This window comes from Cyprinodon tularosa, unplaced genomic scaffold (assembly GCF_016077235.1).
Source record: "Cyprinodon tularosa strain WSP-4 unplaced genomic scaffold, ASM1607723v1 ctg22, whole genome shotgun sequence".
In the NCBI taxonomy this organism is placed as follows: Eukaryota; Metazoa; Chordata; class Actinopteri; order Cyprinodontiformes; family Cyprinodontidae; genus Cyprinodon; species Cyprinodon tularosa.
Genome location: NW_024038821.1, coordinates 966,455 through 1,038,543, shown reverse-complemented (window position 1 = coordinate 1,038,543; position 72,089 = coordinate 966,455). Strand labels below are relative to the sequence as shown.

At 38.9% G+C, this 72,089-nt stretch overlaps 3 protein-coding genes across 8 annotated transcripts in view; 1 reads left to right on the top strand and 2 right to left on the bottom strand.

Annotated features, from left to right (window-relative positions):
- The window catches only part of runx2b (RUNX family transcription factor 2b), a 57,214-nt gene extending 26,830 nt beyond the window's left edge, over positions 1 to 30,384 (top strand). For 2 of the 4 annotated variants that reach the window (XM_038286060.1, XM_038286061.1), the window contains 4 exons: positions 3,160 to 3,264; positions 20,087 to 20,254; positions 23,048 to 23,209; positions 28,357 to 30,384. In XM_038286060.1, the coding sequence (XP_038141988.1) occupies positions 3,160 to 3,264; positions 20,087 to 20,254; positions 23,048 to 23,209; positions 28,357 to 28,835 (914 nt within the window). In that variant the 3' untranslated portion in view covers positions 28,836 to 30,384. The remainder of the gene's footprint in view (positions 1 to 3,159; positions 3,265 to 20,086; positions 20,255 to 23,047; positions 23,210 to 28,356) is intronic. The other 2 variants (XM_038286062.1, XM_038286063.1) reach the window with 1 other exon arrangement.
- An 8,999-nt stretch (positions 30,385 to 39,383) lies between these two features.
- On the bottom strand, positions 39,384 to 57,743 carry clic5b (chloride intracellular channel 5b). 2 transcript variants are annotated; one of them, XM_038286088.1, is made up of 6 exons: positions 57,084 to 57,743; positions 43,537 to 43,646; positions 43,333 to 43,458; positions 42,638 to 42,744; positions 42,212 to 42,393; positions 39,384 to 40,908 (listed from the first exon to the last, which is right to left on the bottom strand). In XM_038286088.1, exons 1-6 carry the CDS (start codon positions 57,642 to 57,644, stop codon positions 40,744 to 40,746), a joined length of 1,251 nt encoding a protein of 416 aa, XP_038142016.1. In that variant the 5' UTR covers positions 57,645 to 57,743; the 3' UTR covers positions 39,384 to 40,743. The 2 variants fall into 2 exon arrangements, with proteins under 2 accessions (XP_038142016.1, XP_038142017.1); XM_038286089.1 differs by lacking the exon at positions 57,084 to 57,743 and adding an exon at positions 48,782 to 49,133.
- A 1,129-nt stretch (positions 57,744 to 58,872) lies between these two features.
- enpp5 (ectonucleotide pyrophosphatase/phosphodiesterase 5) lies at positions 58,873 to 71,874 on the bottom strand. Of its 2 annotated transcripts, XR_005280900.1 has the most exons (5): positions 71,608 to 71,874; positions 67,255 to 68,157; positions 65,695 to 65,871; positions 63,834 to 64,322; positions 58,873 to 63,788 (listed from the first exon to the last, which is right to left on the bottom strand). XR_005280900.1 is itself a non-coding variant. In XM_038286117.1 (4 exons), the coding sequence occupies exons 2-4, from the start codon at positions 68,132 to 68,134 to the stop codon at positions 63,904 to 63,906; spliced, it is 1,476 nt and encodes a 491-aa protein (XP_038142045.1). In that variant the 5' UTR covers positions 68,135 to 68,157; positions 71,608 to 71,874; the 3' UTR covers positions 58,873 to 63,903. The 2 variants fall into 2 exon arrangements, 1 of the variants encoding a protein (XP_038142045.1); XM_038286117.1 differs by having other exon boundaries at positions 58,873 to 64,322.
- Between the last annotated feature and the right edge of the window lie 215 nt (positions 71,875 to 72,089).

The window sequence follows — 72,089 nt, the reverse complement described above, 5'->3', positions numbered from 1 at the left end:
ATTTCCTAATAGCGCCCCCATGCGCGCTCACGATTCTACGGAAGCCGGCAGACCAAACCGGAAGAAAGTGCGCATTCAGCGTCTGCTCTGCCGATAATGCAAGCGTAGAAGAAGAAATGTGCTGTTTACCTGTGCAAAGAAAGAAACAACGAAAGAAAAATGTCTGAGGACTTCAGTGTTGAGGAAGAGCATGAGTTCTTTGCCGAGCTGAATGCGCTGGTTTGGTCTGCCGGCTTCCGTAGCGTCGTGAGCGCGCATGGGGGCGCTATTAGGAAATCCTATACACTACTGTTTATGCTCTAAAAACATTCTAAATGACTTCGTTTCGAGTAAATTCTGGACGCTACCCACTCAGGACACTTGGAATACATTGGACGAGCAGTATGGAGGAATATTGACACGTTTTTATGGACTTTTATGGACCTTTCTGTCTCGGGCGCCATAGACCTCCATTATTTGAATGTCAGCAGACAGCAAGAAGCCTCCCAGATCTCCAGATGCATTTGAGATATCAAAAAAGTACTCCAGAGAGTTGTTCAGCATGGGGGTGAGTAGAAAATGAAGGCTAATCATGTTTTGGGTGTACTATTCCTTTAAAATGAGACTTCTTTATAGTTTAGCTTTTAAAATAAGCAGAGCAGCTTTTGAGATGCAAAACATTAAGCTATTTTTCATTTCATTTATTTATTTATTTTTTATAAAGAAGCAATTTTTTCATTTTCTTTTACCTTACATAACCTCAGCTCAGTTCTGACCCATTAACATGCTGGGTGGTGCGGCAGCTCTAACGGCTGATCTTTTTTTTTTTTTGCCCACATCCTCAGGCTGCTGGAGTGAAACAAACTCCTGTTCAGTCCAATAACATTCCCGGAATGTTTGGCATCACTTAACGATACTTCAAATCACTCACTGCTCCCATAACCTGTGCGTAAATCATTTTATTTACTGTATGACACTTGGCACTCACAACTTTCTCCCTATTCTCTGGAACCCTTGTTTTTTTTCCCCTTCAAAGACTCCAGATAACTGTTGCCGCAGATAAACTGATTGTAGGTTGTAGATTGTAGATGCTCAAGCTGTCAAAAAGGGAGGAGAGTGTGCTGAACACATCAGTACAGGTTGCCACGGAAACCTTTCCTTGTGTCACTTTTGCTGTGACACAGAATCTACTAACAGGAAGTGACATAGGAGCCAGGAGGGTAGATCAGACTACGAGGTGTCTGAAATGAATACCCCCCAGTGACAGATAAGTACAAGCAGAGAGAACTGATAGCATGTTAGATAGCTAAAAGTCATGCCCAGAGTGGTGGGCGGAGCCAACCGGGATGGACAATGATGGTTTTTAGGCTTGATGTGGGTCACAAAATTAAACATTAAACATCACAAAATGTAAAAATAGTTTAGGGAAAAAACAACAAGAAAAAAATGTTGACCATTGGTATTAGATTAAAAGTGTTGCAGATGAATATCCTAATAACAGGAACGCAGGTACTGTATTCCTTCTCTGTATTCCTTCTCTATTTTTCACATATTGTTATTTTATATCTACATGCTTTTGTTTAAAACCCCAAAAAAATCTTAGAAGTGCGGCATGCTATCGTATTTAGTCAAGTCTAAGCTCTGCAAGTCCATCTCCACATCTAAAATGTCTTTTTATCAATGTCTACAAACTATAGAATGAAGTTATTACATTTTTTAGTAAAATAGCACAAGTTCCATAAGAATAGAGGAAGAACTACTGTCAAAAGAACAGTAGTCCCAGTCTGTGTAAAAAAGCCACTTACACTGACTGCTTTGGCCCAGCTTAGACTGTAGCTGCAGAAACGGTGCTTGCAAGACAATAAGTTATACTATTAATATCCTTTTTCATCCTCCAATAGCCCATCTATTTTCTCATGTTTCTGTTTTGCTGCTTTGCTGCACTTGCCAAGCTAGCGTAAATTGGTCAGTCAATTCTATTTTGAAAATCAACCAAACTTTTTCCACTCTAGTGCCTAACTTTTCCTGTTTGGCTTAATGCTAAGGCACTTTCCTTCTTGCAGAATTTTCCAGAGTACCATATAACCTCTGGTAACTGCACATACACTGGCTAATCTGAGTATACACATTGATTTTAATTATTTGGGTATTTGCAGTGCCCGCATTCCAGCTACATGGTTGGTGATGATGAGCCTGGTGTTAGTGTCACCATAGTGCTTAAGGCCTCTTACCAATTATGGCTAGCTCGCGATTATCTGCTGTTTTTTTTTTTTTTTTTTTTTTTTTTTTTTTAAGCAATCCCAGACCATGATGCTGCCACCACCATCTTTCTTTCTACCCATTCTTGCTGGATGGTGCTCTCCTTGCACAGCTTGTCATACTAAGTGAAATCTGTTGTGATCAGTTTTAAAAGCATGCCACACTTTTCAGATTAAATCTTTTGAAAAAACAAGAACAAAAACCATTTCATCATTCCTCTTCACCTTTATGCTGTATTGGTGTATTGTATCATATCATGATACGATATATTGAAGTTTGAGATTTGTCAGAATAGGATGGTGATGCAGAGGGTGTTTATCTCACTGCTCTCTGGTGCACCTTGATGGAGCCATGTGGGACAGTTGTTGCTTGTATTGCATGTTCCTTTAAAGCTTAAAAGTGAGACAGTGGACGGTCCAGACCTATAGAGGCTGCAAGCGAAAGGGTAGCTTCTTGGTTGAGCCGCTGTTGCTGTCTCCTCACTCTCTCCCCCTTCTTCCTGTTTCCCACTTACAGCCATGCTTGCATGGCGCGTCTGCATACCTCAGAAGTTAGTGTAGCTGCTGACTTGGCTGTTGTGATCCGATTCACAGCATTCCTTGTGCATGAACATACAAGCAGTCAACCCCAAGGCAGCAACTGCTGGGGATTATCGAGAAAGGAAGTGACTATTAAAATGCCTCTCGCCTACTCACACGGCATTAGAAATCCTTGATAATGAAATATCGACTCCTTTAGTTCAGTTCTATAAAACTAACCAAGCAGAGCTTTTCAGTTCAGTTTTCTTTTAATCACCCGTAGGTGACATTTTCCTTCTTATGTGACCAATAAAAACACTTTTGATAGAGATAGATAGAGATAAATACCAGACATTGTCTTTGCAGATGCCATATCCTTTGATCTTCTTTGATGTCACCACAGGCAAGAGCTTCACATTGACAATCACGGTATTCACCAACCCACCACAAGTGGCAACGTACCACCGAGCTATAAAGGTCACCGTGGATGGACCTCGTGAGCCCAGGAGTGAGTACTGATGCATGCACTTGTAGCACAGAAAGAAACTATGATTGAACAAGCTTAAAATTAAAGAGTAGCTTGTCTTTTATTAATCCTGAAATATATATTCAACATGCAAGAAACAGAAAAAAGTGAGCACTACATTACCCATAATGCCACTAAGATAGAAACTTGCAGCCCTGAAGTATTTAAAGATCATATTGTAGATCTGACTTAAAGGTATTGTGGAGGATTTTTTAAAAGACCCACCTTCTCCACTCCAAAAAAAAAAATGCTTGTGCAAGAGCATGCACGAGCCCCTTTGTCCTCGTGCACATCTTGCTTAAAATGTGCTGTTCTCATAGCTCATACAAGCTTACTGTGTCCACATACAGCAGAAACTATATAGTGGACTTTATAGCAAACTCCCATAATGCGTGGAGAGATCTCCTCGTAAAGCAATGTTGGATATATCTGCCTCTTCTGAGGCCTTTCTTTTCTACTCATACGCTTCGTAGACACTTTTTCTCTTACCACCCTCGGCCATTTTCAAAGAAACGCGATGAGAAAGCTGAGCTTCAATGATTGTCTGAAACTGTAGCTCACCACACATATGTGGCTAAAAGTGCACATGCACAGTAAAAGATAGTTAACAGTGCAAGCATGTAAATGTATCACCAGAATGATTGACAGTTAATAGGACCACTTATTTAGATGATCCGCCCAAAAACAAAAGATCGTGCTCTATACCTTAGAATTGCTGATTTTGTTTTAAAGAGGTTCTGTGAAGTTATGAATAACAGGTCTGTTAAATGCTGTCATAAGATGCTATGACTGTTAATTTGTGAAATGCAGCAGAAACACTCAGAGTGATAAAACAGCTAGCTAGATAAATGCCCCTGCTTTAGCTGCTTTTTGAAACCACTGAAACTAAAACACTATGACTAAGATTTACTATCCACTCTTTCATAAGCGCAACGATTAAAAGTGTCAAAAATGAAAAGCTGCAAACTGAGAGTCTTTACTGAGCCTTTAGCATGAAGCAATCGTAGGATTTTACTCCCTTAATTTTGACCCAAAGAAACCTGATTGTTGCTGGTGGTCAGTCTCTTTTAATTGTTTGAGTAATTTGAGCCAAACACTTCTTCACCTCTGAGTTGGTTTTCAGTCCAGCCATCTTCCTTCAGTTGGATCCTTTACACCATGTAACCAACCAACAATGCATCCGTCCATACCAGCCAAGATTTATATTTTATATCTGAAAGGAACAGAATCTAAATTGGCTTATAAGTTTTACTTTTAACAAAGTCTATGGAAATTCTTTCTGACATTCCACAAACTAGATACAATGCAAAGAAAATCTGCCATGGCATTGATAGGTTAGGATGCAGGAAGCTCAGAAATGTTAGCAGTCTGGACTAAAACCACCTGATTCTTCCTATAAAAACACATGTTTAGCTACCATTATTGTATAAACAGCATCCTTGGGAGAGAAAAAAGACTGAAAAGATATTATTTTACTAATTGTGGCAATTTAGGACAATCAAATCTCAACCTCTCTTAACCTCTTACACTGGTAAAATGTTTAACACTATGGGCATGTTAGACATCGTTGGAAAGCTTAGATTCTCCACAATTCAACCTCCTTGTTCATTTTATGGACATACTGAGCACCATAGCACAATTAACACAGATATAGCAGCATGTCAAAATGTAACATGAGAAAGCAACCACAACAAGCAAGCATGTCTTTATAACTGCTGTTCAAAAAAGACCTATTATTTTCGAGAATAAAAAAAAACAAATTTGAGTGTTGTTTGAACTGACGCAGCTTGGTCTGTGATTTACTCACCCAATTTTCATGTATATATACAGAAACTAGAAGGTGTTAGCTTTCAAATAACGTATCACACATGTAATTTGGGCTTACAGTTCCTAAGTTATTTGGTTTTCCATTTGGGTATACAAAATAGGCGGGAATTTCCCAAAATTAGGTGGATATTAAGAGATTAAATAATTATGCCTGTGGGTAGGAATGCAATATTAGCAAAAATCAAACTTTAGTGCCTCCGGGTGGACTTTTTTTGTACGGTCACAACTAGGTTTTGTAACACAAAACATAATAAAAGATAATATATAATTGTTGGGAATGAAGGCAATTAAAATTTTGTAATATATTGGCGTTTTATGGAGGTTATTTAATTTCTAATGTCTCTTAAAATAGCAACAAAAAAAAATTTTGCCCCACCATGACCTGATGTTAGCCTCACACCATCCTTTTTTCTATGTACTGGACAGATCTTTTAAAAGCCTTAGTTTTTCGTTTTGCACAAAGTGAACTGTTGACACTAAAAAACAACAGACTGGCCCTGCAGCTTAATTATATGAGTGTGCTAATGGAGCCAGTAAATGCTAAGCTAAAATGATGAGTGTAAACAAGGTGTTTTAGTTGTAAAGTATGAAATGTGTAAAGCAATAAGGAGTAGGATGTTAAATAAAGATGAACCACTGTTCAGTTTCCTTTCTTACATAAATGTGAGACAAAGTATTCCTGAAAGGGTACTCTGGGTAGCAGAGTGCTAGCATCAGCTCATTTTAATGGCCCATATAAAAACAACTGAGGAGGAAAAAAAAAAAACTTTACTATAGACAGCAGTGCCAACTGGTCTGGCATGCAGCTGTTTCCACAACCCTCCTCCCTATTCATAAAAAAATATATTCTCATCTCAAGGCGTCTCAATGAACAATATCACATCACAAACAATCCACCCACCCGCCTACCCGGTCACATATGGCACCAGGACACAGAGGAGCCAGGAGACAGTAGGATTACTACCACCATCACTCAGTATTGTAGGAAATTTGCGTTCCGTGCCAAAAAAACGCCTCACGCACACCCGGCAGTCAGCAATCACAGACATGGCGCCCCGAGACAAAGGCACATGCTTGTCCTCGAGCGAGCATGCACTGGCAATCACGCCCACTTTATCCCCCACCTCCCATTCTCACTCATGTTTGATCAAAAGCATTTCCTGTGCATCTGCTGTCCCCCGTCAGAGGACTTTCAAACAAGTCTCATTACTTGGTGGCGAGCAGATGGGAGTCGGAAATGAGTTTGTTTAGAAAACCTGAGCTGATTTAAATAGAAGTGAATTACTGCACACAAGGAATACATGTTCTGTTATTTATAAAGTGAAGGGATGCTGGGATGATAGTTTTTCTGTTCTACGGGCTGCGTTGTTTGCTTAGTTTGTTGTTTAAAAAAGTTGCTAAACTGGTTGGGAAAAATATTCCCAACCAAAATGCAGCGCACATTTCTATCCCATCAGTTATTACTGTTTGCTGCAAATATTGACCGAGGTAAAACTCTAATAGCTTTATGCATTTAGAGGAAATGTTCAAAAATTGGTCTGGACTTTCTAACACATGAAAATGCTTTGTTCCAACCACTATCTGATGCAGCCTCTCACAGATTTTCCCTTCCTTCATTTTGCTCCATGACCCTGTCCCTACTGGAGACATGGAACCCCCCCACTCCATACATAATGCTCCCACCACCATGTTTTCCCATGGGGGTGCTGTGTTCAGACTGATGTACAGTGTTCGTTTCAAGCCACACACAGCGTTCTGCATGTAGGCCAAGAAGCAGATTTGTGGTCTCTTTTAAATTCTGTGTCCCATGTATGTATTACTGTCTTCAACAGCTTTCTTTTTACAACAGCATATACACTATCTCTATCTCTTTGTAGATTTGCAGATGGGCTGTAATATGTTGATTTTGCATGATGGAATAGTGGTTCAGTTTTTGGGGATGCTATATCTTGTTCTGACTCTTTTTTTTTATCATCTCCATTACTTCCTCCCTGATTTGTCTGCTGTTTTTCAGCCTTCATGACATTTCTTCACAAATGTTCAATCATAAACCTTTTGGAGCATTCAGAGAACAGATGTATTCATGCACAGATTCAGTGATGACTACTTATGTGACATCTAAAGGAATTTGCTCAATTTATTCAGGGGTACAACAGTAAAGGGGCTGCATAAAAATGGAAACCCCCTCAGATTTAACCCTGTAACAAAACTATTTTTTCAACGTTATGCTTTTGCAATAATTGTATGCTGTTTGTGGTACTAATGCTAAAGACTTTAGGGAGTATGGACACTTTTGCGAGGCTCTGTAATTGAATCATAAAGGCTGTGTCATCCTACATAACCTCTGAACCTTTTTGCTTTGTTGTTAAGTGGTGAAAATTACCATGGTGGTATAATTTGCCCTGAAACTAAAGCCAGAACACATACCCCTCTCAGGGGTCATTATGCTGAGGTCTAAGGGTGGCAAAACACACATGTGCCCTCTTCTCTGGACCCACCCCCTCCTTTTTTGTGATGTCTTTAGCGCCGGCTCCTTGAGCTGAGAGCAGAGGCTGTCTCCAACAGTGCGATTCTCTCTGTGAACGCTTCATTGAGACATGGGGGGCTTTGTCAGCCATTACAGCTCTTATTTTGTGTTAAACGAGCAGGTAATTAGGAGGCCTGTAGTACATGGGGCCCCTACAGGGAGGGGTCAGTGCAGGAGAGGAAACAGTAGGCTGTCTTAGGGTTGACATACACTGGCACTTTATGGCTCTCTGCTGTCAAAACACTGTGTTGTTTTTGGAAAATGGGCTGACAAAAACCCTGGATTTCAACATGTGGTGTTGGCCGGTCTGGAAAGTAAAAATAGAAGAACATTCTTGATTCTTTTATTGATTTCATTTTAACACTTTGTAGTTTTATGAACTTTTTATTAATAGCTCTTTTTGTGGGTGTCTTTCAGGAAGGACATTTTGTCCCTGTGTTTGATAAGCCTTATGGTTGCCATATGAGTCCTCCTGACGGATGTTGTTTCCCCCCATGGTCCGCCGTCTAATATCTGGGGAGGAAAAAAGCGTTGGACCACCCATGAATGAATGGGCCTCGTATCTCCGCGCAGTGGAGGCTGAGCATGAGTTAATTAATTGCGTGGTCAGAGTGATGAATATTAGAGACTCTTCGTTTAAAGATCTGTGGTGTGAAGTTTACGGCGTGCACGTGTGTTTGTGTGTGTGGGTTTGGTAAATGGTTATTCAGGTCCCTCTAGCCACTGAGCTATTAGCAGGAGGCTAACTCGGTTTCTGTGGCTTGCATTGTCCTTAATAGTTTGACAGCTCTAGGTTACCCTGTGGTTTGCCACTGCGCCCAAAAGCTCAACATGTGAGTGTGTGCGCACATGTGTCTGGCTTTGTGTCTTCATGCATCTGTAGATATGATCTGCAAAAGCGTGTGGTCTGCATTGGAGCACCCGCATTTATTCGCGCACAGCCGCGCAGAAAGTTCTGCAGGGAGAGAGTGTGTGCTATGGTTGTCATTAGTCTAGAGCAGCACCAGTGCAGAGTTGGAGCAGAGCTAATAGGCCTCATTAAATGTCATTTTGAGCTAATAGACAGGGAGTGGTTGTTTAAACCAATATGCTTTTATAGGTGGTTCTGTCTCCTTTCAGCTGCTCCTGATGGTGGCTGTGACCAGCTGAGACAAACTTCCTGAGTGATTATAGTGGAGCTGCAATAACACAATAAACAAGGCTTTCTGTCCAAACCCACTGTTCTCATTAGAGTTAATTGATCACAGACTAAAAGGGAAGGTGACAAAACCCACAGTGGCATCCATCAGAGTCCGTCTCCTCTGGTGGTTGCTTACCGTAAGCCGGGGGTGAGTTTTTGTTCTGCGTCAGCGTTGAGGGTTCGTGGTCAGATCCATCGTCACTCTTTGGCATTCGAACAAGTCGGGTCTTGGGGCTTCTTGGCTTTGGGACGAGGTTGTGTTTTGGTTCGGTTTTGGTCAGGGTGTTAACAAGTCTGGTGAAGAGGCCCTGGTTACTCACAAGCCTACAGACAATATTAGTGGTTCAAGAGACCTGTCTGCCAAGCCAAAAACCCCTGTGATACACATTCACATATTTAAAGTCGCTGTGCTTGCATATGTTCCTTTAGCAGTATGGCAGCTTCATTTTCAGAGGCTAAACTACTGATGTGATTCAATGAACATAATTCACATATAACGCTTAGTATTTCAGAATAAAGGACAAGTCAAATGTAGAACCACGATTAAATTATCTACTGTATGCTCTAATGTCTTAAACTTAGACTTAGACAAGACTTAGACAGTCTCTATTGTCATTTTGTATACATAGAATGTATACAACACGAAATTTTGATGCATACAGCTTTTCGACAGTGAATGAGCTGCTTAGTAGGAACATTTCCATGTCCAATGTACAGGGTTAGATGGCTGTTGTTAACTTCCAGTTGATCACATACTGCGCATAATACAACTTTGGACATTTCTACTTTTTATTCCAAACTTGCAACCACAAACCTCAATATTTATTATTTGTTCAATAAATCAAGTAGTTTGAATCAACCAATTCAATGCTATTTGTCCAAACTGGCAGACAGGAAGAGCATTTGTCAGAAAATAAGCCAAGAAACCCATTATAACTCTGAAGAGAACTATACTTTAGGTGGGAGGATCTGACAACAGGATGAGTATTAGTCCTTTGCTCCATAAATCCAGTCACTGTAAAAGAATGAGAAGAAATAACATCAGAAAAACTTGATGTTTTTATCCAAATTCAGGACCTATGATTGCTGAGAAACTTACTTTTTACTTCACCATGAACACAGGATTCCCATTTAAATAAAAGGTAGTGGCAGCATCATGCTGGGGGTAGGATGTGTTTCAGGAGTGAGAAAGCAGCTGTTCAGATTTAATGGCAAGATAAGGGAGGATTTTAAAAATAGGCAGTCTTGGAGACCCTGTTAGAGATTTTAAAACACTTTAGACTGATGCAAGACTTCAGTACAGATGTTTTAATTAGCTCCCAGTCCAACTTGAAAGATGTTTAGCAATGCCAAAAAGAGCACTTCAGCTTCACTACTCTGGTTTGGTCAAAGTTGTTATATTGTACTCCTTCGGTACAAGAGTGGATTAAAGCCAGAATATGCATGAAAATAAATATGAATAAGCTAATCAAAACAGTTCTAATTTTTCCATTCTAAGTATAGAACTAATGCAATGTCATACAGTGTGAATTTTGTGCTATTTTCTTTGTGGCTTATTCCAAAGATTGTATTTAGACACTTAATGACGCTTTACACACCACTTTACAAACTGCTCCTGTTCATTGTTTATGTAACACAACAGCACATGTAATCCTTCATCTTACAGAACAACATAAATTACAGCAATAACTGCTTTCTAGTACATTAACAATGTTTTGAAATCATTTGAATTGGTTATTCATTTTAATAATGATTCATTTATTTAGCCTTTCCCTGCTTTTTTCATCTGATTCAGTCTGCAGAATCTAATACAGTTCAAATTTGCATACAAGGATTGTTAGATATTATCAGTAGCTGCTTTTATTCAGACAAATTAGACACAGGAATTAGGCCAGTTTATGTCAACGGTTGTTTTGTCTAGCTGTGTTGAGCAACACAGAAAAAACACAAAGCAGAAATTGTTTACTTAATCCAGGTTATTATAGAGGATTACACCTATGTCCTAAGGACTCAGCTGAGGCATCTTTTCACAATGGGAACCGGACATAAAATTCACCCAAACATCGAGGGGAAAAGAAATCAAAAAGCAGGATTGGGAGAGGGAGGAGGAGGGATGAAACAAGAGGAAAATACTCTAGGCTTTTCCCGTCACTTGAATGTCTTATGAAGTTGCTTGAAGAGGCGCCAAGACTCCTACAACACAGAATTATTCACAGAGAGGGCAAGACAAAGAGGAACACAGAAGAATAAAGAGACACAAAGTGAATCATAAAGAGATAATGACAAAAAGACTATGTCTGGATTTGGTTTCGCCCTGAGCTGCACCAAAATAAAAAACATCTCTCAGATTTGTTCTCCCCTGTTCTGAGTCAAAACACTTTAATATGAGCAGAAAGGTGCAGAGGGAGCCCGTCTAAAAACCGCACACAAGCCAAGCTGTCTGCCTGCTCTTTAAACTTTGTACAGTATTGTACAAATGTGTATAAAGTGTGTTGAATAAATGTATGGCCTTTGGGAGTTACTGTGTATGTGTGTGTGCCCTTTCCTCGCCTGGCTAGCTTCCTCCAGGCTGAAACGCACAGACCACACAGACGGCTGGCAGAGCTCCACGACAGCCTGGCTCCCTCTTTCTCTTTTTCCCCTTCTCTTTTTCTCTTGCAGCCTCGTCTTCCACACCTCCTTTCTCATCTCACTTTTTTTTTCACTCCTTCCTATTTTTCCCTTGAAAAAAAAAAAAAATCTGTTTTCATTCTCCTGCCTCCTCTGAGCAGCCCCCCCCCCAACAGCTTTACACTAGACCCCCATGGAGAACAGACATTTGGCCGAAACCGGCTCACCGTTTCACTCCAGCAGCCACGCTCTACCAGTTTCAGATTGCCACCTGAAATAATTAATTGCTCCTGAGCGCCCACAAAAACAACATGGCCACTGTGAGCGTGTCAAATAAAAAATTGACATATGGGGCCAGGGTATTCATTCATCAGATTTACTGTTCTGCTGTGAAATGAGTGACACAAACATATGAAAGAGTAAGTGGCTGATTCAATCCCAGCTCAGTGTAAGGGAAAGGCCCAGGACTCTGAATCAGCCCCAATCAAACATTCATCCAGGATCACCAAGCATCATAAAGGTCTCATCAGAGGGCATCATGGGATACAGAGTTTATAAACTCCCCCATTTATTCTTTGTTTTTCTGGCACCAAGTTTTTCCTCACATGTTTCTAAGTCAGACGATAGACAGAGGTCTTCTGTTGATGAGAGTGTAGAAAGATGTTCGATATTCCCAAAAAGGGATTTCACCACAGCATCTCCCATCATCCCATTAAGTTTAAAATAGTTTCTTGTGGATCAGGAGGGGGGGTGCCACAGTTTTCTCCTACAATCTTGTGAATCAGATAAAAGAGCCACAACCTCTTACTATAGTCCCAGTCTACCCTACATAGCTAGAGGTCAGAGAGTATAATATCGAAGTTCATCTGGAAGTAGCTGTCAGTCAGCGGGCCTGCCTTCTGAATGTGGATTGGCCCAAAAGCCTAAACCCACTGGACACGATTTAATGGCTGATCTGGCAAAAACATCAGTTTGTATAAAGTTAGGGCACTTAGCACTCACTGTAAAAGAAAGGGACTGGTCTGACCGCACACAGTTCCCTGCAACTGTGCTTATGTAGCTCCGACTGAGGTGGACACCTGGTCTATTTTAGTCTGACCTACACAGCAATTCAGCGACAGTGTCATGAGTAAGGAGGAGACAGGAGGAGAAATATGGTGGCAAAGGAAAACAATTCAGTATAAGGAAAATACTAAGAAAGGTGTCAGAATTGTGGGTTAGAGTTATTGTGAGGTGAAACAGCCAGGTTCACCTTCTTTTTGTGCATACTCTATATACACAGTACACAGTGAATGAATTATTTAATCAAACAGTGTGGTTTACCCATGGTGGGAGCTCAGGAGATCAGAAAAAAAAACAAATATTTGAAAAATTATGCTTTAGAGCTTATCATGCTAATCTCTTTATTAAAAAAAAAGATAATAAATTGTCAAACTAAAAAAAAAAGCACGAAGCTCTCTAACATTCACATTTAGTAGGCCTCTCCCAGTTAGAAATCTTTCCAGTCTTTGCAGTGGCTCAACATTCCACTCTTTAAATGTAGTTTGAATTTTATTCTGTATAAATTAAAACCTGTTCTTTTTTAAATGCACGGTGCAGAGGTTGGTCATGAAGCTAAGGGCCGCTCTGTGGTTTGATTGACAGCTGGTGCGACTGTGACAATGACTGCAGCTCTGCTTTCTTTATATTAAAAAAAAAATGCCTTTTTTCGACCTTTTATTGTCTGACTCAGTTAAATGTGTGATATTTACACCAGTAACAGACATGAAAAAGCAGCATTGTATAGAAAAGAAGAAGACATAGAAAAGTATGTTTTTGATGTTTTGTTTCAGCAATATATATATTGTGACGTTAACTATTCTGGATCAAACAAAAAGGTTTACGATAAATTTTATATGAAATATTTTTTTGAAATGTAGCTGACCTGAAGAATTGAGGGAAAGAGTTTGCAGTTGATATAAAAAAAAACTTTATTTCAAGGAGCAGCATTTTCTTGCAAACCAATCTAAATGACCACGCTACTGTAATTGACAAAACTCCTTCTTAAACCCAGTTAAACAAATAAAACTTAGTAAAATAGTAAAATACTGAAAACACATTTATTTATTCTATTCATGATGAGTTTTCCAACTGTTTGATGAACTTTGATTCTATAAATATTAGCAGTCCTCTTCTGTTTAAGTGCCGCCTTGCCAAGAAACTGTTTTCATTTGTCCTGTCAAAATTAATAAGTAAAACATTTTACAGCACATTCTGTTGTTTCCCACTGAGCCATTTGTAAAATCCTTACAGTTACACACGTTCTGTAGAGAAAAATGTACAGAAGTATCATATGGGAATTATAGTCTAGTTTATGTTTATGTTTTCTGCAACTAAAACTTCTGCCAACTGGTCAAAGCTGTGAGTTTTCTCCAGAGGTGGGACCAAGTCCTTGTTTGAAAGTCATAAGTCAGTCTCAAGTCTTTGCCCTCAAGTCAACACAACCTTCATTTTCTCTGGTATCTCATTAAAACGACTTCAGGACTGTAGAATAAGTATGATTTGACAGCATCGTGGTTCTGAACACATGTATCACCAACATACTTGGGCTCCATTGAGGTGAAGCAGATTTTGGTATCGACCTTTGAAAAAATTAATTTGCTTGCTGTTATGTAGTTATTTTAAACCCATTTTTTTATTATTACAGACAGGAGATTTAACTTTGACCTTATAAAGATTTCTTCCTATTTTTTTGTGAGGAAACCCTCCAAAAAGTCTGGCTCTTGTTTAACTATTAAAACGTCAATATAGTGATACCTTGAAAAAATTCATAGTTATAAATGCCTTTTTTAAAACCTTAATTTAACTCACTAATAATCAGCTTATAATATTTTTGTTATATGTTTTGCTTCATTTCTAGATGATGAAGGAAAGCAGGGTTAAAACTGAGTTAAAAACAACTATTAAGGAGTGTAAAATATTTTTATTTAAATTATTTAGCCCAAACCAATGTTTATCCCCTTTTATTATGGGTTTAGGAGAAGATTCACAGTAAATCAGTGAACCATGCATATTAAAAGTCATAAAATTGAAAATAATGCCTTTTGTATTGCCTAATTCAGACACTGCATGGACTTAATTCATATCACTGCTATTTGCTATGCTGTGTAATCCCAATAGTAGCTAAAGCTGTGGGTTTTTGTGAACAAAATTTAACAGGAGAGACATAAATCTTCTTGTCTTATTCTTGGAAAGAAACCAAATAGACTTGTTTTACCAATTTGCATTCAGGATTTATTACATTTTAAGCTGTAGAAGCTGGAAGATACAGAAAATCCAGCACAAAAAATGAACCAGCAAGAAGAAATACTGTGTATTTAAGAGATATCCTGATCTGGAGCACATGAAAGACAGGTCAGTTGTTAGAGATTTCTGTGCTCAGGATCAGATTAGTTCTAATGCAGCCATTAATCATTGAGGACTTGTATTCTGTTGCCTACTTGCTTTAAATAACAGTTATCAGATCAGCAGCTGAGAGTTGAATCCAGACATAAATCTCTGGGACGGCTAGAATAATACTATTTTAGGATCAGTGTACAGTGATTCAAGATATAATCTAAAGTCGCTATTTACCTTCTATCAGTCCTGGTTTTGTTAGCATGTGCGTCTGTGTGTGTGTACGTTCCAGCACTGCCAGTATCAATGAGTGCTTGTGCAGTGATGCTCTTCTGCAAATGTTCATGATCGCATGTCCAGACGTTTCCATACCTTTTTTTTTTTCTCACAAGAGTGTGTTACTGTGTGCGTTCCAGTCGCTCACATCTGGTCTGAATCTGTCCGTGTTTCCGGCCGCTGGCTGGGCAGGGAAGTGGCAGGCGCTATCGAAAATCTCCGCTGTTTTCGCAGGGATGATGGGAATCTCAGGGACTTTCCCTAAGGCAGTGAAATCATCCGCTTTTCCCGCTCCTTTAAATACCCCCAGCTCATTCCTCCACCCAGCAAGGGTTCCGATAAAACAGCTGAGTTGTCTTGTGCTTGGCAACTGTTGTCCTCTAAAAGGTGTAATTAGCTCATGAAAAACTGTATTTACTGTCAAAGCTTGCTAAACTAATGGACTTGAGGTCTGGCTGGTGTAGATGTGTCCTTAATGTTATTGTTTACATCTTTCGCTCCTGCAGTTTGTGAAAGAAATAGTTTCAATTTGAATGATTTTTGTCCAAATAAATAACCTTAGAATGCAATAAACATGGAAGTAGAAAATTACCAAAAAACTACCAGATTTTTTTATCTGGATGTATTTTGGATGACATGCAGATTAAGATCGATGTAAGGTTTTATATTTGATGTCAAGAATATTAAAAGGGTGGATAAAAACTGGCATATAGGACAACATGATGAAGATGCCCCAATTCTACCAGTTTTACAAAATCTGGGAATGTTGTCTGATGCATCCGGTGATCATTACTCCGTGTTAGACAAGACAGCATCTTGTGGCTCATTATTTAACTGCTGATGCCCTTTGTCTACATGATTATGCCATGAAAAAGCTCTTCTTTCTGCCTGCCAAACTTGTTGCTTAATTTTTTTAGCAGCTGCTATAAACCATTTATTTTTCCTCTCTTAGACTTAACACAAATAATATGATTTTATTGTCCACAGTGTCTCTAAGTGAACTAACACGTCTTTGAGTTCCTACCCTGACAGCCAATAGGTGGACCTTTCAACCTTTAATTTTTTGCTGATAATATCTTCTACATTTGTTTTTTTTTATGAATCCCCTTTTTCTCCAAGTATAGATAACCTTATTAGAATTTACCTTAAATGTATATTCTTTTGCCACTTGTTTCCAAAAAGCACAAACCCAGTGTTTAAGTTAATTTGCTGCCTTCTGATCCATTAGGTCCAGTGGATTTTTCTCTCTCTCTGATTTGTAAGAAGTTATAAAGGGCGGTGTATATTTGTTCAGGTGTGGCTGTAGAGTAGAACAGTTTACCATGACTGCTGAGTCCTGTAACATTTCAGCAACGACTTTTTGTGTCTAAAACGTTTCTAAATTGTTGCTTTATTAAGCATGTGTCTAGTTTCCCAAAGCTGTTTTGTCCCAAACCTGAACTTAATTTCTAACATCTTTGGTATTCAACATTTTTAAGTTCGACTATAAAAAAAAAAGTTAGTTTTTATGTTTTTGACCCTCATGCTCTGCCTCTGAATTATTAAACATCTTAATCTGGACTTTGTTGAGTTGTCTTAGGAACCTGTGCACTTTAATTTTAAGGTTTAAGGTTTAAAGAAGCAACTGTATCCCATCTGACCTTTGCTATGAATGATTTAAAGAAGCTATAGAGCTGACTTCTCACTTAACGGTAAATATTTACCGTAACAGTAAATTTAACCTGTGCAGCTCAGACATTTGCACATCATTGCACTGTCTAAATAGCACCTTTGTATTTTGAAATCCTCCTGAAAGATTTTGCAATCCATGACCCTCTCTAACGGCTTCACCATTCGTTGCAGTCAGCCCTCCTAATGGGGCCTGTGTCGCCTGACTGGTTCAGAGCTCTTAATTTACTGGTCATTGGGGGTCTCTTCCTCACCCCGTCCTCCTCCTTCTTGTGTCTGTCCCCCTCATCTCACTTGGACTCCTTTGGCTATTTATTTCCATCACCAGGAGACAGGCTGCGCACAAAGCCTACACTGTGTCCCAGCACTTTTTTAGGACAGAAACTCAGCCTGTTGAAAATGGAAACGCTATGATTGACTAGGCATGGCTTACACAGAGGAATGAGGAATGCCACGACATGAATAAATTATCCGCCGGAAAGATGGAGAAACACAAGTAATGAAGTATGAAAATGAAATATAGTTAAAGACAGATATTTATTGATATTTACTGCAGAAAAAGAAATGTGTTTTTATCCTGTTCGATTGTAAATCAAACTAAAGTTTTCCTGTTTAAGTCTGTTAAGAAAGTCCCCAGAGACCTGGGCTCAGGTAATGTTAACCAAAAAAATTAACTTGAGAAATTAGTCCAAACAAGCATCACTACCTTAGAATTTAATTCACTGAATTTATATAGTGCCAATGTACAACACATGTCATCTCAAGGATCTTTACAGAGACATGCATATGAGAAAAACCTGCTGATTACATCGAGTCATTGACTTTCAGGACATCCTCCTCCTTGATGAGAACGTGGTGAAAGCAGATATTTGTTTACATTTTGTCATTTACTTTTCATCAATCCCTCATGCTCATCATAGCATGCATACAGTGACAGTGGAGAGAAAAATAACTAATTTTTAACTGGAAGAAACCTCCAGGAAAACCAGGCTCAGTGTGAGCAGCCATCTCCCTAGGCTGACTGGGGTTTCTGGAGAGATTCTGAGGAAAAAGGGACGTTTTCAACCTTAAAAGCACTTTCTAGTTTATGAGGACTTCACAAAATAGATCGAACCATATATATTTATTGAAAAATATACTTAATATCATTACTGAGTTGACTAAGTGAAAGATATATTAATTAATATAACAGACTGGTGTTTTCAAGTCTTTATTTATGTTTACTATCAATTTTCCAGACTACATATAAACATAGATGCTTTTCATATAAAATGCTGATATGTGTTTAAAGGTTATTTCCAACAGGTAATTTCACTGTAAAACATTAGTTTTATTTGAACATATATTATAATAAGGGAGTGTGACTGTTTATGAATACAGGTCATATTATTTAGCCTAACCCATCAACAGCTCTCTTTCGGGCTGCCTCTGCTCTCCAGTCTACTGTAACTTTGCTGCGGCAGGATTGGGTGTTTGAGTTTGTAATGTTGATGCAGGGTGAAATAGTTTGTTGTATTATAAAGAGTGAGATGTTTTTGAAGGCCTATCCTGAAGCGTAAATAATGTGGTGTTGGATTGGTGGAAATATGCCAACTTTAAATGGGCAGCTCCACAAGAATTCTGTCTTGTCATTTTGCATTTATTTACCCATTAAATAATAAAAAGCATGCAGAAGTTTGGAAAGCTGAACATGATATGCAACACAGCTCCTCTGCCAGGACGTCAGTTATAAGCCTTTTTTTTTCTTTCTGTTATTTTGCTTTACAAAAACAAATAATGACTGTCTTTAAAGCTCTTTTTTTCTTTCTTTTTTGTTTTTGTTTATCCTCCTGTCTGCTCTCATCAACACCCACCCTGAGGTAAAGGTGTAGTGCCAGGCCTTTGTTCCCCCTCCTGGCTGCAGACAGGTTGGGCAGGATTCTGAAGGAGCTCGCTGTTTCTGCCCGAGCCAGCTGGAGCTCAGCCAAACACAGCAGGAGTTTCTGCTCTCCTCTGTTTGATATTTACTTTACCACCTTTACAGGGGAACTAGTTGCAAGACCAGACAGACATACTGACACAGGGCTGTGTTGGTGCTGAAAAGAGCTGTGTGTATGTGTGCGTGCACACGCCTCTCATATCACCCCACCTTTACTAAAATGCAGTCTGCACCTGGCCCACAGCCTGGGAAGGCTCCTTCTGCATGGTTGATAGGGAAATAGAATGGGTTTGACTCAGAAGAAGAGTTTTCTTGGGCTGGTATGTTGAGACGTTATCTAAATATAAGCTTCTCAACTGTTGATTGTAGTTTTATAACTGACAGCATTGACTCCTACATAAAAGGTGTGAAATGATGATCCCATCTGGTCTTAAAATGTGTTTTTTAAAACATAAAGAGCCTTTAAGTGAAATTTTAAAAGAATATAAATACGATTCTAGAATAGTGGGTCCTGAATGTGAAGAGTAACTCTTTAAAATGGTTTCAAAAATGTACTAGTTGCAATTGATCCTAAATAATGCCAAGGGAATGTTCAGGGTTCCAAGATTGGTTGGACAGAAGAGGTACATCAAGTTGACTACAGTTTTTTATCTTTCAGCAGAAATGTTTGGGGTGTCTGTATTATTGGGCCTCACCTGCAAATAAGTATTAAAAGCAGCTTTCTGTTAATACTGAATCATTTTATCAAGGAGGATCATATTAATTAATTTGTTGGCTTAAAAGAACAGCTGATCCGAATATCATCAGCGTAGAAAGAATGAGACATCAGAAAACGGATTATTTGACCTGGAGGAAAATATACAAAACTGAAAAAGAGCATAACCATGTCGTGACTGTTGGAAAATTGTGTGGATTCGGTTAATTTGAAGCTTCCCTCATTATCTGAGGTGGCATATTTCTTCCTTTTATGAGATGTGTTGAATGTCATGCAAGGCAGCGCTGGATATTTAACTTGTTCTTTATTGTCTTGGCTTTCGGGAGGCGAAATACCCCATTTTCTTAGAAAGGCTTAAAACTGAACGGCTATTTCATTCAATTACAGAGGCTGTTTTACTACAAGAGAGCAAGACCAGAAAACTGAATAATCATGTTGTATTTCTTTACACTGTGTGACAGAGAGCTGATACTGCTCACTGAACACACAATTCTGACTATGAATTATGGTGGTGGTAGCATCAAGCTGTAAGGATTTGATTCATTGGAAAGGAAAGGGTGGCTGGTCTGTGTTGATTGGGGAAGATCTTGAAAGACTGCCTTTCAGGTCTGGGTCCCAACCTTGTAACCTTGTAGTCCTGCCATTGTAAGAAGAATTAAACTGATGTAGCCCTTTTCCCTCTTGCTTTCTTTCTTCTGTTTCGTTCAGGGCATCGTCAGAAGCTTGAGGACACACCAAAAACCAGCCTTTTCTCAGAACGCATTAGTGACCTTGAAAGGATGAGGGTGAGGGTCACGGTTCCCACACAAACCCCCCGACCAGCTCTCAACACAGCAGCAAACTCTTTCAACCCACAGGGCCAGACACAGATAACAGGTGAGCTACTAAGATTAGCCTTTATCCCAACTTATGGTTAAAAATCCACCTGGAGTCATAATAGTTGGCATTTAAAGCATGGACATAACCAGCCACTCCTTGTAAAGTCACGATCTAACACAAAAGAAAAGTAGTTTTGGCTTTTTAACAATGGAAGTTTAGCGTGTTTTTGATATTGTCTTCATGGTTCTCATTTCTTACTATTTCTTAGAAATACCTTTTGTAAGGACCTGACATAATGGTCTAACTTTAAAGCCTTTATTAATATATCAAATTTGCTCATCTTTATGTTTTAATGCAAATTAATCAAAATTCATATTTCATGAACTCTCCAACCTTTTGTCATATTATAACAAAATTCAATAGAAGTTTTTCAATATATATTTTTTATAGCTGTGGGGGCCCATACATATATACATGCATAGATCAACGCAATGCATAACTGTTTATAAATGGCTTTAAACATTTGTTACACATAAAACCCCTAAAAAAAAAATTCATCTTTATTCACAGCGCTTTGCAGGACAGCTTGATTGCAGTTTTTTTTTTATTCAATGTTTCCATTTTCCACCTCTTAATTATGCATTATATGTTCTGTTGATGTATTTATTTATTTATTTGGTCATATCATGCTATTATGTAAAGGCCACCAAAATCTGTAGTTGTTACAAGAAGCAATTCAGAAATTCTTTGAATAGTATGAATATTTTTCCAAGGCATTTTATGTCACTAAATCATTTTTATGAACAAATACTTTCTTATTTTATATACTTACGTTAATGCATAATATATATTTTTTTGCAATTATTCTAAAATTTAATACATGACACATTGTTTGAAAATGAATTTCTTTATATCAAGACAAAGGAAATAGCACACCAACGATGCGCGAGAATAAAATCTGACTAGCATTTCAAGTTTTATGATCACTGGGTACTTGCCAAGCATTGTCCAACTGTACCACTTAAAGGGCCCTCTGTGAAATATCAAACCCTAACTGGAGCCATGGCCTGACGGCACGAGAGTCTGTGAAGCGTGTTATGTTGCATCTGAGATTGTCTATCCTTCTCTGCCCCATCGCTCAATCAATCTGCAGCTTAGAAGGTAACACCATCTCTCACGGTTGGGCACGGCTGCCACCCGATCGCTCCCAAATCTGGAAACTCGTCACAAATGGTTATTTAAGTCTCAGTTATTTTTGGAGCGCGGCATTGAAGTGCTTCTAAGGGCATCGTTAGAGGCATGGTTAAGCAGCGGAGCAATACTAATAGTAACAGAGCATCGAACACTCTGGGTTAAAACACCGATATGTTTGAAATATTATTAGGATGTTCTTATTTAAAAAAAAATAGTCAAATAATAAAAGCGATTTTGACTTAACCTCTTACACTTTTCTAAACTATCCTAGCTGTATATTTTCAACTGCTTGCACTTACCCTCTCTTTATAACCTAAGGCCATACCTTTGCAAGCCTTTTCCCTTTTTCACATTTTATTACCATTACAAAATGGTAAACATCAACCACTAAAATATGAAAGTTTTGTGTATATGTGTTCAGCACCATTATTCTAATATGCACTTAAATGAGAAGTGCTTTGCGAAGCACACCACCCTGTCTGTAAAACATAGAGGGGGTAGGATGATGCTGTGGGGCTGCTTTTCTCCTGAGGGTGACAATGTTTAGACCCAAACAATTGAGAATTCCATCCATCCAACTTCTTACACACTTATCCCTAGTGGGGTTGCGGAGGGTGCTGGTGCCTATTTCCAGCTGTCTACAGGCGAGAGGCGGGGTACACCCAGAACAGGTCACCAGTCCATCGCAGGGCAACACAGAGACAAACAGGACAAACAACAATTCACTCACACACTCACACCTAACGAGAATTTAGAGAAGCCAATTAACCTAACAGTCATGTTTTTGGACTGTGGGAGGAAGCCGGAGTACCAGGAGAGAAACCACGCATGCTCAGGAAGAACATGTAACCTCTAAGCAGACAGACCCCAGGCCGGGAATCGAACCCAGAACCTTCTTGCTGCAAGGCAGCAGTGCTACCCACCAATTGAGAATTCCTTTTCTGTATTTGTTTTGCACAATATTCTTAATTTCCCATTGCAACAATACACTACCTTGTGTTGGACAATCTAATGAAATCTCTTCAAAGTACTTTAAAGCTTAGAACTGTTATGTGGCAAAGTTGAAAAAGCTTCCCATGACTATGCCATCTTTCTGCTTGCTCGCTTTCTGGTATAATTTTCTGTCTTGCTTCAAGCCTGACTAAATCAACCTCAGCATAATCCATTCAGTTAAATAAAAAGTCAAATTTTTTAGTAAAACTAAGTAGCGCTACCTACCTTTAATATATTTGTTTCTTTAAAAAAGACAACTTTTTTTGTGCAGTTTTGTTGTGTTGCTGCGCAGACACAATAATACAGTCTGTCCTGCTGTGGTATTTGTCTCGGTGTGTTTACACCCTGGACAAGTGCCAGCAATGCTTTCTGTCTCTCAGCTGCAAGTAGAAAGTTTTATAAGGCAAACAGGAAGATCTTCTCCTTAGAGGTAAACATTGCATGTGTCACTAGGGAGGACACTCCAGAATGTGCACAACTGATACCTTTAATCCCAAATAAAACTAGAGAGGAACAGAGAGGCAAAAAAGTTTGAAACTGCTATAAATGTCAGCTTTGAGCAGATGTTTGAATGTGCATGTGGGGCACTTCTAATTATTCTCCCTCTTTTTTTATTGCTTCCTTTTTTTTCCTTCCTTTCCTTGCTTCCTTTCTTCCCATCAGACCCTCGTCAGTCCCAGTCCTCTCCTCCGTGGTCGTACGAACAGACGTACCCATCCTACCTGAGTCCTATGGCGTCCCCTTCCGTCCACTCCACCACCCCCCTCTCCTCCAGCCGAGGCACGGGCCTTCCTGCCATCAGTGACGTGCCTAGACGATTGCCAGGTAGAGGCGCTACTCTCCGGGGAAAGATACACATACGGTTTCAATCAAATATTTGCATACACTATGAAAACACATAAACGTAGGTTCTCCCACAGTATAACTTTAAATTAGACTGAAGGTTTCCTGTTTAAGGTTGATTTGAATCACCAGAGTTGTTTCTATTTGATAAAACCCAAATGAATGAAAAGATTTTTATATTCGAAATACAGAAGCTTATATACACTCAGAAAAAAGTCCTTTAAAGAATCTTGCAAAGCCAAAATCCTAACATCATGGCTTCCCAATATAGTGCTTCCCAGGATGACATCATGGAATGATCCAAATTAAACCGATCTATCAGGAAGAGAATCGTGGAGCTCAACAAGGCAGACTCATCGCTGGGTACAATTTTTGGATATCTAAAGTTGCAATTTCAATCTGTCAAATAATTATAGAGGACTATAAACACCATGGAAATGTCCAGACATCATACCGCTCGTTTTGAAAAAGGGTTCTGTGTCATTTGGTTCAAAATGTGAGAATCAACCATGGAACAAAAGCATGTTAGCTGAAAGCGGTAAAGAGTATCAGTATTAATATGAGCTTAAAAGCCACTCAGCAAGGAAGAAGTCAGTACGTCAAGAGAAATATAAGAAAAATGATTCCTTATGTTCTTAAAGATAAACTTTAGGAGGCGGTTTCGTGACCTGAAGGGTTGCCCCATAATGCGTGTTTTTAAAATTTGAAATATAAAAAAAACGGGATCCATGCAAGCTTGTGAACACCACCCCATGCTCGGAAGTAGGGGGGCAAAACTGATGACATCTCGAGACAAGGACATTATTTGGAAATACTGAAGCAACATCTTAAGACCAGCCAGGAAAGAAAAGCCTTGGTACAAAAAGGTCTTCCAATTAGACATTAATCCTAACCATACCATCAAATTAGTTACTATGTGGCTGAACGAGAACAAAGTCCCGGTTCCGGAGTGGCCTTCACAAAGCCCTGATCTCGTGCCATAGTAAATTTGCGGTCAGAGCTAAAAAGGTGTGGGTCAGTGTGGTGGACTATGAACCCAACTTCATTACATCAGTTATGTCTGGAGAAATATGCCAAGATTCCAGCAAACCGATGTGAGGAGGATATCCAATATGCTTCAGCCAACTCATACAGTTTAAAAAGGCAATGCTACCAAATACTAATGAAGAGTATGTAAACTTCTGAATTTGAAGAAAGCCAAATAAAAGTTCTGGAAAAGATTTCCTCTAATTATTTAGGCATTTAGGAAACTGAAATAACGTTGGTAATTCTAACTCATGAAGAAAAATAAAATGAACTTTTTATATAATCTAGGTAAATATCTGGTTTTAGTTGGACCATTTTTATACATTCTTCCAATTAAAAGAAAAATCCCTCCTTAAGTTACAGAGAACAGCTATTTATCAGCGTGTTGCTCTTAGAGTGAGTATGATCTGCTCACTAACAGAGGTGGAGAAAAAGCTTGTTTCCCTTTTTTGCTCTGAGCCTTTGATCCAAGAGGAGTATGGATAATAACAGGCCCAGGGATAATAACAGGGTCGTGACTGACAAATAAAGTGTCTTTACAGCAACATGTCTCAAAGCATTCTGGGTAACTAGTTTCTTTGCACCAATGGCAGCATCTGTGTTCCAATTTGTCTATTTTTTCCTCCTGGCGCGAAAGGGTCTTTTAAAAAAAAATCGTGCCGCCAAACAAGTTTTCTCCCCCATACACCTGTTGACTCACTGCCATCTGTAGCTTTTCTACCTTTCTTTTTTCTGTCTGTTTCCTTGTACTAGCACACTTTACCAGCCTCTTTGTGTGTGTGGGTGTGCTTATGTGCCTCGAGCGAGGGTGAGTGATTAAACAACGCAGCCGTGTGACTCTGTATCAGAGAGGGTTTAAAATCCAGCCAGCTGCCCTGTCAGCTCTGATTAGTTTAGTCTTCTCCCTCGGCTTTCATCTTGCAAGCTTTGTTCTTTTGTTCTCCAAGTGATACATGTGCAAGTGAGAGCATGCGCACACGTACAGGAGCAGACCTCTGCCCACTCGCACACCTGCATGAAAACCCTTTTAAAGAGATGTGCCCCAAGGCTCGCCGATTTCCCTGGATCATAATGACACCTTGTCAGGTTTCTCTGCAAATACCAATCACTGATAAATTGCTTTCTAATAGTGTCAATACTACTATTAGGTTCACATTTTTTGTCTCTTTACAACCACAAGTTATGACCTAGATAGTTTGGAAGTAGAAGAAAAAAACCAACATATTTGTCGATACTCCATAGATCCAAGCCTCTTGGGGTATAGCTACCATCTGTGCAGAAAGCCCACTGAATAACACAAATTGTTAAACAATGCTAAAGAATTTTAGCCGATTTAATGTCTGAACTTTGACTAGGCCATTTTAACACAGGAAAATCATTTGATTCTTTGATCTAAGCCATTTCTAGCTCATGTATATTACAGGACTCTTCCCTGCTTTTCCGGTCATTTGCCGTTTACAACAGCTTTTTTTTTTTTTACCATTGTTGCTCTGAATCACCACAGCATGATTCTCCGACCACCATGTTTCACAATGGAGATGGGATTATGAAGGGTTGCGTGGTTGTTAGTTTTCCAACATGCAAACAAGTTCAGTTTGGGTCAGATGCAGATGACCTAATGGCTTTTTTTCAACAAAGCCTTCCTCTTATTACACTTCAATAAATGTAACATCTGCAGAGTGTACCACTATTAGTTGTCCCTCTAACAAACCATTTTAACTTACCTGTGGATCTCTGCAGCTCCTGACAGAGTTAGCAGAGGCCAGTTGGCTAACTTTTATTAATTCTCTCCATGACCAGCCTTTCAGCAAAGAATCTGCAGTGATTTTGCCACTTCTGATGTCATTTTGTATTTTCTTTAGAGGGTTCCAGAGTAAGAGATCGAAATAGAAATGGTGGATTGTCTTTTATCTGTAAGTTATATTTATCCATAGACCCTTCAATTATTTCTTAATAAATATGATATGTAAGTCTAATTAAGTAGATTGAAGTTTTGCAAGAGGAAAAAATGTAAAGTTATAAATAAATAATTAATACATAATTTAGCTCTACGCTGTGTGGATATGCTACACCAACTTTAATCAAACCAGCCCACTGGTTAAAAAGTTAATCAAGTCCAGTCATAACACCTAATTCGGAAATGATGCCTCAGTGTTTGAAAATCCCTCTAAACATTTAGACCCTGTTACACTCTGGTTTCCTTTCAGCTAATAAAGTTTGATCTGGCTCATCATCACACAGGCTCTCTGAGCTCAGGGGTAGGCCGAAAAAAGTTTAAAACAAGAGTCGGGAGTTTATTGAACAGCCCTGAGATCACACTTTTGCCCCACAACAGACACAATTTCCCTCTATTGCCGCTTGAATCAAACAAATCTGGTGGAAAGAGGAAGTTTAAGGGCCCTAATTGGCAGCATATGCTATCTGACGCTAGCGACAAACCCTACTTCGCAATCCCTCCCTGCACATAAACACCACAGCCCCCCACCCCCCACCCCCTGTCCTCTCAGAGCAGACATGGTGACACGGAAGACGCCTGGTGATTTATGATAAGAGCGCCATGGCTGGACTAAACCACCGAGAGGAGACGGATGGAGGACCTCCTATTCTCCTTTAACTCTTCGCCCAGCACGAAGCTAGCCGCAGCCAGTTAGTGGTTTTTGGGGTATTTTTTAAGGGATGAAGCGAAAAGAGGAACGAAGGGTGAGATGGAGCAGCTCCCGCTCAGCGCTCCATCGCAAACACACACACACACACACACACTGGAGCCGATGGGAGGCGAAGAGAGGAGCCACATCAGAGCTCAGCCCTGCCTCATTATGGATCTCATGGAAACTGTTTCTGCACAAAGTGTTTCCACATGTGCAGCTCCTGATTCATCCCAACTTGCTTTTTTATGTGCATACAGTATTCACACACATCCACTCTCGGCACACACACAAACCAGTTGCACACACATAAACAATAATTTAGACACACATAAACATGTGCCAACACACACAGAAGAGCGTGGATATGTAAATACATTAAGGCATATGTGGCTTAACTGAGGTTATCAAAACTCAGGAACTGATGTGAAAAGTGCTCCAGAAGCTGCTGATTCTGATAGTATTTATAGATAAGTGCTATTCCATAACCCACAAAGTTAATTTGCAAATTGGTAAATACACATATCAGGCTTGAAATGGCTGGTAAATTTACAGCAGTTTAATTTCTCGAGAGACTTATCTATTAAACTCAATTATTATACAAGAGGTTTAAAACTGACACTCTTAAATGATGTGTAAAAACGCTGCCTTGCAAAAGAACTCATAGCTGTTGAACTTTTTCTAAATTTGGTCACATTTCAACCACAAGATAATTTATTTTCGATTCTATGCAATAGACTAACATTAAGTTATGCACTATGAAACAATATGTGGTTTTCTGATTGCTTTTGTGAAATAAATCTAGAGAGGTGTGGCATGCTTTACTCTGATGCCCCTAAATAAAACACACTGCAACCAGTCGCATGCAAAAGTCAGCTTATGATTAGAAAAGAGCTACATTTATACCGCTATGGTTGGTTGACAGTACAGATCACCCTGAACACATTATCCGTTATGCTGAAACTTGGTGGTGGTGGCATCATAATGTGGATAGTGTTCTTTGAGGGTTGTAAAATACTTGAGAACAGGAAAGATTCACTTTTTATTGGAAAAAATATAATATACACATTGGAATGTTTTAGAAAGAAAGCATATCAAACAGTCCAGACTTTAATCCAAATCTAGTCTTCAAAAATACAATGAAGTTATTAAAAAGGGAAAAAAAACTCAAATAATGAATAATTTTTAGGCATTGAAGTTCTTTTTTAACACTCTCTCTGTATGAGCATGACTTTTATTTTGAAGGATGACCTCACTTAGGTCAGGATAAAATGGTCGACTTGGTACTATGATGCTGTGGGACAGCTCAAAATCTGCTACCTGACTGCTTTGTGGGAATATCAAATGATATTCAGTTGAATTTCCTGGTTGTTCAGCTGCTATAATGTCACCAACATCTGAGAAGCTTCACTGTGTTTAAAATTATGTTTTCATTTTTTTTTGTCTCTGTGTTTCTAGGCTCTTCTGACCTGAGCCCGTTTCCTGGTCAGTTCGAGCGCCAGTTCCCGAGCCTTTCCTCCATCACGGACAGCCGCTTCTCCAGCCCCCGCATGCACTACCCGGCCACCTTCACCTACACCCCCCCAGTCACCTCTGCCATGACCCTGGGTAGCGCCCACTACCACACCTACCTCCCCCCGCCTTACCCGGGCTCCACCCAGAGCCAGAGTGGACCCTTTCAGACCAGCAGCACCCCATATCTCTACTACGGCGCCTCCTCCAACTCGTACCAGTTCTCAATGGTTCCCGGCGGGGACCGTTCACCGTCTCGGATGGTCCCGCCTTGCACTAGCGCCTCCACAGGCACCTCCCTGGTGAACCCTAACCTGCCCAGTCAGACGGAAGGAGGGGTGGATGGCGACGGGAGCCACAGTAATTCCCCAACCGTGCTCAACCCCGGTGGCCGCATGGATGAAGCAGTCTGGAGGCCATACTGAGGAAGACCAGGGGACACACAGCTAACAAGTCAACCGATGTCGTGGTTTGAAAGCACAAAACCTTTTTTTCATGTAGTGAAAAGGGGATTTTCTTGCCTCTCCTCGGCTATCTCCACCTTCTGCTTGGGAATTAATCAGAAATGATTTAAAAAAAGAACAGACTAGAACCGACTTGTCTTCCTGGAATGTGTTTGGACCAAGGCACTAGAAAGGGAGCCATTCTCACAGCAATAATGAGAAAAATAAACTATTTTAATTTTACCAAACCCACCCAGATGGGACGTTATTTCCGTTTTATGGCAGCCCACCAGCAAAGGGATGCTTAACCGACTAAAGACTGCCCCTTCTTTTTGTAACGTGTTTGTACTTTATTAAGGCTTTTTTTTTTTTGCAGAGCATGTTTTTGTACAACAATACCAAGATGCAACCAAAGCACTGAGTAGCAGATGAGAAGCTTGTGTTACCCAAAGTGGCGTGGACATTCATTTTGCTCTAAACCAGTTAAGTTAAGTTGTACATTGTGGGTTGTGTTGTTGATGTAGTTTGGAGCATTTTTTTCTTAGTTTTAACTTATAAAGCCATAAATTATGTATTGTATTTGAAACTTGAGTCGAAGAAGTGTAATCTGAATATTTTTGATGTATCTATATGTCTAAGTTAATTTGTTTCCTTTGATTAGTAAGTTAAGAGGTTTTATTTCTTTGTTGTTGCTGCGCCTAAAGATTTAAGTCGCTTGGAATATGAAATCTAATTTCCAAAGAGTATTGCAACATGTTTCTTCTGGTGTAAAATACAGCATAACTGCTCGACACATTAAGAGGCCAACATCTTCAGTAGGCGTCGACACACATTTGGCTTAGAATTAAACCTTTGGTATTTATTGAGCAATAACTCGCATCGTGCCTCTTGGCGACACAGCATTAAAGCCAGCTTCGGTGGGGAAGAGAGTAATTATCCATTTATGGATATTTTCTTATATTTTGTCTGGTCTGGCGTGCACTTACAATCTGCTTTTCTTGACAATATGAGAAATCCAAAGTGAGTCCCTGGATAGATGCACCTGGAGGTGCACTTTCCAGCATCAGTTTAGACTTTTAAGGCTCAGTTGTTTTGTGATACATGAACTCCTCAGGACTGGAATAAACCCTGGATAATATCTGCTATATCTGCTTTTCTTTCTCGCTCCTTCTTTTTGATTTTGTTTTTCATATCCAGCCTGGCTGAAGGCTCTGCCGAGATTATAGCTTACACATGCCAAGTTTATTATAGCTTTCATATCATGTGCAAAAGATGACTTTGAAAAAGTTTGGGTTTGTGCGTGACACGCAGAGGAAAAAAAAAAATGTATGACATTCCTTCAGGCATTTATTTATCTACAGTTTTTAGATTTAATATCTGACGTCCCAGCCTAAAACAACATTCTCTTTCAGCACTATAAGGAACAGTTCTGCGCTGAACCCCAAAAGTGCCTGGGTTCAGTGAAAAAGTGCAAAAACTGAGGTGATTGGATTCAGCTGCTGGCAGCACACTGGTGACCAAAAAAAGAAAATATGGGAGACTTGTATGTTTGTTTCATAAAAGCACTTATTTCTTTTTTTATTTCTAGCAGCACTCACGGCTGGCTAAACTCAGCTATCTCGCCCATGCAGAATGGATAACACTTGGCCAAATAAACCATTTACATCTGACTCCTGTCAGCCAGTTGGTGTTTATTTAAAAAAAAAAACAGACTATTTTTATTATTTGGTTCATTCTAGTATTTAATGTGTGCAGGTAATGTAGCCTCTGCGTTTGTAAAAGTAGAGAAAATCATGGTATCAGCGGGTTCAGGCTTTTCTGACTCACTTTGTCATATTGGAAAATGTCACAGTGTATTTCTTCAACTGCCTTAACTCAGACAATAGATTCTCTGAATAAAACCATGAAAGTGAAATATTTATAAATCATTTCTAAACAAGGTTATTTTACATTTTTACCCCAGGTCTTGTAGTCTGCCTTTTAAAACCTAGAAAATCGACACAGCACTGCCATCCCACCCTGTCCGCATCTACTTCTGGTACTTTTTTTCTACAATATCAGAAAAAGCTGAATTTGTGTTTTTTTTTAAACTGTTGGGGAATAAACTGTCATGATGAAACCCTGTATTATTTAACAATCAGTGTGTATACTTGTACTTTCTGTTGCTCCTATGTAAAGTTTACATGTTATTTCCTTTGTTATCCTCCTTCACATGAACACCTGTCAGGAACTAAAAGTCTAAATGACACAGATAGATTTTGCTGGTACGTTTCGTAAAGGGGATTTATATATATATATATATATATATATTACAAGAAGGGACAAGCAGGCCTGACAACAGTGAGTGAAATTGGCATTGTGATTGTACATTTGTTTATTTGAAAAATAAAGCTGGTATTTTGTAACTTACTTTTAATTTTCTCACTGTCGGATTTGTACATCCTTCAACATTACCTTGCTAGTTAATTTATTTATTTGCTCAGATTTTTTTAAAGTTAGTTTTTTTCCATTATTTGCTTACTTTCTTGTGTAAATCTTAGTCATTTATTTCATCTTTTGCTTATTTATTAATGCCTTTTTTGTAGTTATTCATAATGAATATATCTCATGTGTTTCAAATTACTTAATTCTGCTTATGTAAACATGTTATACTAAGAAATAATCTATCCTTCTTGGTAACTATCTGTCTTTCTGCCATTCTATTATATCTAATTTCATGTATTTATTAATTAGTGCATCAAGATATTTTATTTGTTTTTGTTTATCTATTTGAAAATCATAATCAAAGTGTGTTTATTTTATAGTTCAGTGTTGTTCAACTCTAAGGTATAAGAAACTTTCCAAAGTATCCTTAAATAATGATTAATTGGCTAAATCAGTTGCAGAAAACTAGAATAAACACCTGAAAAGAACCAGTTAGGCATTCTGGCTGTAGGTCAGATGTAAATAATGAGCATTCCTGTGAGATTGGGTCTGCAACAGGTTTGAAGCAGAAGAGTGACACGTCTTTGATGACCTAAGATGTTTGAAGACAATAAGGGGTTGACTTTATTTTCAAAGAATTTGACTTTTATATAAAGAAACTCCTTCACATACCCCATCTTTAGCAGCCTTTAACGGTTACCAAGCATATCGCTGTGTTCTGCACATTAAAAGCACATTTAGTAGTAACTTCTCCTCTGCCCCTCTGTCTGCACCAACATTGTCTTTGGCTGGTAGGGGATCAGGAGCCCGGTGGGCCCCCAGCATGCACAGCTACACTACTGCTGCTGCCACAGCCGCTGCCATGGCTGCGTGTCAGCAACACACTGTGAAACCAAAGAGATGGAGACAGGAGCAGAAAGCAGGGCGAACCCGGCAAGCTGTTTTACATTATTCCAAGACATAATAGAGCCAATCTAAGTGTGTGTGTATATACATGCTGAAAAGGGAGATCTACACCATCTCCATTATGTTTTGTTAAGGCAGGGGATTGGGAACATTCTCTGGATTTTCCTGAATATGGATTACATGGTTTCAGGTTTGCATTCTCTGCGTTCTCAGCTATGTCTAGCAATTATAATAATGAACTCTGCAGGAGCAGAAGAACACAGACACCCAGGCAAATTAGCATAATGTCCTCCAAGCACGGGAGAGTCATCAGCACGCAGAATGAGTCATTTGAGAGTGGTTGGTATAGACCTGTTGTCAAAGTAAAGTTTGGCAGTGTAGCACGTTGCCAGCTATGATGTGCTTCTTTTTTTTATTTTAGCAGCAAAGCAGACATGATTTTCAAACATTACGCAATCAGGGGAGAATAAAGGAAGACTTTATGAGTAGGCGAAACCACAGTTTGAAAGGATGATGCCAGTTGGAGATTTTTTGTTTAAAGACAGAAAACACACACACAGATCTGACAGCCCAATACAAACTGTTTACTTGACCTCTACAAACTTTTTAGAGGAGCTGCTCAGGCGGGAAGTGATCCTCAAGGGCCTCATACCACTCAGAGGGCAGTATATCTCCTCCTATGTTTCCGTTTCTGCTAACAAGACCATGTCTGTGTGTGTGGTTGTGTGTGTGTCTGTCTTTATACATCTTGATTTCTCATTTAGTCTGTGGACTCTTCAGTTCAGACATCAACTGTTAAATCAGTATTAAGCTTTGACCTCCTTTACCCCTGGACTATGTTGACGCCTCAGAGGAGGACCGCTCATTGCAATGGTGAGAAATTTTTAATTTTGGTCAAGATGCATTCAGCATCCTAATGGATTTTAAACCATGACAACTACATACTTTGGCGCTCCCTAGTGGCTCCTGTTAAGAATCCTCTGGGAGAAACTGAAGAGACAAACTATAATATCCTGCAATATAGTAAGAACCTGTGGACATTTTAAGATTTCGTTGGGAATAAAATCCCATTTATTTTATTGGGATTTCATTCAATGCGAGAGAACTGACAAACTAGATCTGTGAAGAGAGCAGAACAGCTAGATATGGAGCACCTATAAACTGCAACTTTCAAGTCTTTTCACAGATCACCAGACAGACCATCAGGATTTTAACCAAGCCATTTAAACACATATATTTTCTTCAACACCTTCAGGGCATTTTGAAGAGGTAAAATCTCTGCCTTGGTCTCAGATATTTGAAGCCTGTAACAGGTTTTCCTTCTCAAACTCTTCTCAAATGCTTCTTTCATCTTTAGACCAGCAAAGTACCTGAGATGCTACTCATATTGACCAGCTTCACTGATAATGCTAAAAAAACATCAAGCATTAACCACCATGTTTCCCTGTCTGATGTGTGTAGGGTTGTGCACGGGGTCGAATGTTGCCTATATTCTGGTCACAATACTGGACAGAGGCCCATTTTGTGGTTGTTTGATTTGATCTGAACAAACTGCCAACAATTGTTTTCTTCTTGTCCGTCTTCCAAAGGGGCGAAATGGATGAATTGCAGATGACCAAATATACTTTTGATCCTCTTACCTGAGCTGTGGACCTCTGCAGCTCACTCAACGTATCCTTTTAGGTTAATGTACAATTTTTGGGGGGTTTGCATAGACCCCCTACATTATTGAATGATAGAGAAAACTGTGCCCTGGAAGATGTTTAAGACTGGAAATTGGTTTTAAGGCACACTCCTTCAAATGTCTATGTAGCGTTTTTTCCTAACCTGTCTGCTGCATTCCTTTGCCTTTATGATGCTGTTTGTTCACTAATGTACAGTTACAGAAGACCTAGGCTTATAGTGAGATTAAATTAAACTAATTTGGGCTCTATTCAGTAATGAGGAGAGTTCTCCAGGGACTGTATGATTTCTGATTTTATTTGCTCGGGTCCTCTGTCTGATGTATTTCCAGGCTCTTCTGACCTGAGCCCGTTTCCTGGTCAGAAGGAAACGTGGTACCCGTGGTCATTGGGGCACTCGGGCAGTGACCCCCAAACTGGAGGAGTGGTTACAGCAGATCCCTGGAAATACATCAGACATCTCGGTCCAGAAGAGTGCAGTTCTAGGAACAGCAAAGAGACTGTGCAGAACCCTCAAGCTCACAGGGGGGAAGACCACCCGAGATGGGTGAGGAATAGTTTTATATATATATATATATATACACACACACACGCACAAAAATAAACATTGTAAGGGGTGTGAATACTTAGTGAGTGCTGTATTTCTGCCTTTAACAGTCTCTGGAAATATCCCAGAGTGACATTTGCCACTAAACCAGGCAAGTCTTTAAAAGAGCTTTTATAAACACCTATAATGTCTACATTTAATGAGAGCAGTCAGCCCAGGTTATGTAACATGATACTAGCCACACTGCCACGAAAAGGAAGAATTACTGTGAAATTTTGACTGTCAGGACCATGGACAGCGACCAAACACATACGTAAACAAAAGGCTTCCTTGTCCAAACCCTTCTCTTAATGACAGCATTTTAAATGGTGTGCCATTGCTGCTGTCAAAAATGACTATGAGACTGAATAAGCTGCAACTCTGCTCCAAACATTCATACAAAACAAGCTTCTTTATTTTTATCCAGAGGTTTCAGCCAGGCAATACATTTTCGGCCAGGAGCCCTATTTTCAATAGAAACTGAGCGTGAAGGAACTCTGTGTTCCTGCTGTCATTCGAAGGTCTTTTAAAACTTTATCAGTGAGTATTAATTTCAGAAGTAATGGACCAGTGTTTCACAGCTGCCATAATACTCACAGGTTAATGACACGCAGCCAGAGTGACATTTAGATCAAGTCAGGGCATTTTGGGGAGGGAATCCACCATATTACCATAAGGATGCCAGCCATTGTGTATGGTTCTGCTTTTAACATCCATCTTCTGCGGCTCCAGGGATCAGAACTCATGTTAGTGGCAGGTTTTATGGTTTATAGATGGAAAGTAAAAAAGGCTGTGTGTTTCCTGCAGGCGAAGCAATGATTTACAACTATGAATGATAAAGTAAGCACCCGTCCGACAGCATGGATGTGTGAGGGCTGCTGAGGATCCAGAAATATCCGACATGAGGATGTGAGTGTAGCTGTGCAGTGAGAGCGGTCACCGCAGTGAGGTTATGTATGTTGGAAGGCAGCGCAGAGGAAAAAGTCCTGGCTTATTGGCTGGTATCAGTACCTGACATCATCCTCTCACATAATTAGCACACTGTCCACATCCTTCTCCAGTGACCGGGGATTATTTCATGTGGTTCACAACTGGAACTGAAGCCTAACCAGCAAATTTAACCCGGACTTTAAGTACATCTGGGTTCTGCAGTCTGCAGACATGATTGCTGCTCACTAGAGCAATTTTTCTCCAGAAAACAATCTGATATGTTTATTGTTATCTTCATTTTAATTTTAGTTGGCTTGTTTAAATGTTATACGAGTGGGATGATCACCTGGCTTAAAGCTGAAGCAGTCCTCTCGTCAGGGCTGTCTCAGCCTCCAAGCAACTGATCCAAGACAGCAGCCATAAAATCCTCTCTGGTGAAGTCGTCAGTCTTTAGCCTAGACCGCAGGCGCGCGCCAAGCAGATCAATAATCCCCATCAAGCTTCACCACAAGCCACTCAAACGTCTGAGGACAAGCAAGCAGAGGAGGGTCGGGGGAAACCTATGGAGAACCTGATACTCTCTGAGATGTCTCAGACTGGAAGGGATGAGGACCCGTCTTGTGCAGCTCTGTCTTTCTTTTAAACATCCTGTGTCCTAATTAGATTCTTCCACCTCAGCCTGTGATCGATCTCAGGTCTCACCCCCAGAGGGGAGCTGATGGGGATGTCAGATGACAGTCTTTAAGGAAAAAAGAGAGGAACACGAGGCCAGAACCAGAAATTTATAAGGTACAAAAAATGTTGACTCTGCACCCTTGTTGAGATGAGAATATATTTCATAATTATGTTCACATTATACTGAATCAATCTTATGGAGAATAAATACCGACTAGTACCTTAGAGACAATAAAAAATGAATTTGCTTTTATTCTTTACTTTTGAAAGATCGTTTAAAGAGAACTGTTGGGTTAGCAGTATAAATACTCAGAGAAAATGTGTCTTATGAATTAACACAATTGCAAAAATAGAGAACCAGTGTGTTTAAGAAATGTTGAACAAAGATACATTTTCTAATCCTGTTTAATTGTTAGTTAGTGGCAAAGGTAACTGTAACTGGTTGAACTGAAAGTAAAAAAAACAGTTTTATTTGACTAAATAGATACAAATAAAGTACGTAATTAAACGTAGCTGAATTTTCTGCGTTGAATTAAACTGTGATGAAAAACAGTACAACTCATTGATCTATCAATAAATAAACAATATACAAGAAGTATGAACTTTGAAATAAGCAATTTCTCAGTTTTTTTTTGTTTTTTTTTGTTTTAGGCATTTTAAAATGTTACTTTTAATTACTGCCCAGATTTTTCATGTTTCCTTTAAATGGTCCACTTACCATCAACCTAAGCATTTGCTACCTCTAAAGATTTTCATGCTGCAGGAGGGAAATTTGATTGGCCACTTAAAACCTGTACTCTTACTTCATTGTAGAAGAAAAAACATTTAAAAAAAAAAGAAAATTAAACCTAAATCTGCCAGACTGCCTTAAGTCCACGTCTATATTATGATGTAACAATTAAATGGGCTTTTATCTAAACCTGTATTAATGCTGTTTTGTCCCAATAGAAGCTGCATCTCTTGCCAAGTCTTGCATCCTTGTATAGCTTCTAACAGGTTTACTCAGATTAGGCATGAAAATAACACTTTTATTATTTTAACAATCTAATCTTCATGTTATCACAAAATGTAATTATGTGAATTCCCTCTGCATAACATTCACACCCCTAAAGTAGTTTGACAACCACAAGGTCGGCCTCATGATGAGCCAATGAAAGTAATGCATAATCTAACATAATAACTATTGTTATCATCCTCATTAAGCAAACCCTTTCTAATTCTAACCAGTGATTGTCTTTGCTGTGAAAAAGGAACCTCAAACTCCCTTCTTCCAGCATCTTTTGACTGACCCCTGCTTTAACATCTTAATCAATTGGCTGAACTACAACAACAGCATGCAATCATGTACTGCAAAGGTTTGTCAATGAAAACTTTGAATCAATTTGACTATATGATCTGGTTGAATTGTCTCTGTAAAGTGCCTTGAGATGACATGTGTTGTGAATTGGTAATATGTAAATAAACGGAATTGCATTTAATGATTTAAATATTTATTTGAGGTTTGATCAAGCAGAAAAAACAATTTGGAGGATATATTGAAGGACATGTGTTTGAAACCCCTGATCTAAAGTGTTGACTAGCAGCTCTTGCTGTATGTGTAAACCTCCAGCCAAGCTTTTAGTCTTTTACAGACTTGTGCAGCTTCTTAAAGGCTTTCCTCCATGCTTATATTGTAGTTACTAAACTTCCTTCCATTCATCCTACCAACAACGCTGACCAATAGATTAAAAAAAATGAGATGCTGGTGTCTTCAATGTCTCTCTGGTAAAATTTTGGATTCACCTGACTAGACCAGCATCTTAGTTTGCTCGGTGCCTCATTTAAACAATATTGTTCAGGGTCCTTTCAACCGTGGCTTTCCTCATGCCGATCTTTAAAAATAAAACTAAGCAGAGTTCAAATCTGAAAAGGATGCCCACCTTACCTGCAAATCTCTGCGGCTCCTCTATAGCTCCCTTTCTCCCTTTTGATCGATTCCTGACCTGTGAGTCCATTCATCATCCTGAAAAGACTTTTTAAAAACACCCTCAATGACAACCTGGTATTTTTGTATAACTATCTATAGTATGTGACTTCAGCACTACTTGGCTGCAATGGATTATTTTAGGGTTATCAAATTAAAAGGTATAGAATACAAATGCAAAATAACAATTATGACCTGCATTTTCATTGTCCTTCACCATATTTTAGTCATACAGAGCCAATGGGAAGCCTGACGAGCCCACTAAAAGGGAATACCTAAAGTTGGCGGCTCTAATTGGACAAAATTAAAAAGAAATCAAAGGGCATGAATATTCTTATGAGAAATAATTTTAATTGCGGTTTTAAGATTTCCTTTTAGCAGTGCAAGCTCCATTTAATGTGTGTAAAATGTGTCTTCTCCAGGTGCAATGTCTAAAAAAGCCAGGTCTCATATTGGACTTGCTCCTCTGCGGGGGCACCGGTGGGTTAAGCAGCAGTATTTCTCCAACTATGAGTCTGGCCTCTAATTGGATCACAGGGTTGTTTCTGGTGGGTCTTCAAATGTCAGGCACGCCAGTTTGTTTTAATCAGTAAAGGTCTCAAAGCAGGAGTCGGTTTACACAATTTATGCCTGAGCTGAAAGGGTTTACTAAACGTAGCTATAAAAGTGCAGTGTGTGACTCCCTGTCAGCCTATATGGTGGCCAAGCCAAGGCCAGAAACTGGTAGATCCACTGGGAGTGTAATAACAGATTAATGTGGCTTGCCAGGCCCCGCGACCAGACGTGTTTGACGTTAATGCTCCACTGTATATTATCCAGCCTGGAGAAATGTTGAATGTGAGCGATGGGATCCAAGGACAGGGATGTTTAGGTACTAATTACCAAACAGCAAGGCACAAGTCTTGCTCCATATTTCCTTACCCCTGTGGAAACACTAGGCAGGCTCCATTTATTTTCTTTGACTGTTGTTTCTGGCACGCCAGCGTCTCGGTAAACACCACTCGCCCACCATTGTAAATCCGACAGGCGCAGATCTTTCAAGTTAGACTCCTTTGAGGAAAAATGGAGACAGATCGGATGGCGGCGCTCGGCTTTTCCGTCTTAATGAGAGAGTGGAGAAGAAGGATGGCGTTTGATCCCTGGCATGGAAGCCTCTATTTAAGCCTGTCAGCGGTCATCACTCTCTCTCTGTTATGGATAGAGAAACAAACCTGCACCGCTGGATTTGATCAGCTCAGTCTGTCAGCCACACTTAACCCTTTCAAGCACACTCGCTATCACCGAGAGACCTCTCGTCTCTGTGACGACCTGTAAGTATCAGCTGATTGATCACCCTTCAGGAAAAGAAAAGGCAGAAGCAGATCTGTGAAAATATTATTTTATTTGCAGAGCTTCGCTGTGAGCAAGCCTCTCAGTCATCAAGCTCCGATTTCATATCATGTGCTTCTCCAAACCATACAAAAGCCTTATAGCTCTTTGAGGAAGTCTTGCTATAGTTGCAACCTCACGGCAAGCCAAAAACAGCAAGCCCCAAGAAAAGTTTCCATTCTCCTCTATGTGGACACTGAAACTCATAAACCTGAAGTTTAAAGCAGGGGATGTTGATGGACTCATCAGAGCAAGGAGCTCCAGGGCAGGGCTTCTGACTACTAGGAGACTGGTCTGGAAGATGGCTTTCATCGCACCACTAATGGCTCTACCTAATCAGACCTGATTGGACTGCTAAATAAATAGTCTCCCCATTTATAATATCATGAGGTAACTTGAGACAAAATCAATACCTCAACTGGATTGCAGCAGCCAGAGAGAAAAACTAGCAGCTTTAAATCCTTGCTTTAATAGATTTATCCTAATGAGTCCATGGGATATTGGCATGTGTTGCTTATTTTGAGCAAAAGTAGAAAGGTTAGCAGTTTTCACATTTAAAAGTGTTCTGCATTAGCTTTTAATAAGACAGGTTAGTGCATAAAATCTATACAGACTTAAAATTTGTTCTCTAATAACCTCCATCAGCAAGAGTTTGTTCATTTGATTTCTGAAGAAAAAAAAACAAAGAATTATACAAAAGAGTAGGAGTGAATCTCAAGATACGCTTAAGCTGAAATAAAAACAAATACTCCAAAAGAAATTAGGGACGATCTGAGCTGCGAATTGGGGCTGTCGAGTTCGGAAAGCTTTGAGCGTTAATCATCCATCACAGATGAAACAAGGTGTCTCCCCAGGAACCCTGAACTCGATAATAAACACAGGAGTCAGGCTAGACTTCTGCGGGCTTGGGAATAAATAAAGTGAACTACCTTGACATCAGCAGCTAGTAAAATGTTTCGACCGTGCTGTGGAGTCTGTATGAAAGGGGGCTTTGTCTTACAAGGAATGTATAAAGACAGACACAATCATGTTTAGGTAAAAAGAGTTTTGTCAGAAGTTTCACAGCACCAATGACTGAAGCTGGCTTTGGATCAAGTTAAACATAGTACAATCTATCTTCTGCTCTCCCTCTGTTTTGCCATGTCTGCTGGTGTTATTGAAATACCATCTACGTACAGAGAGAGCTGAATTATTGCTATCCATCACATCTGGGACTGTCAAAGACAGAGATCTTATGTTTCTACAGAATGTCACATGAAGAATAAGCTAAAAAAAAATAAAAGTGTAATTTTAGATTTATTTATGGATCTTTTGTGTTGCTTATTTATTTTGTTGGAGCTCAGGTTGGTTGACGAGTTATTTGGCCAGTCTCCTCGCCACGTCTCTGTAGGCTTTCTCAATCTCATCCTCAGCAGCGCAGGTGTTGGTGAACTCTTCACGTGAGGCGGCGTTCTTCAGATATCGCCACACACCTGTCATTTCTGAAGGGATGTCGTAGTTGCGATACTTCTTAGCAACAACCTTGAAGTCAGAACACAAAATATGTTGTTAGTAGCAGGCAATTTCCTGAGTTCAAAGAGGGTCAGAATAAATAATCCTCAAAAGTAAAAAATCTATTTGCACAACATATTCACATATTATAAATACAACACATTTGTTTTGCTTGTATTTAGAAATGGAGCCTAAGCGGAAGTTCAACTAAATAAAGTGATTACTTGCCTTCATCTGCCTCCAACACCAGCTAATAAGCTTTGAAATACACCTTCAAAAAAGACCAATCAGCTTACAGAGTTCATCTTAAAAGGTCTCTAATCACACTCTGTCTGCTACCCAAGTCAATGGTTGCGTTATGTCCGACTTCACTTCAGATGACCTTTCAACCCCCCTCCATCCCCACCATCGTAAGCTTCATCAGAGTTTAACTCCTCCCGGACTCTTACTGCGTTCCCTGTCTCATTTCAATCGGTCCGGCAAAAGACCGCCATGTTGAGCCTGGTTCTGCCAGAGGTTTCTTCCCCCTTCCCTTGGGGAGTTTTTCCTCTCCACTGTCACTTCATGCTTGCTCATCATGGACAGGTTCTCTCAACCTGTGTTATCCAACCTGGACTTCCATCTTCCAGGTCCCTGAGTGAAACTCTAGTATGAGCTCATGCAATCCACTGGATCTTTTCATACAGCTCAGCATACCGTCTCACTAACCAGCAATCATGGACAGACCAACTTTATCTTCACTCCACCACCACTTTCAGGCCTGGGGGGAAACATCCCTGTTCTTAACTTCTGTTCATGCATATCAAACATCATTCAGCACTATGTTTCCTGCCGAGGTCTGAGTGCCAATGACTAAAGTATTTGTATCAATAAAATTCTTCTCTTTACTTTCCGTGTGAGTTTTTCAGATTGAAATTCAATCAGGCTAAACCATTTCCATGTTGGGTCAGTTAGATTTCTTTTTGTTTTTTTGCAAAATATTTGTCAAAACAGCAAAAAACACAAAAAGAAATCCCCATCTTAGGCCATTTTTATACCAAGTAGATGTGGGTTGAGTTTAAGAGGAGCAAGGCCTGCATGCTAAATGGTCAAAGCCCCTCTCCTTGTACCCTTTAAAAATAATCTTAATGTTGCACCTTTTTCAGAACTGGATAAAGGTACTTACACTTACTTATCCTCATGAGATCATGCTACTGTAATAAAATAAGAAACTGTCACCATCAATAAGTGTATAGTGCAATACATACCTTTAAAGGAACCCAAAAATAATTTTCAGACAGCAGTTGTCCCCATTATCCAGTTTAGTTCCAGGTGATTTAGGCCCCTAACCTACCTTGACTATATGCAGTTTGGGCAGCAGATTGCAGTCTGCCAAAGTCAGCTCATTTCCATCCAGGAACTTTCGGTTGGAGCTCTTTTCTTCCTCCATACTGTTTGCATCGATCTCCTCTGGCAGGGGGCTCGTCAAGTAATCATCAAGCTTCTTCAGTGCCTTGGTTAAAGCCTTCTCCAGAGCTAAACACAGAAACATTGATCCTCATACATGCTGAAGTTTTACAGTACAGTTATCTACCCTAAGGTTACTGGGTGTGCATAACAACAATTTCCACTAGATGACAGCAAATTTAGTCTTGAGGATGCAAGATAGAGCTACAAAAGTTAAGCATTGCTGCAACCTAGTGGAGAAATTTGATAAAGACAAGTTGCAGGTTTTCCTGCACATATAGTATGTATACCCTGGCAGAAAATGAGCTCCTACCAGCATTGGCCTCAGGTTTGGTGTTCTTGATGAAAGCTGAGAACTTGGCAAAGATGTCATTTCCAGCTGTATTGGAATCTCTGTGTCTGGCAGCCAGTTTGGGATACCTGAGCAGAAATGAGGGATAGGACAGTCAGAGTAAAGCATCTGGATGGTATTAACACCTGGACATGAGCTCAGCACTGAATTTAAAACAAGTTACAGGACCACACTGAACTGGCATCCCACTCTGTTGGGTGTTCACACAGTAAGGTCCTTTTATATTGTAAAAAAAAAATTAAATAAAACTTACTCACTTTATACGCAACAGAAGACAAATTAGGTGATTTGGAGCTTTCAAAGCAACTTTGAGGACATTTTAATAGACAATCGCGAAACCCAATAAATAAATTTTGGCTTTGTTTGAAAAATATCAAACATGTGGGACAGAGCTTAAAATATTGATAGCTAAGAATTTTTTTTAATGTACTTAAAGGAACCTAAACATATAAACATAAAGAATGACCCCTAACAACCTATTTATTTATTTTTTTCTGAAAATGACAATTTTAATCAAAGCTGACCATACTTTACTCGACTAAATGGCTTTTTTACCTTCAGCTTCAGCACTAAAGTGTCATAAATCTAACCATAGGCAGGCGCTGTGTAGTCTAATAAGGCACACATGGTGTTGTAAAGCTTTCCATATTGATTACTTTGGAGGGCAGAGCACTTCCTCGAGAAACTCCTCAATCTTGTTGATGTCGGTCCTGACGTCCCCGTCGAAGGTCAGGAAAGGAGGGTGTGTTCCCGGTGCCAGCTTCTGCAGATCCTCTGGCTTTCTACAGAGGACACAGAGAAATATGTCATTTTAAAAAAGAGGAAAGAAAAAAAAGTAGAATGAGCAGCTCTATCTTCACCTCTTGAGGTCAACAGTTGTGACGTTGAACACCACTCCCTTAAGCCAGAGGATCATGAAGAGACGCTGGGAGAAGGGACAGTTGCCAATGCTTTCCCCATCACTTCCTGCCTGCACACAGACATATTCAGTAAGGCTGATGAATTACACATAAAAATTACATGTTTAGACTCAGACTCAAACTTGGACAAACTTTATTGTAGTTTTGTATACACAGAGTGTATACAAAACGAAATCTGTTTATACAGTTGTTTACATATAATAAGACACACATCCTGCGACCTTTTCTCTTTGAAATCAATGTGGTTCATCTTAAATCTTTCTGTGCTAAATAGCTTTCTATAGATTTCTTTAAATTCAGAAGTCTACAGTGGTAGTCATCAAAATGGTCCTTCCCAGCAGAATGGCAGCCGAATAGCAGCCAACTTCCCGGCAACTTCCAGCTATATCCCCTCTGACTTCCAGGTACTGGAGTGACCCCCAATCTGACTCCACCTTTTCACTCATTTACAGGGTCTGACCAGCATTTGATGATGCTTCTCTTCAGATCCTAATGTCCACAAAGCATTAAAGAAAGAAAATATTTTGGTAGAAAGATTGATGTTTAAAAAGGAATTTTAGGGGACCAGCCAAGGGCCCATCAAGGAAAGTGGGGACATTTTGAATGACCACTATTGTATATACATTGCTTAAAATGTCTTACTGTTTGCCTTTAAAAGTAATGATGGCAAACATATGGGGTATTGATCAAGCTACCTACAATAGTTGATTGGAATTTGGGTGTACCATCATGACAGAGAAGCTGGCTGAAGCTGGTAAAATGATTGAATTATATACTGTGAAAACCAACCCTTTATCTAGATAGATAGATAGATAGATAGATAGATAGATAGATAGATAGATAGATAGATAGATAGATAGATAGATAGATAGATAGATAGATAGATAGATAGATAGATAGATAGATAGATAGATAGATAGATAGATAGATAGATAGATAGATAGATAGATAGATAGATAGATAGATAGATAGATAGATAGATAGAATTTACTTTTTATTTTTTCTAAATCTGAGGAAAGTTTCATATAAAATTGTCTGAAGAATTCCAAATATTGCCTTTAGCACACTAAAATAATGTTGATACTTCTAACTTAAACTAAAATTAAGTATACTAACCTGATTAAATATTACTAAGAACAAATATGTTGTTGAACAACATACACTATATTACAACATAATGTATGTTAATTTCTGTGTTATATTGGTCCTTATAAATCCTTATAAAGTGTAGAGTAAATAAATGTTTTGGCAGGAAATTGTGTTGGTTGAAGCAGCAGAAGGGGAAGCAGGATCCCTCATAGAAACCTTACTGCAGAAGACGGATGAACCACACAGCTGCAGGAGTAGCAGTGAAACCATCTAAATTTAATAATCTTATATAGAAATAATCTTAGAGTGAAAATATTCAACTCAATAGTGCTTACATTCTCAGCAGAAATAAAAATCTGAAAAAGTACTAAATCTTAACCCTAGCTCCAGATTATTGAACTTTTTCTACAAATGTATTTTTTCCTTAGATTTCTCAAATTAAAACAGAGTATGTCATGCGTTGACAGTTGACAAGCTACATTAAAACGTTTCTTTCTCATGTGCACATGCTGAGGTATCCTGTGTGGGTATGCAAAGCACCACTGCTTACACCTGATCCAGTGGATCAGCTGAATTAAACATATCGATTGCATCTGCAGGTTCACTGGCCGCTAAGGCACAGACAGCAGAATCTGACCCACAGCCATGCAGCAAATAGGTGCAAAAACCCCAGGGTTAGTGTTTGGGGTCAGTCTGCCTCGTTTAGCACATACATATCGCATTTGATATGTCTGCAATGTTATTTTAACCAAAAAAGCTTCTTAGCATATATTTCAGTGCCTCGGAAAAGGAGTCATATGCATTGAAACCTTTCCACATTTCCAACTACAAACACAGGATTCTAATGTTTTTTATTGGATTTCTCGCAAGTACAAACATGGAAAGTTGTAGTTTTGGCCTTAGGGTCTTTGACCTATAGGAGGATGATTTCCTGTCCTTGTCAAACCTCTTTTTTGCAACCTCTAAATTTTGCACTGTATTCAGCTCATTCTACAAGTATCCTTCCATCACCTCTGACCAGTTTGCTCTTCTCTGCTGCAAAAATACATCTCCCAACATTTAGATGTTTTATAGCTGGGATGTACAGCGTTCTTTATCTGCCACACTTCCAATGTTACTTATAAGTATTAATATAAAGAAGGGTCAATACATATAAAACCTGTGGTAATCAGACTTTTATTCCCAAATATAACATTAAAATCATTATTTATGCTGCTTTTTGTTTCTCTATAAGTAAAATATGTATAAGATACTTGAGTTTGCAATAACAACATGTGGAAAGGTTGAACGGGTGTGAATACTTCAGGATTGAACTATGCATCATAAGATTGAGGTGAAAATCAGCGTTCATGTGCTTCTCTGTAAAGCACTGAAAACAGAACCCTGAGCTGCCAGTCTAAAAGTAGCTGAGTCAACTGGATGTTAAACAGCCATCGATGCTCCCAGTGCTGCCGGGGATGCCGCTCTCTATTGTAATGGCTGGGCTCACTTGCATGGAGGTAACACAATACATCGAGAGCAACATCTAGAACGTCGAGGAAAATAGCTGTCATGTTGAGAGACCAGAGAGTCCGATGAATGCATGAGACCAATGAGTCATCTGCCTATTTTTAATGTCCATAAATGCTACAGCCTGATAGGAATAGGACTTAGCTTTAACTAATTTCTCTGAAATGTTTTATAACCTTAGCAGAGAAAACCCTGATCCCACTAATAATTCATGACAAACTGGACTTTATTTACTGAATGCACACAAAAACAGCTGTTGGTTTATGTCTTTAACCCAAATGCTGGGTTCATGATTTGGGAGCAGAATCTCGGTACCTTTAAACTGGTACTCATGGTTTTCATCTACAGAGATACAACAACCAGACTTTACAGAGACCATCGTACAGGTTTAGGCAACAGTTTTTAAGACGGTTAAAATTATGCTGCATGGTAATATATATATATATAAGAAGGAATTGTTTGCTGATAATATTAGCTGTTTATCTACTAGCTAGTAGCACATGCTAGTGCTAATGATATTGAATATTCCCATATATATATATATAAAAGCAAAAACTAAAGTGTGATATTTCAACCTAAATACTTTGCAGTGTTTATGTATTAAGGAGTTAGGGGTTGTTCTTTCATTTCACTCTCTGGAGGAATAATTGCAAACATGATTTAACCTTTGACCTTTAATTATTTGCTGTGAAGTTACTTTTTCTTGGCTAAAAAACAAGAACCTATTTCCAGAGGTGAATGGCAATTACCAAAATATGATGTTTTGTAATGACTTTAACAGTTATTAACCTCTTATGAACTACACAGGTAGAAACTCTGACAACCTTGGCCAACAGCAAATTATTCAGATTCAGGGATTGAAAGCTGAAATACACACATGTTCCATTCTGAATTAAATAAGCCACCAGTTTGTGCAAATCTAAGTTTTTCAGGGAGTTTATTCCATAGTATTTTTATTCATTAGTATATTCTCAGTCTTATATTTCCCGTAATACATATCTGCCTTGCATGCAGCATCTTAGTCAGACCATCAGTGTAAAAGAGAATCAGTTTTCAATTGACCTATCTGGTTAGAGAAATTATATAAAGCAACTAAAAGCTGCTTTATTGAGTTTAGGTCTTGTTTTTTCAACACTTAGCAAGCAGGTCTCTGTTGCAGCAGTAATACTGTAGAAAAAGTTTTACTATCTTACTTTTCATCATCTTTTTGCCAATTAACCTTGCTTAAAAAAAAAATCTAGATGTCATGAATATGCAGAAATTCCCTCATGTTTCTGCGTAACGGAAAGTGAATGTAATGCATCTTCCGGATTGATCTGGAAATAAGGAGATTAAATTTGGTTTAGAACCCTGAAACTTGTTTAACCCCCTGCTTAAACATATTTCCAACTGCATCAATAAATATAGATATTTAGCATGAAAATTAGCCAAATTAGACAAAGATCCAACAGGCAAAGTTCTTTCATTGCCTCTATTTCAGTTCCCCGTTACTAAACAGACATTAAAAGTAACATTCTAAAAGGGCTTCCTCAGCTTTACTCTGCTTTTAACTAAAAGTAAAACAATAGCTCATTCAGCTTGTAAACTAATCCTGGCGTTTTAATCTAGCAGACTGTGTTGTATTTAATCCAGTATTGTTAGGGTACAGTCTTCCTAGATGTCTGATTAGCTGTTACCTGCTTTCAAACCATTAAAACTTGTTCCTCCAGATAGTGTCTCAGTTTTCAGGTTAATAACCAGGACATCACAGAGCAGCTCTCTGTCCTTCTGGGTCGCCTGACAGAGGCCAGCATGATGAAGTGACTAATATTAGAATGACAGCGGCTGTGGAAACTATTTCTCTAATCAGATTTATATATAAAATCTTACATCACCATTCATAGATAAGAAATGAATGAGATTTGCTTAAGGTAAGCTAGGCAGATATAGAAAAGTATAAAGTAAGCTAAGAGGTTTGGTGTCCTATAAATAAATATCAGTGATATGGTTGGGTTGTGCATCGCAGTGTGGTAACCAAGGAAGTGGACTGACAGGCTCTCACGCCAGATAAGTGCATCCATTCACGGTCTAATTCCACCTCACCTGTCTCCATTTTAGTCACCTGCTTCCAACAGTCCTCCAGGGAGCTGCAGAGCACTCTGCAGCTCCAGAAAACATCACTCAGATCCAAACAGCTCAAACATTTTCTCTATTTTTATGCAGCAAAGGGAGATTGTTGTTTAAAAAGGAGAGCAGGATGATAAATGGACTTTTTAAAATATATTCACGTACTGGTAATATTTATCCATACTGTAGTGAAGTCATTTTTTTATTTCCCATTTGAGCCAAGGTTCTTCTACAGCTTTGGGAACCATTGACTATGAGCTTCCCAGCATCAGGTCCAGAGACACTGTCACTGTAATCCTGAGTGACTGAAGAAAGCACAGAGAGTGCTGCTGCTGCTGAAACTCTACCTCTAATATTGAGTTACCTGAGCTTTCCATGTCACACAGGAGTAGCAGCAGTGTAGCAGCTGAAATACTACTGCTATGAGCACAAAAACTTTATTCAAACATTACAAATTCCAGATTCTACTTTCCTGTCTTACCTTCACAAAAAGTTCAATGTCAGGCTCTCTGTCCTGGTTGTTAGTGGACATGCTGTCTTGTTCTTTTTCTTTTATTTCCCTTTAAGTTCTTCGTATCAGTTGAGGTCTACATCCTCCATGGAAAAATGCAGGCATACATCCTCTCTGGACGGATCTCTTATCCAGAGATGAGCTCTCTATCTGTCTGTCAGCTTGTGTGGTTCTCTTCCCTCTCAGCTGTAATCCAAGGAGTTCCACCTCAGTTTGCTGGTCTGAAGGCAGATTTTCCTCCTGGTTGTTAGAGTCAAGGTGCTGGTTAAAGCCCTCTGCCCTGATTTAGACCCAGACGGATAGCAGAGGCACGGCTCATCAGCACAAAGTGCTGAACAGGTGTCAGGCCCTACCAGGGGGTGGAGCCCCACCTCTCTCCTCCATCCTCACCAGCAAAACCCCAGAAATAAAATACATCTCCACATCTTTACATACTCCGCCTATTTCAAACCTCTGACTATGTGTTTTTCCACCAGGTCATTTAGTCTGACCTCTTTTAATGATCAAATAAAAAAAGAAAAAGCCTTTTTTATTCATACAAACATGATTGCAGTGTAATATAAAATTATATCTCTGGCACATTTAGATCTCATGGCTGTCACTCTGTAGAGTGACTTTTTCTTTTTCTTTTTTTTTCTTTTTTGCAAGCACAGGAGCAGAAGCATTCATATTTAATTCATGGTCCACATGTGTCTGCTCCAGCAGGTTTTATTTGATCACCGGCAGCAGCAGCAGGCATGAAGACAACTCCTCAGTGACTTACTGATGTCTGATTTTGGCTCTGAAGGCACCCAGTAGGTATAATTAGCATACAGACTGTATGGGACTGTAAAGGAACTGGGCTTCAATGTATCTGACTTACAAGTTTCTAAGATATCAGTCCATGATAGGAAAAAAAATCCCCTTTATTAGCATAAACTCACTACGACGGAGTATTAGGGCCACACATGAAGAGAAAAAATATTTTTGCCATGACGAGATTAAACTCGACATGTCGACTTTAAAGTCGACATGTCGACATTTAACTCAACATTTCGAGAATAAAGTTGAAATGTCATGTTGAGTTTAATCTCGACGTGTCGACAATAAAGTTGAAATTAGTTCAAGAGAGCCAACCGCTGCACAGGATACATGCACAGAATCCAGAATCAGACCTGCCTTGTGTAGATTATTTGGTCAAATTGTACTTTCTGTGATGATTATACAGTTATACAGTTGCAGCACGTCAAAGACTACCTTCACTCTTAAAACGCAGACTGCAGCTGTGGAGCGCGGTTGCTCTTTTCTCCAAACTTTGGAATGTCGAGATTAAAGTCGCCACGATATATCAACTTTATTCTCGAAATGGCGAGTTTAAAGTCGACACGTCGACATTAAACTCAACATTTTGAGAATAAAGTTGAAATGTCATGTTGAGTTTAATCTCGACGTGTCGACTTTAAACTCGCCATTTCGAGAATAAAGTTGATATATCGTGGCGACTTTAATCTCGACATTCCAAAGTTTGGAGAAAAGAGCAACCGCGCTCCACAGCTGCAGTCTGCGTTTTAATGCTGCGTTCACACCGGGGGCAGCTGGCGCGACAGAAGCAGCGAGTTTACATGCAAAGTCAATGGTTGACGCGCGTCAAGGCGCAGCAAAATGTGGAGGTAGTCTTTGACGTGCTGCAACTGTTTAGGATTCTGTGCATGTATCCTGTGCAGCGGTTGGCTCTCTTGAACTAATTTCAACTTTATTGTCGACACGTCGAGATTAAACTCAACATGACATTTCAACTTTATTCTCGACATGTCGACTTTAAAGTCGACATGTCGAGTTTAATCTCGTCATGGCAAAAATATTTTTTCTCTTCATGTGTGGCCCTAATACTCCGTCGTAACTCACAGATGTGAAGGAAGTAGTTTAAATCCAGTTTTCTCTATTTATAGCACAGCTCCCTCTCCTGGCTGGCAGGAATGTATGCAGCTCCAGCCAGTTTCTAGGAGGAGAAAAGTCTGAAACATTCAGATTATTTAGATACTTTTTTATTTATTTATTTTTTGTAGGACAAGCTTGATTTTAAGATTATTAGATGGGGAAACTGAGACAAGGATAATGTTTGTGTGAATACAGTAATGAAAACATACATAACTTTTTAGGGGCCCTTCAAGGTAATCCATGTATCAGGATATCATAAAACATACCTAATCTACCAGAGTAGTAAAGTAATTTAATCTAATAAATAATTAGAAACAAATGCTTAGATGGTTTCTTTTCTCATTTTAGAAAATCCTGAAAGATCTGGAAGGTTAATATGTTGTAATAGTAGAGCAATTAAAACAGGTCTTTTCTCTTGTATCCTCCTTTTATTTTCAGGTATTCATCCATGGACAGCCTTTCAATCAGGTTAAGGGACCGACCCCGGCTGGAGTATTGCAAAACGTAGACGTTCTTTTTTTAGCTTGTCTGCGGTAGATTTATTTGTGGGTTTGGGATCATTGTCCTGTTCTTCGACCAAATTTTGTCAACATTTTGGCTCAACAGTTTGGAACACACTGTTCCTAAAACCTCCTTTGGCTTTAAAACAAACCCACATAATCATCCTTCAACCAAACTTGATAGTTGCTATTAGCTTCTTGCCCCAACTCACTGTGTTATTTTTTTTAAACCAAACATCCCTGCTTTACTCTCCCCTTTTTTAAGGAAGCTCTTTAGTTAGTTCACAGGTTTTGGACCTAATATTCTGTTAATCTACGACTTAAGTTGGACTCGATCAAATGTTGAGAGAAAAATCACAGTTTTTTTCTGAAATTTTTCCACAAAGACACCATTAATTTCACATCAATAGTTTTAATGAAGATACAAATTCAAACTGGAAGACCCCTCCAAGCATTAGCTGCATTCAATCACCTCGTCATGCACCTCTGCACCAGCCAATCCCCATCAAAACTTCACTCTTCTGCAGCCCACTATCCTATAAAGTTCTACTCAAAGCTCTCCAGTGTCAGACTCTCCTGGTGTTTAGCTGAACTTCGACCCACCTCCAACCCATCTCCTCCACCATGCTCTCAAGCTGGCTTCCTTCTCCTCTGGCCTCCACTTCACCACCAGTGCCCAGATCCCAGAGGAAGACACAAGTCATCATAGCTCATTGGCATTCGCAGCTTCCATGCCTTCTGCCGGGGTCCAAGCGCCAAGGAACTGACATATTCATCGATAAATCTCTCTTATTGCAATTTTTCTTGTGTGTGTGTGAGTCTCTCCAGGTTGAATTGCAGGATGACTTCCTATTGCTTTGAAATAATACTTTAACCTTTCCCAGACTGGTGCCTCTCGAGAGTCAATGCTGTCATTTTACTAGTCTGGCATTGATCTAATACAAATCTAAAGGCTTCTAAGAAGCAAACTGAACGAATTCCTGCCTGTTATGTTGGTCAGAGTTAATCATGATTACTTTACCAAAAGCATTTCATTAGAGGCATTAGGTGGATTGAGAAAGCTAACTAGTTAAGTTGAAGATTCAAATAGGCCAAAGGAGAGTGTAAAACATTTTCATCTCTAAAAGATTTATATATTTTTTTCTCTTATTCATACCCTTGAACATTTTTATTGTTAAACAATTTTTATCAATAGACAAATGTAACCTAAATTTATATGAAAAAGGAAAGAAAGTTTTCAAACTGACCTAGCTATGAGTAAAGTGATTGCCCCCAAAACTATTAACTGGCTTTGGCTAATTTCTATCAAACGACTGCTTCATGTGTTTATGATATTAGATAATATCACTAGTGTAAACACTAGCTCTAGAGTCTACATCCTTATGGAGGAAATATTTGTCCCATTTGTCTTTGCACCATCACACCATAGGGTTGTTGAGCATGAACAGCTCACTTAAGGTCTTGCCACTGCCTCTAAGCCAAGTTCAGGTCAGGGTTTTGGAATGGCAACTCTGAACATACTGGTTTGTTTTATATTTCTAAGATAGACTTTTGTTTAACAAAGATATATACAAAGATTTTTTTTAACTCAAATTAATATGATGCAATTGTGGCATCAGCTTCCAGCCTTATTGCAGCCCAAACATTAATGGATTAAAATGTCCAACTGACTAGATTATTTTAGCTGTGGCCAAATCCTTTTCACTCCAGAGGAGCACATGATCAATATGCATTAAAGAGAGTACAGTGACTGGGATGCAGTCTGTATTAAATTTCACTGATGACTTGCAAGATGACTTGCTCATTTCCTCAGTCAGCAATACTTTGCCACAATATTCGGCGTCTCTTTCATGCCGCCGCCTTCTTTGATTTTTCATTGAGACTTTTCTTGTCCTCTTCATATTTCTGTAAGATGATGCTCATTATTGTGATTGTTCTGCCTCCTTGAACCCATCCCTTTATACGTGCATGTTCATAGTTTAATGATCAGTCAAAGCTGGACTGAGTTAGCGAGTTGATAACAAGCTTCATGGTATCACTGATTGCAATTGTCGTGGATTGGTTCAACTGGAAGGGCTGAAAGTAATCCCGCTAGGTTGAGTTTGTTTCGTGGTATGGGTCCCTGGCTAGTACATCAGTTTTGCTTACCCTGTCAAGTGTTTTTATACATGCAAACCTTTATTAGATCAGGCTCTTGTATTTACTTTTCTTAACTATGACTAATAATAAAATGAGTGGAATGATCTGGAAATTGTAAGTTGACCAAAAAGAGACTAAATTGTGGAGTATAAAATATTTCTTTCTGCATAGAGATAGAAGCAGATTACATGACAGTATTAAACAAAAAAAAGTGAATGTAGATTAGTGAAATCTTTTCTTGGCACTGTGTATCCTCTTTAGAGAAAAAGAAGCTTAAATCTCTCACTTGATGGGCTAATCATTTACTAAAGCGTTAAACAGTAACAGACGTTAGTGTCTTTCCGATGCCAAGGTGAAGGAGACTATTTAAAGTCTTCTCTTGAATTAACCCCTACTCTCCTACAAAAATTGAGCTTTTAAGTTTATACAACCTTTATGAAACACCATGGCTCAAACCTCAGCCGTGTTGGTTAAGGAAATATCTGTTGATTTTACATTTCTAAGACAAACTACTGCATTAAAGACTCCATGCCTTCCCAGAGATAGCTGTTATAACCTACTGATTGGAGATGAGTCACCTAACACTGTCAGCAAAAGCAGTCAATGTCCTAACCATCCTTCCTAGTTTTATAGCAGCGCTGGGGTTAATTTATAGCAGCTGTTGATGATTAAACCAGTGGAAAATCCACCCATATCTTGGATTTTCTCAGACAGGATGGGGGGAGGACCCAAGGTGGAGCGATTCATGGACAATGGACAATGGATGTTTTCAATTCCATGACCATTTATGGTCCATGTATTTTATAATTGGGACATAAAACTTTGGACATATCACATTTATAAGCTGAAAATGGCAGTTTTTATCAAATTGAAACTTTAAACATGTTCAATGTTGATACACTCAGATAGGCGGTTTGTTCCCAAGGTGAACTATGTCCCACGTTTATCATGATTCTGAGATAACTTGCTATGCGGATCGCAGTTTGTGCTTTTATCAGCTATAACTGTAAATGTGCTCAGACTGACGTAAACTGTATTGCGGAAACGAATATCCAGCTCAACAAAGCATGTAAATAAGCTCCAACACAGCTCTATTTAATTACCTTTGATTCACCTCATCAAAATAGACTATTTGTGTGCCTTTCTTTTTTGGTTGTTTTTGAATATTCTCTGAAACAGCTCCAGTTTTAGTTGTATAAGGTATCTTTGTTTTTATAGGCAGTAAATTACAAACATACAATAAACTAAGGTTAGAGTCATACCTTTGCAACGCCTCCCCTGTTGGATTGATGACTGTAAAAGAATTGATTTGGAGACAAAGGGTTGTTTACCATCAATGCAGTATTTGTATTCAAGCTAGTATTGGTGTATGTAAATACATGTCCGAGCATAAAATGCTTTGCAGATTATAGCCAAGATAAAATTGTGTTTATAAAGGTTACATCATAATGCATAATCAGGAAGTATCTGTTTATCTGTGAACTTCTAATTCAGGGTTAAATTGTCTTAAAAATGTTATATGCTCTTAACTGTTATGAAATTATTCAGGTTACAACTAAAAACTTTAGAATGCTGTAAAAGGACTTTATATAATTGATGTAATAGTGAAACAGAGAGATTGCTTTAACGATGAGTTTGACATGACAGGAAAAGAGAAGCCACAAAAGAATCAGCTGGGTTTCACGTTCCACCAGGACACCGACCCTAAACATACAGCCTGGACTACAGTGGACAGGTTTATATGAAAGAGCATTTATGCATCAGAACAGCCCAGTCAAAGTCCAGAGTTAAATCCACATAAGAATCATGATATTCACATAATCCATTCTGACTGAACTATTTTGCAGAAGAAGAAAACAACAAATTCATTATCTAGATGTCCAAAGCTGTTAGAGACACACAATAGGAGACTTGGATCAATGGGGCCGAGAACAAATGCAATGTGATATTTTTCCAACTTTTTTCTATAATACAATACATCCTTTTATTTACCTGTTGGACGTATGGAATTACTCTGTGTTTGTCTATTCAATGAAATCTCAATTAATACATTGAGATTTGTTTAGAACAGTTCGAGGGGTGGGAATATGTTAGCATTCTGTTACTTAATTTAGTATAAAACAGCAGCTTTAATACTTTCCATTGTTCACTATTTGATAGTGCAAAGTTTTCAGTAAAGTAAAATATTGTCCTGCTTCGCTGCTATAGTAAAGCAGGGAAAAAGCAGAAGGGTTTCACAGGCTTAGAGTTTGCCTTCAGTTATTATGTTCGTTTACGGCAAATGGCTTAACCATTAAAACATTTTTTTTTAAATCCAAGCTTACATAACAGGTCCTAAAGCAATAAAAGTATCTTCACACTTGGCATCTGATAAACACTTTTTGGTGACTTAATATTTTAAGTAATGCTCTATGAGTAAAGGTGTTTAAATAACAGCATTATAGAAATATTTCTTAATTATTATGCTGGCATTTAATAAAAGCAAGACATTGATCACTTTTAAGCATGATGGCTCTGACATATGTGCAATAAGTTATTATTCAGTAAATCATGGCCATGATAGGAGGAAAATCCAGAGAGGAAACATGACTTTAGGAAATACAGTATAATCATCCAATTGTAACTAGGTTAAACTCTGGTTGTTAAAAAAAACAATGTATCAGGAGAATTTATAAAGATAAAGCTGTACGGAAAACTACAGTTTTGATTCTTGCTAAAACTATTGACAGATTAAATATGTTAGGGCTAATCTAAAAAAAGTGTTGCTTCACTTGGATTCCCATCTAGCCAAACTACAGTATGAGCAGAATATGAGGCAGCTTAGAGTAATCTCTGCTGATATATATATAAAAAAAATCCAACAACTGTTAATACAGCATACCATTTTATATTTTTTGAAGTAATGCACAGATAAATAAAAAAACATTATGGATAAAGTGATGTGTCAGATTTTTACACAGCTTTACTTTCCTATGCTACAGGTCTGAAGTGTGTTTCCAATGGGGAGGTCACAACAGACAGCCTCTACCAGCTTCTTTTAACTGTTCAATGCAAACAATACAATGGGTTAGAGATAATAGAAGTGCATCCCATAAATAGAGATGTTTATTTAATCAAGTGTTACTAAGATAGAAAATCTCCCAAAACAAAATACTAGTTTTGGTTTAATGGTAAATGTGGGATTGCTTTTTTTGTAGACCCCTCAGATGTCTTAAGGAGGGGTCCTCTGTTAGTAACTAAGGTAAAAACTAAAAATCACATGTCCTTTTCTTATTATGAGCATGTCTTATATTTAAGTTTTGAAGGTTTTTCTTGTGTTCTTCACTAATCGGTTGCTTTTTTCAATTCTTCATTCTTTAACTATTTGACCCATTTGTTAGAAATGTACGTTTCACTCACTCTACTGTTTTTTTCTTTTTTGTCTAAATAACAATATCTGAAACTTGTTTTTTCTTGTTAAAAAGACTGTTAAAATTAATATTTATTAGTTGGTTGGTTGATTGATTTAAAGCCACAGCTACTTGTTCTCTGACTGGTTGACAAAGACCTTAAACGAAAGTCGGCCTGCATGTTAGATTTTACCAACGGCCTTGTGCAATTTAGGATTTGCTCTGTCAAGAATTATTCAAAGGAAAACAAAAGACCTTCTCCTCATTAACACTGAAAGAGTGAACTGGTTCAATCCTCTTTTTGCAGCTTATTAAGTCAGATTTTACCTTGACAAAGAGGGAGACTTTAGGCTCGTTGGGGTCATCGGGGGCCCTGCTCCTGTCATTCAGATGGACGTTCTCCATAGTTTTAATGCTGTAGTCCAGAGCATTATCGGCATGATCCTCATTCTGGGTCCGGCTTTCGATCGGAGGGTCGTCGCAGGGGTCTCCATGGTAGGAGGAGGAGGATGAGGAGGCGTGAGAGGAGGAGGATGAGCGTCTGGAGCTGTCATGATCTCCATTCACCTCTTCTGCCTCCAACTCGGGTGAAAACTTCATGTTCTCCACATGTTGTTCATCCGTTGGGGTCTCTGCCCTGGCTTCTTCGTCGTCACTCTCAGACGAGGACGAGGAGGAGGAGGAGGATGAAAAGCTGTTTTCATCATCTCTCATTTCTGTGTAGTCATTTTGGGATTGCTCTCCCCCAGCCGAGGCGTGGACCTCCACCTCGCTGTACACATGTTCACTTTCCTCACCTGTGTTCTCATACATGACCTCTCGGTCAGGGCTGTGGCCTCCAAGACGACGGCCGTTTTCCCCGGCGACGCTTTCGTAGATGTGATCCATGTTGCTCAGGTCTGTGTAGTTAATAGTGTGGAAAAAGTTCTGCTGTGCTCAAGGTGGTTGCTCACAGTCCGCCTGCCTCTAACTGACTGAGTGCCTGGGCAAACTCCAGCTACAAGCCATAAAAGACCTTTGATCTGGTGAGTTAACACGGGGTCTGTGCCCTCAAGGACATCAAGGTGGAGCTATATAACTATTATGAAAAATGTCACAAAATACACCAAACATTGATTCTGAAGTTTTGAAATTGGTCTGACTTGCTTACCCTCTTGTGGAGTAAAGCACTTCAAGGGATATTTTATATGAATTGAACTGCAGATTCGGATTATCTTGAATGCAGTATTTGTAGCTCTTCAGGCATCTTTGCTAAAAACAAAACTAAACTATGCCTTACAGCATTTGTCATCACCTTTATGGATCTCTTTCATTTTAGGCTTTTAATTTAGCCATTTATTTTTAATGCTATTAAGCTTTCCTGGTTGAAGCAAAGCTGGATGTCAATTCAAATGGTGGTTAGTTTTTTTTTTTTTTTTTTGTGGCTCAGACTGTGTTATTTTTTTAATGCAAATGTTTTTCAATAGTCCAACTAATTTAGTGATCAATAAATCGTTAACTGGAGCGTAAACTCGAAAATATGCCTTTAGCTGACAGAGCAACCCACCTTGAGTAGCAGTTAAACCAAAAATGTTAAAAATAAAATATGTTTATGTTTTCGTCTGTTAATATGCTCTCTGCAGAACTCCTCACATGGAAAAGTTTTAGTTTCCCCTGGTTTAATTTCCCAAAAACTCTTCCTTAAGGAACCTTTTGCTATCCAACTATGAATCAACTTATTGAGAAAATAATCGATAGATTAATCAATGTGTAAAATAATCATTAGTTGCAGCCCTAATTTAAAGGTAACCTGGCAAGCCAGATTGAAAATGTCTACCACTCTAAATATAGCTGTACACACAGATTAGATGGGTGTGCTCCCATCTAAGACTTTCCTAGATGACTGATTGAAGCCTTATTTAGGGCCCACCGTCCAAAGTTTGGTTTTGGCCAATAAATTGATAAAAAGGCAAGACCATTTTAACTTTGGTTTGGCACCTCTTGCTTTTATTGCAGCTGTAGGTCCGCCTTGAGATAATTGTTAGAGAACAGGAAGCAAGATGGGAGCTGTGTAATAGTAAAATATCAACAATAGACAGTATAGACAGACACAAAACACATCATACAGACAAAGGTGCTGGTTTTTATAAGTTTATTTTCAGAAGACTCAACTGGGTCAACATGGCAAAGATACTTCATCTGTCACTCATATCAAATATCCACTGTATCCAAGGCAATAATACTAAACTTATTCATTTTTTTCTAGCAAGTAAAAATCAATCATTTTTAAATATAATACTACAGATATCTGCTCTATACCAATGGGTGTGGGAAAGTTATTAGACAACACTTTGATTTACCAAAACAGTAAAAGGATCTGAAAGTAGGTTGTTCCCATATAAAGGCTTTTGATTTATGAATTTAAATTTTGTAAAAAGTATATAAATATTTATATCACAGTGATGTCTGCTGTGTTGGGACACAATCCATTCAAAAGCAAAAAGCGAACATCAAACCCAATTATTTTAAATATAAGGTGCAGCAAAAATGTACACATAGCTGATTTCGTTTCAAGTCTCCCTATGACGACGCTAATAAAAAGCTTTCAAACTCGAAGCGGCTTCTTTCTTCAGCATCTGAAATGCGTAATGCTAACTAGAAGTGCTAATAATAGGCTGCCTAAGAAGCATCTAGCAAGTGCCCTCATTTCAATCCTGTAGTGCAAATCGGGGGGTCATCTCTTACGAGTCATTCCGAAAGAAAATGTCTTCCCAACTAAATGACAATAAACTCTAAAATCCCTAAGACACAAAACAGACAATTTGCAATTGCACTTCACATTTCACCAACAATATGGCAATGGTTACAACACTAGAATACAACAAGTAGCGAAACACACAGTTATGTATAAAGACAAAAAAACATCCTCTCCCGAGAAACGCAACAGTTAAAGGCCACTTCACACTGGATGATGACTGCACTAAGATCTACATGATGATAACATTTTATCAGCAATTTGTCCGAAATTTAAGCATCGGTTCAGAGACTAATATCCATGCACTTCTTAAATAAAGATTGGTATTGAAATTTGCTGCAATCCCTGTCAGGGTGGGTGAGCACACCTCCAAATTGTGCATATAGGTAGTTGGCATAAAGGTTGGAGGAAATTCTTAAGGCTGCTTTTCAACTGCAAAAACATCTTAAAAGTAGAATGTTGGGGCATAATCTGCAATCAGCAGCAGTCATTTTGATAGGATGCCCTTAAAAATCAACAGATATATATCGTAATACCATAAAAATGAGTCATTTAGAGTCATTTCACCCTATAAATTACATTTGAACAAATCTGTGGTGATCTAGCAACATTCAAACAGTAATGGAAATCCTAGAGACTGTAGAGCTGTCTTAATCTGGTGTGAAGTGGGCTTAAAAGACTACAAGAATGAATGAATGTTAAGCTTAAAGGCAAATGGTTGCTGACTATGAAAGAGCAAGGTAGAGACGTGAGTACCCTTCAAAGGGAGTAGCTTGACACACAGTGAATACTCCAAGCAACATTTATTATAAACAGTGACCATGACAAGCCTCCTGAAGCCACAGCAGTTTTTATATTATCTTTAAGCAGAATCACAGCATTTCCAGTATAAAGTAACATCTTCTCTAGTGCTCAAACAAGCTGGACAATTGGTGGAAATTTCAATGTAGACTTTGGTCCTCCTTTACTTCATGACATACAAATCTGATTTGCATAGATTTGAAAATGTCAAATCAAAACTGTCTGCTGTCTAAGTACCCTGCTGTAAAAGTGCAGGCTCCGTATGCCTCAAATGCAGTGTGGGCAACGGCTAATTTTATCCCTTCTAATATGTTTCCACCTCTTTTTGCTAAGAAGGTAAAGGAGATATAAAATAAATCTCCAAACACTTAGTGTAAAAACATTTAAAAGGTGCAGATTGTCTGAAAGCATACACAGTTGTCTGATTTCCTTACCTGCTTTCAGCATTTCTTACGATAACCAGCTCATTGTTCAATGTTGGAAATGCGATCATGATAGCTAGTTTAGTTTACACAGACTAGCACAAAACACTGAACACCAAATCAGACCCTAAATAATAACATCAAGAAAAGGAGCTTGGAAAAAAAGTAATCAGTTATAGATCAGTCAGTGTTTTTTCCTAGTTTTCAATGCCTGTCTTTGCATTGTTATAGGTACAAATAAAATCTAGTACATGGTATATGCCTGCATTTTATAAATAGGGTATAAATATCTATTGTTGTAAACTATGTATTTACTGCCCTCACATTTTCAATGGCAATCCTGGTAAAGACGTAAAGCTTTTACTGCAGCAGCAAAATAACAGTAAAATACAACCTTTTGTTGGAGTACATTCATTCAATAGGTATAGCTGTATATATGCACGTATCTTCCTTTCATTCCTGTCTATCTAGATATTCCAGGCTGTTCATATTTTTACTCTCAGTTTTCTACAGCATTTATTTTTCTACAGGAGATATTTTTCTAAATGACTTCACAGTTTTTTATGATTATCCTCCTGAAGAATTTTAGGTTTACACATTATCAGTCTGGGCTACTCCCATCTAATCTGTTCAGATAAAGAAAGGGATGTTCAGATTGGGCGGAGCTACAATTAATGAACAAAATCTTTTCTTGCATTTTTTTACACAGGAAAAATGTTTGATCCTAACAAAGCAAATGCGATAGCAGCAGCTACGTGTACTTTCTGCATTTCTCTGTTTAGTTTGGTTTGGCTGTGCGCTCTGATTTTGTCACACCTGTATGTCCCGCCTCAAAACATAATAGCGGAATGTGATTGGCCACCTGTTTTCTGTCTATTTCTAAATAGTCGAGGCAGGAGAAAGGCAAAATGGATTCTAATGTTTTTGAATGCACAAATACCATGAGAATTCAGCTTGCAAACCAGATTAATTAAAAAGGGTATTTTGGGCATTGTGACAAAATTTAGCTGGGTACAGAAAAACATAACCTTGCATTTAAAATTTTCAGGTTTTCAAGCAGCAAATGGCAAAAGGCTAAGCAGCTCACTTTCAAGAAAACCAAGCATGCTTTCCTTGTGTGGGATTTTGTAAAGTATTATTAAAATAAAAGAAAAGTCGAATACAATACTGAGTCTGTGTCTGAAAACATAAAAATGTGGTTATCGATTTAAACAATTATTCTAGGGAACAGGAAGCAACTTGGGAGATGTGTAATAATAACCACAATAGTGTGGGCAGACAGAAAAATCATGTATCTGGCACATTCAACTGTGTGGCTGATATATATTTTAACACTTTATTTTCTTTTCTGATCAAAAATGTGAATGTTTATTCGCTCTCAATCTGCAGGTTCACTAATGGTTCCTAGAATTTCTAAACGTAGAATGCAAATGATATTTTAGTTATCAGGCTCCTCTCCTGTGGAACAAACTACCAGTTTTTGTCCGTGAGGCAGACACCCTGTCTACTTTTAAGAGTAGGATTAAAACGTCCCTTTTTGATGAAGGTTATAGTTAGAGTGACTAATGTTACCCTAAGCTATCTCTATAGTTCTGCTGCTATAGGCTTAGACTGCTGGAGGACATAGGGACCCCTTTTCATCATTCTGCTTCATTCTCTAATCTCTAACTTTGCAGAATTTGTGAGTTAAATCTCTAAAGTTATGTTCTCTCTGAATAAGATTATTCAGATAGAAAACTTTGAATCAATTTGATTATATGATCTGGTTGAATTGTCTATGGCTTGTGTTGTGAATTGGCGCTAAATAAATAAACTGAATTGAATTATTGCTTAAAAAATCAGTTTGAGTCAAACGTTTAAAAAAAAGCACCCTGTAGAGCTTAGCAGACTTTATATTTGATGATGGAAGGACAAACAATGTTCCTTGATGGCTCCCAGACGATGTGTTTTGTGGTAGATACAGTAGTACCTTCTAGTTCTTATAAATGATGCTACACTTTTCTGCAGTTGGTTATTTAGATTACCGACATGTAACGTAACTGAAGGCCATACTCTCTTGTCTTTCCTATTTTGTATAGGACCTAAAAGAAATTGACCTCTGTGTCTTCACATGTTTAATATTTCTATGTTTTTATGTTTTAATGTTTTAATCAAAGCTGCTTACCTGCACTTTAGAAAATGTGAGTCTAGAGAGCTGTACTTGTACAATTTCTCTTTGTTTAAACTTGTATGTACAAAATGACAAAATAAAATCTGTCTGGGTCTAAACACAACGTAGTTATGGATTACTTTGTTAAAATTCCTAAACAGTGACGACCTTAGGAGGGTAAAATATGAACCAAAGAATCAGTCCACTAATGTTTATTACATAATATATTATTTCAAGGGAAATAATAATTTTCAAGGATTTTGTAACACTGTTTTTATTCATATGATCTTTGCTTTACTAAATAAAACCCTGGCCATAATATTGTATTAAGATACATGAAGAGAAAAAAGCTTCTGCATTTCAAATTCAGTGCACTAAGCCTTTGTTCACATTTTTACCAAGAGTGCCAATAAAAGTGAGTTAATCGCAGGCAAATCCAGAAATGTCTACTTTTGAAAGTTTTACCAGATTATGTCTCTAGAACAATGATTCCAGGATTATTGGAGTTTCAAACTCTAATTGCAAACTGTGAAACTTTAAAGCAGAATTTGGATGACTGAACGTAATATCACTCTCAGGTAAATCCCTAACAGACAGGCTTCTTGGAGTATTCCCACACACTTGCACATTCACAGATACTGGTCACCATCAACTATAAAACACCTTTGGTAGACTGTTAATTTGAGGATACTGATGTTTCTGGATTATCCGGGTCAAAGTTTTTGCCACCAAAATTCATAATTATCTGAATAACAGGTTGAAAATCCGCTCTTAGTCCTAAATCTCTATGCAGAAAGTGACATTGAAGTTGTTACATTATCTCAGCTAACATTCACAAATAAAGCGTGGCTTTATTTTCTTTTTTTATTATTGTTAAATCGTTAAATTGCACCACAAGCAAACCCTGTGTAAGTTTAAATTGCACGACTGCATTAATTAGTGAAAGTAAAATATTTAGAGAGTGCTTCTGGGCTGAGCAGGGTACCTGGAGGAGCACAACCTCCTCATCTTTTCTGTCTCCAATCCCTTAAACTTCCTCAGCTACAGGTGCAAGTCCTCTTGCAGCAAGGGCTGTGACATCTCCCAACTTCTGTGTTTAAGGACAGGCCGCTGTTTTAGAGTCACTAATATGACGTAGACCACAAAGAATCCAAGCACCATCACCACACCAATGAAAGAACCAACAACCGTGGCGTAGGAGTACCTGTTGACCTTAGGAGGAACAGTGGAGAAGGTTGGGGTGGTGAAGGAAGTCGTTGGTTCCCAGGACAGCAGGTCCTGGACATTTAGGAGAGAGCCATTGTTTGGCAGAGGCTTGATGGCTAATATGTGACACATGAGAGGGTAAAGATCAACGGAGCGCATGGAGGTCTTGACATAATTCTGGCGAAAGGCTGGCCCACGGGCTACAAACACAGGCTGCATGTCACGTAAGGTGTTGTTATAGCCGTGGTTTCCCACTGTAAAGAAAAACACAACAAACTTATGATTACTTACAAGTCAGCTGTTTTTTTTACATCATATTCCTACTTTTTATATGTCAAAACAACTCAGGACAGTGATGTGGAGCACTTCTAAGCTATTTGAAGATTAGACTCACGTGTTTTTGCTACATGCATAATTTCCTTTTGCATGTACTTTCTGTGTTAAAATCTTTATGTGTTTGCAGGATGTTTGCACTCTGCTGTTTTAGATTTTCTATGACTCCAGGATTATTCCCTTGCATGTCTTTTCTTTACATACGTGTTTACATATACGTAAGCGTTGCATAGTCTAATTTTTCATTTGCAAAACAAATTTTTGTCTTTGCACTATCCTTGGCAATAATGTATCTGCATCCTGTTTGCATCCCTCAGTCAACATACTTACATTACATGTTTCACACAGGATACCCCTTAGGGGTGCACCTCTTGCATGGTCAAAAAAAATCAGTTACTCTTACAAATTTTGATTGGCTTTTCTGTAAACACCCAGCCCCTATAAAAGTAGAAAAACTCTAAAGGTTGGCTGATCACTGATTGAGATTTTACCCACTTTTAAAAAACAAAGGTCTTTGTTTTTAGCCATCTTAAGACTAGTTTTAGTCTGTGGAACTAAAGAATCTGAATTTATAATGAATGTTAAATACCGAAATAACAATCTGAGCAGACCGTGCTAATGCGAATTGAACAGTAATTCCTTAGCAATTCCTCTAATTTTAATGTTAATGCTAAATGGTGCTGAATTACCAACATCTCTGAAAACATTGCCAGACACTAACTGCTATTGTTTTATCATCAGAGGCATCAAGTAAATCCACAGTGAATGTGTATTTTTTCCACACAGGACAGTATCAGCCTCTACACATCTAGTAAGAGGCTTCACATCACAACCCCCACCAAGAGACAGCTGTTTCTTCTTTGAGCTGCTGGTTCCACGTGGTCATTTTAGAAATTAACAAGCTTTCAACCATAACAGACAAGCAGTGTAATTAGCTAGTGTAGGACTGTGTCTAAGACATATGTTCAGAAATATTCTACTCTGAAAAGAAAGGCTTTCTATATGGAATTAGGAAAAGTGCATGAAGGCGCAGTAATAAACTCCCAGAACCAACCATCACCACCCATCACACATGTCATTGCTGGTCCCATGAGGAAATGAAGCTGTCTCTCTTTGTCAATTATTTTCGGTAAAACATGTGCTAGCTTTGGATGAGGGACAAAAATAAATCACCTGTGAAGCTATAATAAGAGCAGACTAGAGCTTCTCTTTAAAGTCAGATGAAAAAAATAAAGGCAAAGCGATGAAGAAGAATAACAGGACAGCACAGCTGTACTGCATTTTTAGACATACGCATGAATGGTCCATCCCTGTTCTGCATGATGGTCCAGCCCTCCTTGGCCTCCAGGAGGATGGGCATAATCCGAACATTATGCTGATAGTGGAAGTGCTCGGGAATGTTGTCTTTCCTGTACACGACCATGTTGGGGTTAGCGTCTACAAGCAGCTCGTACACCTCATCGAGCTTTCCTGTGAGACACATCAAAGAGTTCAGGAGCAGGTTTTATTTCTGATGTAATAACACTTTAAATTAAATGCAAGCTTAGTTTAGACAAGAAAAGGTATTTACTGCAGTACAATCAAAAATATATCAAAATAGGCAGACATGGTCATATTATGTTTCAAGTGCTGCTAATAAATAATGCTTTATTTGTTATAGGCACTGAAGAACTGACTCAGGAACTATAAACCGTGTTACATTTATGATGATAGATGATATAAAGATTGGGTTCATTGTCTTGCAGTCCTAATCATCCTGTTAGTGTTTTATCAGCAAGAAAATTTAATTATTTAAGTTTTTTTTTTTTTACTTTTTACCGCCAATACCTATTTTAGCCTATTCAGATTTCTCCTTTACAGCTAAAACATCAAATGATACAAGAACGGCATTAAACATATTTTTTCAAGCCTTCATCCATTGTCCATACCCATTAATTGTTGCAGGGTCATGGGGGTTTAGAGCCAGTCTGCAGTGGTCAATGGGTGAAAGGGGGAAAAACGATGTATTATCCATCCCAGAGCAACACAGAGACACATTGGATGCAAAACCTTGCTCACACACAGTAATCCCAATGCCAACAGACTTATTAAATTAACAGTTATGTTTGAGACTGTTGGAGGAAGCCGGAGTGCTCGAAGAGAACCAACATATGCACAGAAAGAACATGCAAACACCATGTGGAAAGAAGTAGAGACGAGATTCCATCCCAGGACCTTTCTGATCCACTGCAAAACAAATGTTAAACTCTTGCATGTTGTAAGGTGTAGTGTGACTAGACTTGAACTACATATAGTGCGAGATGATTTGACACAATGGGCGTAAAAAAAGGGGAAAATATTTTAAAACAGATGCAAAATTATTTTAATTTTATATTTCAAACTGTTCTCACAGTCTTGTAGGTTTGCACTGTTAGCATCACTAATAGCCATTTCTGTGTGGATTTTCCAGAGAATGTATAATCTAAACATAGTTCAGAAATTTCTAAAAGGCTGCCAACATTTCCAAATCCAGCATGTATCTTTATAGAAAAAGGCTGCAAGCTAAAAGGGATAAAACTGTGCTATTTAGCTGTATAACTTCAGCCTTCCTGTTATCTGCTGTAAGTCTTGCTCTCTCTCTCTCTCTGTCTAAATGAACCTAAGATGTGTCTTTTAATGCTTTACATTGTAGTTTATACTACCAAGCCTCTTAAATGTCTGACTTCTTTCACTTTATTTTTAAAAACACTACTGATACTGAAAATCATTAACATTTGAGTCCTTTTGAGTGTAACAGCACAAGTGTCAAAAGGGGATTTTGGGATTTCTGACCAAGAGGTTAAATCTTTATTCAAATATAATTCTCACCATTACCTTCTTTAGGCAAAATTCCAACCACCGGACTCTTATCCACCCAAGTGTACAAGTCTCTGTCCACGTACTGGTCCAGTTCTATAATCTTCTCAGGTGATAGCTGTGTCATCCCATGGTCACTGGTCACGATGAGGTTCACTTTCTCATACAGCCCAGCCTTTTTTAGCTCATTAATGAGGAATCCGAGCTTCTCATCTATCCCAGCAATGATTGCATCCATGAGAGGGCTCTGAGGGCCCAGGTTGTGACCACTCTCATCAGGCTCCTCCCAATACAGAGTTCCAAAATCCACTGCTTCACCTTTTGGTGCTGAGAACCAATCAATAATCCATTGCACCCTGGTTTCAAATGAAACCGAGGCGTTATACGGTAGGTACTGAGTGGGAAACATGCCATGAATCAAAACATCAGATCCTGGCCACATTGCCGCTCCGCTCCGCCCCCCATCCTTCTGAACGGTCACCCAGAGGGGCACGGCCTGCTCCCACCACCTTGAATCATAGACGCTGTCCGTCTCCATGGAGAAGGAGAGGTTCAGTGCTGGGTCATACATTTCATTGGCCACGATCCCGTGCGTCTCAGCATACAGGCCTGTCACCATGCTGTAGTGGTTCGGGTAGGTTTTGGTAATGTAAATATTCTCCACAAACTCAACTTTCACCCCCTCATCCATGATGCTGCGGAAGTTAGGAGTTGGGACACGGTAAATGTAGTCCCAGCGGAAGCCATCGAAAGACACTAGAAGTAGCTTGGGTCTTTCCTTCTCGGTGTGGTCCTGATGTTCATGGGGATTCAGAGTGTGTGAAGAAAAAAGGGGTAAAACCATGGCCAGGAGGTAGAAAAGAGGACTGCAGCGTCCTTGTATCAAACAGCTCAGCATGGTGTGGCTAGTAATGACAATATCTGCAAAACACAAACACAAAACATGGTCACTTAAGGCAGTTAAGCTATTGTCTGGAAGAGTTACATAGACGGCATGTGAAATTACCAGGGCTGTCACAATACGGTATGAGCCAAAAAACAGATTCTATCTGCCTGAATCTAACATCTCCAGTATTGTCAAGCTGATAATAAGACTCTGCCTCTGTATAAAGTTTCTGTAATCTGTACTCATGCTTTTAAGCTTCCCCTTTATCCACAACCAGGGCACTCAGCAGAGACTCCCAGACTTCCCTCTCCACAGACATCAGCCCAAGATGCTTCCTGGCCAGCCGACAGGCATCGTCCCTGCAGCATGTTCTACTTAGTCCTCTGGGCCTCCTCCTGGTGGGATATGCCTTGAACGCCTCCCACGGGAGACCTCCAGGGGGCATATCCCTCAGGATAATCCCAGAGGCTACTACTACATCCATGCTGAGTTCGGATCGAGCTTGGATCAGTTAGTGGTGCCGAGCTTGGCTTTTACAACCATTTACAAATCCCGCTAACACGGTTCCTTGCCTCCTATCGGCGATCCATGATACTACTGGTCTCAAGGTGGTCGTTACGCAAACAAATATGGTGGTGCCCATAACAATCAGGAACTGGATGCTATCCAGGCATATAAGAATTTCATAAGAGCCTCAGTATCGGCATCATCCACGGTCACGCCATGCCATTTTGATGCCATTTATTGTTAATAGGCTGAGAAGAGGTTCGTGTTGTGAAAAGGTGAACAGATCTGTGAATTCCAAAGCCGGACAAGCCGGATAAAACGTGAAATGAGTCAGCTGACTGTCAATAGGAGATGACAAGGTCTGGTCATGCGCTCTTTGTTATCAGAGAATTGAGCCACAACTAAACGGCCCCTGCCCTACTGTTAAACTAGTGCTAGTTATAGAACGGTTCGGTTGTGTCTGGCCGGTCCAGTTCAGTTGCATTCCATTTACACTAAACAGTTATCTCGGTTACAATGCAAAGACCGTTCTCGGCACGGTTTCAAAAGGGTAGGTAAGTAATAAAAGCACACACGATTAATGCTAATATCATATCAGGTCAATAACAGTATCTGTCAATTTTTAAAGATACAATATTGTCATTGTAAATGAAAAAGTTGTATCAGGACACCTATAAAGATGCCTATAAAGTTAGGAAAGACAACTTACATCACTTTATATTGTTATTTTATTTACTTTATTCCTGCTTTTGAGGTAATCCAAATGTTTGAGGTAGAAAAATAATTTACCAGTCTTTGAAAGCCCATAAATACATATGTGTAATTATTTCTATATTCAATTATTTTTGCTGGGTAGCTTTGTAGTAAAAGCAGACTGCCTACCTAACATACCAACAGCAAATATCTTTTATATTTTACTAGCTTATCTGCATCAGCACAGTTCAAACAATGTGTCTAGTACCTCTTTAAACTGACAACAGCTTTTTAATGCCAATTTTTGTTAAATGTACTAGTTGCATACATCCTTCAGAAGGTGCTCACAATGGAATATCTCTGCATTCAGACAAAGAAATCATCTCTGACTGCAAAGCTCATTAACAAACTTCCTCCAACCCCCACAGATATCCCAAGACGTGCTTCAGGAAACAGTGGAATCCCAAAAATAGAACACAACCTCTCTGTATGTATTTATTAGAAGCCAGTCCCTGTATTAGTGTTAAAAAGGAACAATTTCACTTTTTCTTAAAGGAAGCTGTCCTTTAAATCTCTATATCTTTAACCCAGGGGGGTCTCCACATTTCCTGTATTTCTATGATTTGGTTTCTCTGAGTTAAAAGCATGAATTTAAGGAGCGTGATGGGCGCCATGATACTGTCGCACCCACGTTCCTGATTCATGCAGGCTATAGCTAATAGATAAGCTGAACCGTGTTGGTAGTGTACACAAAAATGAATTGCCAGTCTTCAGTATGACCTATATACAGAGCTCAAAGAAAGGAGCTTTGCTTTTCAAAAGATGGCTAGGGATAAATACATCTCTAAATACAATCTAAAGCTGCACTAAAAAGTCAGGAATAATAGAGTTCAGTTAAGTGTGACATGATCTTAGCAAAATTATCGAACTTTTCTGAAGGACTCTGAGGTTATTTTTTAGAACACTAGAGAAGAAACATCTTGAGGAACAAGGAACACAGCAGGAACCAAGCTTGTAACTGTTCAACTGATTATCCATTCCATTTTTTTTCCATCACGCTTACCCTTGTTGAGGTCGTGAGGGGTGGTGGTGCCCATCTCCAGCTGTCTACGGACGAGATGGGGGGCACACCCTGGACAGGTTGCAATTCCATCGCAGGGCAACACAGAGACAAACAGGACAAACAACCATTCATGCACACACTTACACTTAAGGAGAAGTGGTTTAACCTAACCGTCATGTTTTTGGACAGTAGGAGGAAGCCAGAGCACCCGGAGAGAACCCACACATGCACATGGAGAACATGCAAACTCCATGCAGAAAGACCCCGGAACCTTCTTTACAACTAGTCTTTACTTTCTTTACTTCTTTCCAACTGATTATCCAAAAGTGGAAACCACTGGAAACCTACCAAGCTTTGACATGGATAGACAGCATTAATCAGAGAGGCAGCCAAGAGGATGTGTCAATTCTAGAGGAGCTGCTTAGCTAAAAAAAAACATGAACACGACACCACCCAACTTAATGGATAATGGCGAGAGGAAGAACGACCATACAAAAATCTGTCACGTAAAATCAAAAAACTAATTCTATCACCTTGAAGACATCATCTTCACTGTGGAAATTAGTGACAGGAGTATAGTGCTGTAGGAAGGCTTTTCCAGATTGAAGGTAAATACATGGCTATCCTTTAGGAAAACCTGTTGAAAGCTGCAAAGATCTCAAGAGTTATAGTTTTACAAAGCACTAAACATCTGAATTAACAATTATGTGTAAAATAAAACTGTGTGACCTCCCCAGTGATATTCTGTTACTTTAAAATAGGAAGATAAGGATTTAACTGTTGGTATCAGAAACATTTTTATTTTTTACTATTTATCAAACCTGTGTCAAACTGGTATGGGTTTAATTAACAAAGCGTCTGTCAGCATTATTAATGTTTGAGTTATATTTATAAGCCCAGAGTGACCTTTTAGTAGCAGTGGGTTGGCATATAAAGGCTTACTGAAACATAATCTCACTGGAAATGTATCAGAATAATCTGAAACCATATTAACGCATGTGTGAGATCTAACTTCATGCTTATCAACGTTTGAAGATTGAATTTTGATTAAATTTCAAAGTTTTTTCTGCATTTGCTCTGCAGAGCTAACCGCTATACAGCGCAGTTCTGCAGCCTGCAACAATAAGCAGGTGCAGAGGGAAACCCGCTGTGCATAAAACAGGAAACCTTAGATCAGACAGAAGGGAAACCTTTCAAACGTGGATAAAAACAGAGCGCTTACCTTATCAGACCCCAGCTGCCCCTCGATCCTCTGGCTGCACAAAGAGATAAACAGTCCGACCGGTTTAGTTCTGCTTCACTCCGGGGCGGAAGTCCCGCCTCTTAGTCTGCCTTAGTCTCAACCTTTTATTTATTATTATTTGTTTATTTACAGCCACCAAAGCAGAGTGGACAATATGAGGGAAGGATGCTGCTCCTTGGCTGCAGGTGCAGGAAGGAGGATGCGCTGATCAGATCTCCTTCTGACAGGAGCGGCGCTCCGCTCTCAATGACGTAATGTGGGCGGAGACAATGGGTGGGAGGCAGAACCAGCAAAACAAACACATATCCCCTGAAATTATAACTTAATTTGTTTTAGATGAGCGTGAAATACGGTAGAGGATTAGATTAGGGCCACTGAAAAAAGTTAACTGATTTTTGAATATTATTTCAGTTTAATGTGGGGGGAAAAGTCAGAATTCTGACTTTAATCCCAGAATTCTG

Excerpts from the sequence above, each read along its gene's own strand:
- clic5b (XM_038286088.1), bottom strand. The coding sequence starts at position 57,644 with ATGGATCACATCTACGAAAGCGTCGCCGGGGAAAACGGCCGTCGTCTT. Across the intron at positions 43,459-43,536 it reads ACAACTGTTGACCTCAAGAG|AAAGCCAGAGGATCTGCAGA; the intron begins GTGAAGATAGAG and ends TGTCCTCTGTAG. Across the intron at positions 40,909-42,211 it reads CCAAACTGCATATAGTCAAG|GTTGTTGCTAAGAAGTATCG; the intron begins GTAGGTTAGGGG and ends TCTGACTTCAAG.
- enpp5 (XM_038286117.1), bottom strand. The coding sequence starts at position 68,134 with ATGCTGAGCTGTTTGATACAAGGACGCTGCAGTCCTCTTTTCTACCTC. Across the intron at positions 65,872-67,254 it reads TGGAATTTTGCCTAAAGAAG|GAAAGCTCGATGAGGTGTAC; the intron begins GTAATGGTGAGA and ends TGTGTCTCACAG. Across the intron at positions 64,323-65,694 it reads CAGGGATGGACCATTCATGC|TGGGAAACCACGGCTATAAC; the intron begins GTATGTCTAAAA and ends TTTTCTTTACAG.